The sequence below is a fragment of the Rhinolophus hipposideros genome (genome assembly GCF_964194185.1).
Source record: "Rhinolophus hipposideros genome assembly, chromosome: 2".
NCBI classification, from domain to species: domain Eukaryota; kingdom Metazoa; phylum Chordata; class Mammalia; order Chiroptera; family Rhinolophidae; genus Rhinolophus; species Rhinolophus hipposideros.
Window position 1 is genome coordinate 95,709,740 of NC_138048.1, and position 72,089 is coordinate 95,781,828.

Below are 72,089 nucleotides of genomic sequence, written 5' to 3' on the forward strand. Positions count from 1 at the left end.
CTTAATGATGATTATCTGTTTGGATTGCCATCAATTTATTCATTCATTCATTCATTCATTCAACAAGTTCTTACTGAGTACTTATTATTTGCCATTTCCTAGGAGCCAGTAATATGGCAATGGAAAAAAGAGAGTGTGCCCTCAAAATATGTCCATTTGTATCCATATATTCATATATGTGTCATATATTCACATGATAATAGATATATACAAATGAGTATATAATGAAATTTCAAGTGTTGATAAGTGCCATGAGGAGCAGTGGAGGAGGAATGGTTCTATTTGATTCAGGGTAGTTAGGGATGGCCTCTCTGAGAGATAACATTTAAGCAGAGGCTTGAAGGGAGAGAAGAAGAAAATGTCTATCCGGGGAAGAATGTTCCAGGCAAAGGGTTCGTGCTTAGCGCAGTGAAGAAGGTCAGGGAGATAAAGCAGCTGAAGCAGTGGACCAGAGGCAGGGAAACAGGAGAGGAAATTAGACAAGGGGTGGGATCCTGGTACCAGGGGGCTTGGAAGGCTGTGGAAAAACACTCTGTTTTATTTGATTAAGATAGGAAGGCATCGGAGAAATTGTCACAAAGGAGTTTGGTGATCTGACATTTCCCTGAGCAGTCTGACTGCTGAAGACACAGGAGGAGCTATTAGAAGGCATTTGCTGTTGTCCAGGGTAGAAAGGTCGGTGGCTTGGACTAGGGTGGTAGCAGTGTAGGAGCTAAGAACAGTTGTTCTTAGCATAATCTTGAAGGAAGGGATGTCTCTTGCTTGTTCCTGAACCCTAACATTCTGTCTGACCTGCCCACAGTGGGTTCTGGCTCCAGGTACTTCTTCCGGGATCCACCTATGTTGGTTCTTGTGTCTTTTTTTTATCTTCTGCCTGATCCTACTCTGCTCTAAAGTCTAACCTCCCATCTTCAAATCTGCCTAAAACTATACAACTAAGACCCAGGGAATAAGAGAAGACACCTGTGAACAGAAAGACAAAGAGATAGCAAAAGGGCTGGAGAGTAAAGAAACAATCTGAGTACATTCTTTGCAATGTCCAGTCGGTACTGGATTTATTTAAAGGATAAATACTTAAGTGGTTCTCAACACTTTGGCAGGTGAAGAATTCTTTTAACCTAAAACTAGTCTAGCTCCTGTTTCTGGAATGAGTCTATTTATAAGCAATTAAGGAACACAGTTTCCTACTTTCCAAGATTTAGATGTGTTTAATGGTAAATAATAACAGTAAAGTGTCTATAACTCCAAGTCAACGTAATCTCCAATGAAAGCCGAAATAGAAAGACAAAACACTGGGCATCTAGAATTGGAAAGATCAAATAGTATGACTTCATGTTAAAATGGGGTCCTGGGACTGCTTATCTTCCTCCATCCTGGGAACTACCCCAGAAGGTTAATCATTCTGGGATTCGCTTCTCTACCTATGAAATGGCCATAGAGGAAAGCTGAGAAAAACAAAGCTACATCCCTTCACTTGTGTCTATATTAAGATCTATAATCATTCATCTGTGGGAAAACATGAGTTTAATTGAACAGATAAAACAATAATATATTAAGAAACACCCGACAGAATCTAGGAATTAAAGACAGCTAGGACTTTTCAAACATCTATACCTCCATTTCTAACCATCTTTGTTCATTCTATGTCTAAACTAAAAGCTCCTCCCCACCCCAGGATAATTTTTATGTCTTTGACCTTGTCTGAACCAGCTTATTATTAGCTGTGAAGGAGTTTGTAAGGTTAAATACCATAGGTTTTTCTTTTCTTTTTTTTTTATCCTCTCAAGAAATTTACTAGTTTTTTAAATCAAATTCTTTCTCCTTAAACAACAGTCCTTTGTATACTCTCAGTGCTTGCCTGATTCTCCAGAGTTTCCTTGCCATTTTTATTGGAATTTAAGGACGTCTCTTGCTTTTACACAGGGGGCCCACACATTAAGGCACCTAAACACTTCCCCTCATTTTTCCAATCTCACAGGCCTCCATCCACTCTACAGTGCTTCCCTCAGACTCATGGTACATAAGAATTTAAGGCTCAGTGTTTAAAGCAGCCAATAATTGATAATAAATATCTAAAGTGCTTATAACAGTGCCTGGCACTTGGCCACCTCTATGTGACTGTTAACAGTTATTACGATGTGACAGTCACCTGTAATACTGGAATCTCAAGACCAAGGTCGAAAGGATCATGGAGAGAAACATGTGGGAGAAAGTTTGTGAGGTGTTTACCACAGGTACTGACCCAAAGAGATGCTTGACAAATCTGAGCCATGTATGATGGCTGTTTATATACAATGTTTTTAAAAGTATATGTGTTGCAAATTATTTCTTTGAAAAGTAAACATCCTACTAAGAAGACATTTAAAGTACACAACTATGAAATATTACTTGATACGAAAGAAAAGTTCAATGTTTGCAATGTATGCTAACCAGTAATGATCTCAGGTTTAGAAGGAATTGATATCTTATGAACCTTAATACCATAAATTTGTTAGCAAATAAATAGGCTTTTGCTAGTGAATGTCAATTCTTTTTGAATTTCCATGCATTATCATCTTAACTCTTTAATGTTATATCTAAAAATATGTGTATCTTTAGAAAAGTAAACATGAAACAGGTAGATTATGTTGCTTGCTGTTCCTAATTTAATACCAGAATTTTGACACTAGACAGACTTAGGGGTAGCAATCTGCTAAGAAGACTTGAAGCAGTAGTTCCATAGAACTCTAAGACAGAGAAAGCATTAATTGTTTAGGCCAAAGTGGATGAGGGATGGTAGAAATTACAGGGAGCTTTGAGTTTCCTTAAAACCTGGCTTGGTCCTACTGCTGTTATGAGAATATTTAAATTAAATGGACAATAGTTTCCAACTCTAAAACATATTATATGCAGTACATACTTTACCCTAGTTTACAATTACATTTATTATGCCCACTGAAACCACAAAGCAAATGTTTAATTTTACAGTTTAAAGTCACACATAGGGAAATGCTTTACAAAATAGGATATTGTTCCTCAATGAAAAATATTACAATACAGATCCCAAATGACTCAGTTCAAGTGGTTTACCTGAATAACAGAACTGTTGTGGAATGCAGGCTAGAAGACACAGTAACGCTTTCAAACGTTGATTCAGGTTTGAAATTTGCCAAAGCTGAAGAGACATTTTAAACGAGACCCATCTTAGTCTTCCAAGATTTTTGGTTTTTCAATTGCATTAGTTTTAATGAAAAAATGTCATCGCTTCTGGAAAATTGAGAGTAGAAAGACGCTTACGAGTACATTTTACTGCTTGCATACAACATGTAAATCTTTAATATTTTACTCAACCTTGAAAGCCAATTTGCTTAGTTTGCTGCAATCTATTTACAAAGCATGTGCATGATTTTCTCTGACAAATATGTCATACTAAAATGTAAGCAGTATTTGTCATCTCCTACATTTATGCTATGCCTAAGTGTGTAATGCATAACCACCATCCGGAAACAGTCAGATATTGCTTAATCAAAAGTCTAACCTCACAAAGTCACACGCAATGTAATCTTCTATTTTCAATATGCTCTCAGTATGGGGTGAAGTGCTTCTAATACGTTGTGAATTGTTAAAGCAAAGGCAGATATAGAAGCCAAATGTTTACTAGGGACATAAAAATATAGCAAAGCGTAAACAAAGTCAGGCCAAATACACACAAAACTTTGTTTGTATGTAAGAACCAAACAAGTTTGTTTGAAAGGAATGTTTGAAAGGAATGCTGATGTCTTAGTAAGTGATGAAATGTGACTCATATAAAAATATGCTACTGCAGCCTGACACTCTTCAAGTTTTGATGTCACCTTAAATATCCTTGATGTACATACAGCTTATGTCACTGAACACTGCTGATCAAAATGACCATTCGATGTTACTTCCCTAACTTTGAGTATCAAGTCGTGCCCAGCCTTGACAAAAAACAAAACAAACCAAACAAGAAAAAAACAACTTGAGTTTTTTCTTGTAAATTGAAAAATCATGTAGAATAAAATAGTAACTCAGAAATACCACATTTGATAGTTGATCACTGAAGATGATAGCACCTCAATAAAAATTAGTTGTTCATTGGATGTACCAAAGGAAAATGAAAGAAAAAAAAAGAATGCTCTGTTTTATTTACAAATCACAGTTTTCCTCACAGTGTTAGACTTGAGGTCACTCTGATGTGGCAGTGCCTTATAGGATAATGAGCCATTATTGGTTTTTCCATTTGATCTATGGCCATCCACATGGACCAGCTGGTGATGCTATGGGGGTGAGGACCACAGAGAGCAGACTTATTGCTAAAGTGCTAATATATTAGGAGTGTGCAATTAACTGCGTTAACTAATACATACATTTCAGTCCTATTCTCTCTTAAAACCAGCATCTTCTAACAACATGTTCCTTTATTTTTTCCACAAACTCTACATTGAGAATTATAGTATCATGGCACCAGAAAGACATTTGTCAGATTGAGTGCTTTTCTGATCTGAATACCATGTCTATTTCCATTTTTTGTTTCACTAATGCACCGATATTGTTTCAATATGTTCCCATACATTAATTGACTAGAACACAATTATGCATTATTGATTGATGTGTTTCATAAAACTGTAACTTGAGAAGTCTTTTCTGTAGATCATGCTAGCAGGGTAGGCTATTAGGAAGATTGCTTTTTTCCATTGGACTAGTGAGTTAAATTGATGTACTTGTTTGACAACCTAAAACTACAGATTATTGGCAAATGAGAAAAATAATTAAGAGAAAACATACAAGTTCCTTTTCTGTGTATAAATAATAGATCTCCTTGACCCTCTAATTGGTTCTATTACAGTTTTGGATGACCATTTCTGTACTCATGGTTATTCATTTATTTTGCAGCTTTGAAATGTTAAAAAATATAAGACATTTTTATGGCCTCAAGTTTAATTATACATAGATTGATAATAATTACCAATTGTACCAATGAGATTTCACACTCAGCCGTAAACTATTGGCATGATTTGGTCATCATTAAATTCAATCTTATTTTAAAAACAGTGAACACTAAGTCCCAGCACAAGTTCTGTACTTCTTTGAATCTGGCTGCTGTTCTCACCTAAACCATGATAATGACCTTGTTAATAAGGGAGGGATCAATGGGAGAAACATCAGAGCCAGAGATAGATCTGGTCAATTGTGTGTCCTGGGGTGACCAGACTGAAATCTGTCAGAGGCAAGCTAATATGATCAGAGATTCCCTGCTAACGCCAAATCCTATTAGGATTCCATGAGATACATTAGTAGTAGTAAAAGGTCACACTTTACCAATGGAGTAAAAAGTCACACTTTATCAATGGAGGTCACACATTTGTAGAAAGTTATGACTAACAGTTGAGTCATTTAAATCCAATATGTTTACTTTTCCTCTGCAGAATCCTATAGACACTAAAGACTACATGATGTTAATTTTTAAAGAGTGTTTCTAAAGCAGCAAAAGACAAAATTTGGTTTTATTATTATTGATAGCACTTGGAAGTTATGCGTATACAACTTTGATATAATCCATCAACAACTCTTTGTCCAAGTTTATCAGTGAAATGAATGGACCTGATTCTCAACTTAGCTTCAATGGAATTCTCAACTTAGTGTCTTAGCTTCAATGGGAAGCTTCCAGGATATCCATGTACTCAAGTTTAAAATGTGGACCTTAGTTGCTTGAATAAGTGTTTTTCTTGTTTGTGACTTGGAAAACGTAGTATTAATGGAACCTAAAAGACCTGTTCATATAACTACAAATAATGGGCACTACTGATCATAAAAGACTAAATTTAAAACTTCTTTAGAAAGGAAAACTGGAGTATCAGAATAAGGATACATGAGGAATATATACATAAACACCTGTTTCACACACAAAGCTTTCTGTAAAAAAATACAAAAGCAACCAGTGCTGCATATTTTGTAAACTCACAAAGTGTAATTTATACACAAACATGAAGCATAAATTAAAAAGTAGGACAACAGCAAAACATCTTAAATATAGAATTTGCACATATTTTTGTTAAATAAAGAATAAATAATTTTATCACACAAATTCACATACCTGTTGCAAAAACAATAAATTACTTTTTTTTCAGTGCTGCAACTTTTTTGTTGGTTTGTTTGTGATTAATCCCTTAATTTTTAGTTTGAAGGGATAAAACTGTTTCCACAGGAAGGCAAAGTAAATTGAATTTGTTGAATAAATTAAAGCTATGCCCTTAAATCTCTAAACAAGGCAGGGCTTAATTTGACCTTGTCTGTTCTAGAAGAAATGTTATTTTCTTCTGGACTCTCTGTGTACTTAATGAAACTTAATCTAGAGTGTTTAGTTTTGTGAGTGAGATTAGATTCTTACTAACCTGAGCATTTCAGACAATCCTGTTTTTGAGAAAGTGGGACCTAGCATCATGAATCCTAGACTCTTTATTCAAGATGCCACTTTGGAAAGGTGAAAGGAATAGTTCAAAGTCAAATTGGACTGAATTAGATTGTATTATAGAGGATTTTCCCTTTGTTTATCATTCTTTATATACACCAAACACTCCATTTCTCTAATTTTAGTTTCCAGTCTAAATCATTTTTCTCAAGGGTTTAGACATACATTCCTTAATCTATTGATATACAGGGAAAAAAACCCAAAAAACACTAAAGAAAACTCCTTAAAAGCATGGAATAGTGGTTTATTTGTTCTAAGCTCTCTAGGATTGTTTCAATGAAAAGTGTAAAACTTCATTATTTGGGGGAACAATGAATCATTGATAAATCATATTTTTTTAAAAAAACTATGAATACAGTATAGAGAAGCAGAGTAGGAGACAATCCTGTTTACTCTTCAATTATCTTTTAATGTTGCCGTCAAAATACCCACAAAAGATAAAAATAAAGTTTGTCATAATTGAATTACTTGATTAAAATTATTTTGAAAATTGGAAAAAGTAATGTTGGACTCTCTATTAATTCTCTCTGCATAGTCAAATTCTGAGCATGATTTAAATTTTGTTTTTCTGACTCATTTGAATGACTTTATTCCCTGCCTCTGATATCTAGTTGACCTCCATCACATGCAGGGTACCAGTCTTGTATAGGCCTCATCTGTCTAACTGACAATTTATTAAGAAAATATGACCATGTTTAAAACAAAGTCTATGAAAATCTGAAGGATGATTATCAGTTTTGTGAAATTATTATTTGTTTTATCAAATAATTTCTTAAGAAAGTATTTAAAGCAGTGAGACACCCATTCTCCTGGTCCACTGGAGTGAATGTGATATAGCAAGATCAATTACATAATTCTTTTATATTAAAAATATCTTATAATAAAAATAAACTCTCATGAGCTTAAGGGGACTCAAACAATGGTCCCCTAACATCCTCAAATGCAATTCTTCACAATAGGCACATTTGGTATGATAATTATACAATTTTATAAAGATAAGTGGCTTTGTGATACTTCACAAAGAAAAAGAAATCCCAATGCAATGAAACACCTTGGATTTTCTGGGGTGGAGGGATACAGTTTGCTGTCTAAAAAGCAATTTTTATGCATATGATTATAAAAAAATTTTCATGTCTAACTATTCAAACTTATAACCTACCTAGACAGGCTATGGAAATAAAAGCAACAAACCTTAAAAATCATCACATTTCATCACTCAAACACTTACTGGTACAACCAAATGCTTTCCAATTGGGAAAAATCTTAAGTGCAGTATTCATTTACTTGGATTTTAAAAAATACAAGGAATTATTGCCTATATGATGTGGAAACAGTCTTATTGATATTAACCACTGTTTTTTTTGCAGTAGCCACATTAATGATAATCACTTCTAGATGTGGCTAACTACCAAGTGATCTTTAATATTCTTATTAAACTAAGTCGATGAGAAGTACAAAATATTACAGGTTTTACAGAATCCTTCAACAAAAAAAACAACAAGCGAAAACAAACATTTTAAAGGCTTGCTGGTAAGAGGTATACCAGTATTGAAAGTGTTGAATGTGATTAGAAAACTCTTTGCTGTGTGTATTGCATGTATATTACACATTGTGAGATATCAGATGAGAGCCATAGAAAGGGAAAGCAATTGTGAAAATATAAATTGAAAATATGGTGAAGTATATTGTTTTTCTTTTAAATTTTAACATGAGGAAACTAATTCTCAGACTCTTGAATACCGATCACACACACACGCACACAAACACTACTTCTACAACCTATTTGCATTAATTTGGCTGGCTGCCTGAAAAAATACAGGCCATCAAAGGTTTAAGAAGATGGACCTGTGTATGTATTTAAATGACTAAATACGCTGAGATCCTTTTTCTTTTCAGAATTTCTCAGAAGATGCTGGCTGTCAAAATGGTTTTTGACTAAAATTTTATCTCCGTTGTCTGAAAGTATATTAAATCTTCTTAAAACAGCAGCAAGTTCTTAATTTCCAGTAAAATATCCACAGCTTTTTCTGGAAACTGGAAGAAGCTGAAATAGCTGCAGACCTACTTTGGTCAAATACATTTCTTTTTATAGAAATATATATGTATATACACACATATACATATATATACATATATATATTTTTTAATAGAACCAAGTGATATAAAGTGACATACCAAGTGAGAATATATCTACAAACAGTAAAAATAAGCTACTGTGTATTATGGGTAAAAATGATTATGATGCCTTTGAAGACATTCTGTAAGAGGTAGGTGACAAGGGTGGGGGCTGTTCTGCCATCTTCAAATGTCGCCTGATTCTACATTCATCAGGGTTTTTTCATTCTGGTAGGCCTAGGGGGTGTTCACTAACTGCCAAGTTTTTCTATATTCCAAGGTCACCACTGTCACATGAAATAGTGCACATCTTCCTTTGGTCACGGAGAGCAGATTCTGCCCATAATCGGACTCCTGTCGACAATGACACCGAAGCGTGACTTTCTATGCTTTAGGTAGACCTCTTGTTCACCACAGCCAATCAGTGATGAATCATCCAGTTGATCTTTGCATGAGACCATCACCACAGGCTAACATTTCTTTAGCAAGCATTGCTTAAATGCAGAAGGCCTCTGAGAGAGAAGACATCCCTTGGCTAACTTCCGGTTTCCATCCTGGCACTGCACCGTCCGGGTGTGCCAACCCGTGTCACAGGTCCTAGAACAGGCGAGCCATGGGCCCGTCATCCACTGCGGCTGTGGCGTGTGTGATCCCACTTTATTGCTAGTGACAGAGTTTCCTTTCTGAGTGGACTTCTTGGGAACAAAAAAACTGTAACGTACATCTAATGCTTTCGTTGGGTCTGTTGCAAGAATCTGCACTATTAGAATTTCCTTCGTGGCTGAATAGCCCATCCCATGCAGGAAGTCATCTCTATGGCTCCAACCGCTGTAGTTCATGACTGTTCCATTGATGTCAATGATTGTTTCTGAAGTGGAGATCATGTACTTTCCATTGATAAGGTACTCACCGTTTTTCTTCTTCAGGGCTAAGTAGGCAGTGAATCTAGTCTGGTCTTTGGTTTTAAACTGTCTGACTTTTATGTGGGTTGCCCCTTCGGGGATCCTCACAACATCAGTGTAACCCTTACTGGAAGCAGGATTCCCATAGGGGACAGAGGGGAAGAAAGAGAGAGAGAGAAAGACATAGAGGTAGGGAAAGAGAGAACAAAAAATAAGTAAACACTTAATAAATAGGTAAACAAATATAAATTCTTTAAAAATCTTACATTACTCTAACACAAAGTTTTAATGTATTTAGGAAATTAGCTCAAAATTGGCTTCAAAAATTAATTTTCTTAAAGCAAAATAGGATTCTGGGTACATTATCATTGTATGCATTTTTATTATGATGTTCAAAATTAGGATGATAGTAGCACCACCTTTATTTATAATTTTATACTAACTTATTTCAAGATTTACAAAAACATTATGCATCAAATCCCATCATCTTTACAAAGCTACTTTATGTTCTGGCACAAAATGGGATATATGTCAACACAAACTAACATAAATATGCCCTCAATTTCATAAAATGTCTTTACATTAATGTTTCTCAGACTTGTTCTAGTATTAGAATCACCTGGAAATATTTAAAAAATTTTAATCCCCAGACCCCAGACCAATTAAATCCCCATCTTTCAGGATGGGCATAGGCCGCACAGCACTTCTGGAGCTCTTCGTGTTGTTTCCAACACATAGACTAGTTGGGGGACCACAGATTTAACTATTTGTGGAACTTGAGACAGAGTAGGGCCTCTGTTTCCGTTTATACTAGAATGCTGGATTAACTCAGCAGGACGAAAAATGGAGCATAAAGTTCTGATCTGGGTAACCACAGCTTACTATTATCATCAAAGGAAAAAAAAAAGAATCTTTAATGCCTTAGCAAATTTCTAGAATGCTTCATATCCACAAAGCATTATGATAGATTGACTGAGGCTTTATGGTGGGTGTAAAAATAAAATAGGTCTCTCATGATCCATCATTGACTCAGGAAAATGCAAAGGCATAAATATCTGTAATACCCATAAGCCTCCAGAAAATGCAAGGACAGAAATGCTAATTAAGCAGCAGGGGACTATGCCAGTGAGAAGGAGTCATCTTTTGCCAAGATCTTTGCCTCTATAAGTAATTTCATAGTAAGGTCTCCATAGTTTTTCCCATCCTCATTATTTAAAAGACATAACTTGCTCGTGCAGTTTGACTGATGTATGTGATCTGTAATTATTTACTTTCAAATTCTTACTCAAGTTTACAGGTTTGGGGCAACTGATTCACATACTGAAAATACAAGTGTGTTTTTCCCACTCAAGCACTTTCTCTGAATTGGAGAGGAGGCTCCTCCCCAGGGAAGCCCTTGTCTATTGGGCATCTGATCTCCAGTGACTGCCAAACAAGTGTCAGAGCTTCCCACTGTGTTGAAGAGAGAAGATGCAAAGCTGGTGATGTTGCTTATCTGTGCAGCTTGATCCATTATTTTTACTTTCTATAATGCACTTTGGATTAGACTTCATTACAGGACTTTTCTTTTCTTTTTCTTTTTTTTTTTTTTTTAATATCCAATATCAAACCTACAGAGGCTTCAAACAAAGCCAGGAGAAGTGTTGGAGGTGATACTTTATCTTACATAAAAAGCATATAAAGTGGGGGTATATTAAAGTATTTGAACAAGTTTACTCCAGAGCTAATATAATGGCAGTGCCAGGCTTAAAACACAAGCCTCTGGACACATCTACACCGTCCCCTACCCGGGCAGTCCCCAGTCATGTAAAACTGGGTAAGTTCTGAACATTCAGAGTCCCCGTTCCCTCATATATAAAACAAAAGGTTAGAGTTGATCATTTGTAAGGTGTCTTTGAAATATATAAAAATGCAAAATATAATTGGACTTGTAGGCCTTTTGACCTAGATGGTCCAACACAATTAGATGAATAATTATTACATCAGTAATAAATAGAAGTAGCAATGCCTATTTTAATCCACAATGAATTCTTCAGCCATACAATTTTTATCATATCAAAGATAATTATTACATTAACATGGCATGTAATTAGTTTAATAAATCCTCATTGTTAACTTGGTTCTCAATTACTCTCCAGTTAAAGACAACATAGCACATACATCAAGACTACAGATATGCTTGCCCAATACCACTCAGCTTAAGAGTGGTCTGGTGAAGAAGGAAAACAACACTGCATCCAACAGACTCTTTAGCTGACTTGGCCACCCTTGCTGATAGCATAATATCTTATGCCAGAAATTGGGACTTCATAAACTTACACATTTAAAGCAAGAATATAATAAATGACTATGAGAAGAAGCAGAAAACAGACTTTATTCTTTATAGAATAGATTTAAACCAGGATTTAAACCACTACAACAATTAACAATTAACAATTTTGCAATGAGAAACATTTTGTTTAAGAATAGAGCCCAATGAGAATTTGCTTATTAAATATATATATATATATATTTAAGACGGAAATCAGCCATCCTTTTATAAATTATGTTGCAGGAATGATAGATCTGCAAGTCAGTTGAATTTCACTGACTTCTTTTCAGTTTTCATACTAGAAGACCTCGACCTCATGGCCACTGCACTTTACCTGCTTCCAGAGGCTCCATGAGTTTCCACTTGATGACCAGAGCTTTCTTTATCTTCTCTCCTTCTCATATTCATAATGTGCTACTAGAACCCTGCTAGCCCTCCTCCCACAGATGGCTTGTGATGTAACATGAGTCCTCCTTCATCAATTTTGCAAGTGTCTAAAGCTTTGTTCAGTTTGTATACTGCCAACTGTTTCATCACATTACCTTTTTTTATTGAAGGTTCCAACAATCTTTGTACAACTGGAGTTGTCTCCTCCACATACTCCACACTTGTCATACTGCAGCTTTGAGCCAATGATGCTATCACAGCCAGTTCGCACACACCTTCCCCGGACGCAGACGGAATTACTGTATGGCCTACATTCAGTTCCATCAGTCACCTGAACATGAGAAACACATTGGCAGTGGGAAACACTTGTGCCCAGGTACTTGGCTTCTTAGGTAAAATAACAAGTTATGATTTGTGAGTTTTGAGTGTGATTGCAATAGATAATACATTGAAAAATAAGCAAAGAACCAAAAACAGTTTCCAGGAGTATCTAATTGAAAAATCCTTGACATCTTGGCAGAAATAAGATTTGGGACAAATCTAGGTTATGCACTTTCTCTCTTGAACTTAATTCTGTATGTGTTGGGACACCCAGGGTATTCATTTCCGTATGCATAACATGTTCCTGTTTTATAGTCTCGCCTTTTTACACAGACGTGATCTTTTCACTTAGCGTGTGAAACTGTGTGTCACTGTGTGGAGAACAGAATAAGAGCACACGCAAGAGCACAGAGATCTTTCTTTGTTGCATAATTGTTATTATAGCAATAAATTTGAAAATCTAAACCTGACATCCAAAACCTTGTAATGGTTGGAAAGCATTCCCTATTGGGTCGAACCATCAGATGCTGAAATTGAGACAAACAGATTAGTGTAGGAAAAGGAGTCTGGGGAAGTTAGCGACAAATGCTTACTGGAAGAGACTGAATATGTTTGAATAAAAGAATTAGTGTATATTTATAAAGCTCTCTATAAAATAGTATGCATATGGAGTATTTGTGTTTTGTGCATGTAAGTATACATAGAAAACATGTCATATATATAAATAAACAGACATATTTTATACTTGCATGTATACAAAACTCTTCATTTGTGTGTGTGACTGTGTGTATGTGTGTGTGAGTTAAAGTAGAGTGCACTTCAATAGGTTAACAGCTCTGGAAATAGTTATATTCCCAGGTGATGTTTTAGTTTGTATTTCTCTGTAATACTTAAAATGAAAATGTATTATTTTGCATTAAAAATAAAACATTGAAAAAGTTACATTAGTGAGACATTAACTTATTTTTTATTAATGTCATAAATATCTGAAGGCCAGTTACAGAGGTGTTTTAAATGTAGCCCTTGTTTGCAAATTACATAAACAGTATTTTAAATTGCTGCCTAACATTGATTGTGAGAAATAAAACTGCAATTATATAAAGATAATATTCTGTGAAAAATAAGGGATAATTTCACACGTGCATAATGTGTACAGCCAGAGGAACACCAATTCACATTAAGGGCTCATCACCATGCTAAACTATCTTCCAAAATGATGTGTAAAGGCTATATCGTTTTCAAATGCATAATGTGCCAGGATTTATTAAACCAATAATTTATTGTTACATACCTAGATTGTTTCTGATTGTTGCTCTTATCAGCACTACTGCTAAATGAATATTTGCATCCCTGCCCCCCCCCCAAAAAAAAAAAAAAAGTCTTGGTCAGACATGACCATCTTGAAATATCTCTTCATGAGTCACCTAAGGAGTTCTTTAGCAAACAAGAGAAAAACAGAAAGCTTTCTTGCTTTATAGTCCCCTTTACAAATGTGCTCAAGAAATACTAGCTGTTTTCATGGCTATTTTGAAGTTAAGGTCACATCTCACCTTCCTTGACAGAGAGTTGAACTTTTCAAAACTAGCTTTTGAAACATTTACTTGTTCTGTTTACAACATCATTTTTATGCATTGTATAAAGTTTGAAAATATAGAAATGATAGAGATTAAAATAAAACCCTTCCAAATCTAGCCACCGCCAAATAATGACTGTTTGCATTTGGTATCTGCAGACTTCATTCTACCAAATACTTGCCACAGAGGATGCCAACTGTTTCCAGACAGAGAGTGTGCACTTACCTTTGGAGAAAACACCACATAGTAGCCGGTGCCCTTAGCTCTGCAGGTCAGTTTGCACACATCCCCTGGCAGGACGCCGGCGTATTTGGGAACCCATTCCACAAATGTTTTGACTCCTTTTGCATCAGACTGATATCCATTTTTGGCCTCACATTGCTCATGACGAAAAGATTTACCTAAAAAACAAACATGTCACATTATTACTTTACTGTTCTGAAACTTACATATATTCTTATGCCTTTAAATAATTCATTTGAAGGAGAAGATGCTGCCTTTTCTTTTCAGAGCCTCTTTACACACTACTGGTGAAGGTTTTGTACTATATACAGAATTGAAAACAGCAATGATTTTCTTCCTATTCCCTGAATACTCACTTGTGTATAGTAATCATTGAAAAATCACTCATGCATTTGTTGTTGATTTGCACATTGGTGGAATTGTGCAGTACAAGATTAATACGCTATTTCTCCAACCTTCCTTATTTGTTACTGCCAGAATACAAATTACACAGGACACACGGTGGTTGCTGACACCTGGGAGCAGCGTACCATTAGCTGGGCAGGGCATAACACTACAGGAACGGTAGATGGCCCTCTTTCCTGTGCAGTAGCGGCCATTGTTTCTGGGTGCTGGGTTATTGCAGTGGCGATAGGCAAATTGTACTCCTCCCCCACATGAGCGAGAACACTGGCCCCAGGACCCCCAGGACCCCCAGTTGCCATGGCTTGATGTCTGAAATAGACAAATAGAAGACATTTTAACTCAGAGGAAGGAAAACATTCAAAATATACACTTGGAAATCACTTGCATTCAGTGACTGGAAACATCATCACAGAGTTAAATTTTCAACGAATTTAACATGCTCATAGGTATTGAATGTTCTGGAATGATAATATGTTTCCAATTCTAAGCAATTCATCTTTGCTGCTTCCCCCCACCTCTCAACTCCTGCACTAGAGGCATTAATGGGTTATGCTTGTATTGTTTCTCTCTCTTTAGCACTAAAGTTCTGCAGTGCCTTTGTTAACATCACACATCCTGTCTGTGACAGGCCCTCGGCCAATTTGACCTGGGTTTGGCTTAATTCCTAATGAAATTAGAATCCTCCTCCTTACCCCAGAGGAGATGTGACAGGTACTGAACTGCACACACACGACAAGAATTGAAGAACACTGCTAGGACACCCCAGGTGTGTTACTCTGGAGACCCTGCAGTAGGAAGCTGAGAGACTCCAAAAGGAAGACACTTATAAACTTCTTTGCTGGGGGGAATATGTGAAAGACGTCCTCTGACGGCCTGCGTCAGGGAATCTGAGAAGGCTGGGTTGTGTGATGGCCTTAGAACACAGAGGGGACATGCATGTGTCCATGCTCTTCTAGTGATTTTTAAAATCTTGTGAGAGTGAACAGAGGCCTCAATTGGGCCTTAAACATTAAGGTGGCAACTGCTGACCTGCAAGTGGGCTCTAGGGGGAGGGTGAAGGTTTTTCCTTGGAGCAAGTGCAGGTTACTTCAGCTCCTAAAGTTAATTAACTTGCTGTGAGGGAGAAAACAGGACCATTGTGGAGCGCAACAAGTATGTAGGGAGACCACATGACAATTCTATCACTCTTGTCTTACTGCATTTAAATATATGTATTCTGGTAACTTTAGTAAGAGAAGTGTGATGGTCAAGTTCCAAAGTGTGGGACCTCCTTGGAGCATCAAGTAGACAGAACCTGGACAATATACTTTTTTGTTACAGGACATAACTGGGAGGAGGAACTCTGACCTGCATTTTCTCCAGTTTTTGATGACTGGGAATGGCTCTTGGGGTTAGAGGAGGAAGCAGTAAAACAACCTCTCAAGAAAAAACACTTTAACTAGGAAATAAAGCCTTCCACTGACAGTCCCCACATGTGACAGGAATGTACTTCAGGTCTTGGGTCTCCAGGCATTGCGTGACAAGAAAATCACTTACTGAATAATATTTTTTCTTGGTTTTGTCCACACACTTGCCCTGCAGGCAAATCCTTCCTTTTCCACAGGGTGTCCCCTCCACGGCTGGCAGCTTCTTGGTCAGACACACCATCTGGCCCTGGCGCACCACTGCGCACCACAGGCGAGCACAAACGTCCATGCCAGGACACACTGAGTACTCAGGCCCGAAGGTCAGGTTGCACTGCTGGGTGGCATCGTAGGTCTGTCCTGGGAGTTCTTCAGGGCCCAGGATCTGCTTGCGAGGTAGGTCTAGCAAACAGTTACCTAAAAAAAATAACCAAGATTAACCCCTGTTCTGGGTTTAGGTTGCAAAGCACTAAAACCACGGATCTAAAAAAGAAACGCTCCAGCTGGTGTTGAAGCACGATGCACTCCCAGATCTACAGTGTGATGTCCTAAAGAAGGGACTCCGTGGGGGACGAGGCTGAGTGCCTCCTCGTGCTCACCACCACTCTCCAGGATTTCCAGTGGGTAATGTGCTCTGGGGTATCCATAATGAAGGCAGTGGTATGAATAAATAAAAGTATTTTGCAATAATCAGTTGTGAAAATAACCATTGTGCTGAAGGATTAAAAGAACTTGGGATAGATCTAGAGGAAATAGATAATGGACATGAAACAACAACAATAGATAAGCATTTACAACCTTGAGAAACAGAATTGGAACTCTATTGATACCCCATTCTCTACTTCCAACTTACTTCTTCCTCATGTGCCCATTGAGGTCCCCTTTCCATTAATTCCACAAATAATAAACAATGATAGTTGCTATTATGTCCAACATATTTGGTTAGTACCTATAACATTCTAGCAAACGTTGGGGAAAAAAAAATGAGTTCGATCAACTCCTCAAGATCTCCCAATAAAGTGAAGGAATAGACTAACTAAAGTGCTTTTCTCCAATCTGATAAGAATTTTAATAATGACCTTTCAAGAGTCACAGAATAAAGGAGATGTAGGAGAAGAAAATTAATCATTGATAATTTGGATCGAGGCCCATCTTTTTCTCTTCTCCTTTTTCTACCCTTTGGGTCAGTTACTTAATGCAATTAGTATTTATTGGGTATCTGGAGTGTGTCTGCCATCAACAAATTGGTGTTCTCATTGCAGAGTAATATGGGGAGCATATAGTGAGGTGGGGATCCATGGAGGTGGCACACGCACTGAGGCTGCAAATTCAGAACTGGAAACGTGGGTCACCTCTCTGTAAAAGCTTTCCTAAGAATCCCTGCTCAGTGAGTTAATACCATTAATTTTCACCCATAATATGGGAGCATGCATATTGTCCATCTGTTTCTGTATTTTTTACTTGATTTTAGGATTTACCTGCTGATTATTAATAGTACTAAAAATCACAAACATTTGTTAGACACTTACACTATCCTCAGTTCTTTAAATGTACTAGCTTATCTAATCCTCACAAGAACTCTACAAAGCAGATTCTATTGTTTGCTTTATTTTACAGGTAAGAAAACTGAGGAACATAAAGATAGGTCACGTAGCTATTCGGGTTTCATGCTCAGAGCTTACCATCCTTATCATATATCATCTTGCCTCTGTTTACCATGCAGATGGATTTCTTGTTTTATTGCTGAAGGGCAAGTGTGTGTAGGAATTTTTCAAATGGTGGATATCATGTCTAATGGTAGAAACATCCAGTCTAAACTCTAATTCTGGTGAAACTCTAAATGATTGAGTGTTCTTGGCTAAGTTAGTTAACCTCTCCCTAATTTACTTTCAAGTCCCGAAATGTTACTCTTCTCATAGTGACATTGTAAGGGTAAAATTAGCTAACAAAGATCAGAAAAGGCGACCAGAAAAATCCAAAACGATGATAGTTGCTATTATGCCCAACATATGTAACAACCGTTTAGATGTATTTGAGTTATTCTTTTATTCAACAAAAGAAAATCATATTTAAATCCTACTTTCCACTGAGAAATTAAATATTCAGCATATTTTAAAATCCTGCAATGTTTTTACAACTACAACGTTCAACTTTCTTCAAAGTGAATATCTTAGAATTTGTCGATCTGTGATGGAGGCATTATATGAAAATGAATAAAGAGCAAAGTTTCTATTTAACTTCTGAGCCAGAACGTTTGAAGAGGTAAAGCTTCTTAAGGAAAGCCAGGAAAAGCATTAAAAGTAAGTATCCAGCCAAAGAGAACTTTGGGAGAAAAACATCAAGTTAAAAGAAAAATATCAACATCAAGTCAATAGGAAAGAATGATAGTAAAACCTCACACCAAGCTTTGTTTAGAAAACAGAGTAAGATTAGGCACTTCAGAACTCCATGGAAAGAGTTATCTTATTTGCTATATAAAAAAGAGCATTGTGTAAACCAGGGAACACTCAACAGACTGCTCATGTTAGAAGACTGTCAACAATTCTCTGAGACAGCAAGAATGCGTTCCAATTCTTCAAAAGTGCTGTTTTAAGACACTTTTTTTTTTTTATTTTACTGAAAAGCACAGACCATAAGACTGAGAAATGAAATATTAGCTGGAAAGTCTTTTCATGTTTGGGTGCATGTGGAATAGGTCTACCTGGTTTACCTCCAGCCAAAATAAGTCACCACCTCTCTACGGATACAAAGCCACCGACATCCTACTTAACTAGTAGATGATAAGCAAAAAGAAATGTGTAATACAAATAATGCAAAATCAGTTTTGAAAAGGAGACTTCAATGGGTGGAATATCTTTACGAAGCTTAATGCCAAAGCACAAGGTTTTCTTTTTTTTTTTTTTTAAATAATGTATTTGTTTTGTTATTAAAAATACAGTATCTCAGCTATCTGGTTTTCCCTTAGAGGTCATCTGGGGATGACCTGTTCTTAAAATAAAATGATTTATTTCAGAATTGCCATTAACGTATTACTCCAATGCTCTCAAAGATTTGTTGCTGCATGCGTTTCTTTTTACCGTGAAATATATAGTCTATCGATTTCATCTCTATTTGAATTATGTCCTTTTGCTATAAAATAGATACAGACATCTCTACCAAATGGCAGTCTTGTACCACAGAACAACAATTAAAAAAATCAATAAAGAGCCTTATTCTGAATCTTGCAGTATAAAATATTTAAAATCTAAGTAATAGAGAATTGGATATAGATTTTTCCATTTAAAAAAAATATGTATTTGGGGGGAGGGTAAAAGAGGAAATTGATCAATCTTTTAGTGTCATTGATATTGACCTCTAAAAGCATCTGGTGTACTGCTGACTTTTCTTAATCTGTTTTACTTTTATTCTCACCCACTTCTTCATATCAACTTCACATGTTTTTAAATTCACCCTAGTCTGAAATCCTATCTGTGCCTTGCTGCCAACATTTTGTCTGTTTGTTCTGTTCCATCAACTGCCAAGTTGCATTTTCCTTTCTCTCTTTCTTCTCTCTCCCTCCTTTCCTTCCTTCCTTTTGTTTTAACATTTGGTGCCTATAAATGGATGGTTTCTAAAAGAAAGACAATACAAATGTGTATATATTGCATGTTTGTTTTTACTGTCCATACTAAGCTACATGGCATAAGCAAGGTGAAAAATTAAAAAGTAAGATGCAGTGATTTGCGATGGACAAATAAAGGAAAAGATGGTCTTTCAACTGACACAAGGTACACTAAAGAGTGATGGAAAGTATGCTATGCCTCTAGGAAATGGGACTGATAAAACTGGGTATTTATGTCTGACTACCAGCACTGTTTGCCTTTCATATTAATGATTAATGAAAATATCATGATTGAGGTTGGTTGTTCTTTATTTTTTAAATTTTGCCCCACTATTTCTAGCACTGTAGTTATTTATTTCTGTCTTTCTTCCTATAGTACACAGGTAGGAAATTAAGTATTGGCCCAAATATCCATGGTCTAGGAGAAATCAGTTAATGTTTCTCATGAAACTCATTCAAAGGAGCGTAACCACACTGCAAACTCTCCCCTTTTACATCCTATCATCATCTCCCTGGCTCTGCAACTCTTATTTTAGTCTTTATCTGAATGTCAAACATCAAAAGAGAAACTGATGATGCTAGATATGGAAAACAAACTGATAGTTGCCAGATGGGAGGTGGGGTTGGCAGTTTGGATGAAAAAGGTGAAAGAATTAAGATGTGCAAGTTGCCAGTTACAAAATAGTCATGGGGACGTAGGGTATAGCATAACAAATATAGTCGATAATATTGTAATAACTGTGGATGTTTCCAGGTGGATACTAGACTTATGAGGCAGGGGGTCACTTCATAAATTATAGAAATGACTAACCACTATGCTATATACCTGAAACTAATATAAAATAATACGGAATGTCAACTATAATTAAATAATTAAAATTAAAATAAGAGAGAGAGGAACTGATGCATTATGGGCCCAGTGACAAAGAAACTAATGAGGGCATTGACGAAGGCACAATCATTCCTGACCAAAAACAATTCAAGGGGTCTGTTTGTGAAACTGTTAGAAGCATTAGGTCCACGGTTTAGTGGATATAGTGCCAAGGGGTTAACAGGTTATCATGGACTTAAAAATACGTCTTATTTGCAGACTCTATTAAAGAACATATTTATGGTGAAAATCAAGATACTACAATAATGAGCTTTGAATTTGATGAAGACTATCTTAAAATCTGAATGTTAACTCTTGTAGACTTAATGGGGTGTTCACACTGTAAGATATATTAGTATCAAATCATTATATTATTATCATCTGAAACTAATGTAAGTATACCAAGTATACTTAAATAAAAAAAGAACCTTAAAAATTAAAGAAAGAAAGAAGTGAGTAAATAACAGGATTTAACTATGGATGTACTAGATATTAAGAACATAATCTGGATTTTATGAACAACCTTATGCCAATATATTTTGATCAAGATTAAAAAACACACAACCTGAATGTTCAGATCACATGACTAGCTTTATAGTCTATACTTACAAGGGATTCAGAGAACTGACTTTCTAATACAATTTCATCTCCAAAGTTCTGTGTTTCGTAAGTGGTTATAAACTCAGATCTTGAAATATACTACATGTTAATTTTTCAAAGCTGTCCATAGATTTTCCTCTGCAGGCTGTGTCACAGGTATTCTTGAGTTGTATCTCCTTAGGTGGTGGCCTTTCTCATCCTCTGGCACTGTCAACTTAGGGATACAGCAGACACAGCTATCGTTTTTGGCTTCACAGTTATTAAGCATTTGAGACAAGAAATTCAATAGCCTGCTTTCACTGCACAATTTTTCTGCCAGTGCTTACCTTTATTTTTGAGGATCATACTCCTAGCCAGCTTGCCTAGAGCTAACTTGAATAAACACTGCAGAATGTCTTCAAGTATCTTGGCCAGGCTGGCAGGGGCTGAGGGTCCCCATGAGACATGGCTTCTCCTTTTCTGAATCACAAATCTGCAGGCACAGTTATTTTAGAGAGTGCACACTGACTTTTTAGCCATAGCCTAATTGCTCCATATTTCTTGTTGGAACTAAATCAGGAAACACTCAGTATTAATGGATTTAAATTTGGCACGGGTTGAGTGCTGCAAATGTCGGGCTACTTATGGCTAATAATTTTAAAAACAAATCAAATGATTTGAATTTAATTGTACTCTAAGACCTCATTTCTCCAGCATTGCTGGAGATGGGAGAGAGATGGATGAGCTATTATCCATAAATAGATTTTTCCAGATAATGAATTCTTTAGGTACCATCTAAAAATTGTATAAATTATGTGAGAGTATCTACTTAAAAATAGCAATAACTTTGTCGGCTTTATATTAGTATCACGATTTAATCTTCCTGAATGAAGGAAAATCACTTTTTTTGTGAGCGTTGATTTTTGTATCATGCTGAAATATAGAGGTACATTCATGGATCATGCTGGTGTGATAGATTTTTTTTTACCTTTTGGAAAATGGTGCGGACCTCTGAGCTTTTAACGTTTTAGGGTTACATCTTACAGTTTTTCTGGTTTCTCCCTTATTGTCAATTGATAAAATTTTTTTTGCTCCCAGTTCACCTGTCTAATGAAGGGTACCCTCCATAACTATATTATTGTTTGAAATTGTTAATGGCCTAGAAAATTAGAAGAGAACGATAGTAGAACTATTTCTACTAAATATGAATAAGTGGGCTTTGAATGGGAAGCCTGTGTCGCTCCCTATGAGTAATGTGAAAGGTTTTCATGACATGGTTTCATGATATCAGTTTAGTTTTCTAACAAACGTGTATTTTTTGTTTGTTTTTCCATTGTCTTGGACTTTGCCTTTCTTCTTGAGCTTCTCTTAAGCTCTGAAGTGGAAATGTTAGAACCTCAACCATTTCAAAACACTTAAACTGACTTAAGTCAGTTTTTCTGATGGCAATTTAAAAGTTATTAAATTACTTGAATTCACATTTAAGTGACAGAGAGCACTGCTGTTTCCACTGTTCTAATCCTGTACCTGTGCATGCTATTTTGAAATGAACATACTAATTTTTGCCATTGTATCATAGGATCTTCTTTCTTTGGTTCTCCTTATTCTGAAGTTATTTTATTCATTAGAGGATAAAATCAAATTTTTTTTTTTTTTTGGTTAAAACACAAGACTGCCTATCTAACATATTCAAAAGTGAAAAAGTTTAGGTTTGATGAAATGAATTTATTAATGGATAAACTTTGAAAATGAGCTGTCCAAAGAATTTTGATAATTGAATTTATTTATTTAATATGTAGAAATGGGAAATTCAGATAAGATTTTATCAGTGTATGTGAATAAGATCTATTTCTATTAGAAGTATGTTCTTGGGATTGTTGCCATTGGGGAGAGGGTTTGGGGAGAAGAGTGAAAAAGGGGAAGGGATTCAGATGTGCAAATCGGCAGCTATAAAAACAGTCATGAAAATGTAAAGTGCAGCATAGAGACTACAGTCAACAATATTGTAATAACTATGTACGGTGTCAGATGGCAAGGAGACTTATCCGAGGATCACGTTGTAAGTTATATACATGTCTAATCACTTTGTTGTATAGCAGAAACTGATATAACATTGTATGTCAACTGCAATTGAAAAAAAAAATTTAAAGCACGATCTTGGTTGTTATCTACCATGAGGTCTTTTGGAACAGACAGAGAAATTTATAAAATATGTAAATAGGTTGCAAAAAATTTTAAAACCTGAGCGTGGACTCTTTTAAATACAGAAATAATGTTAAGAAATGAAAACAATGCAGAGAGTATATTTACTGCACAGAAAGTAAGATCATGAATTCCATAAACATGAAATAAATGAATCATTCTAAAATTATGGCAATAAGAAATAAAATTCTGCACAGCATTGTAATTAACTGACCTAATAGTAGCACAGGAAAAAAAAAATTGGTCCCATTTTAGCCATAAGCATTTGTTGCCTTAGCAACTAAATCCATTCATTTAGTGAGTCAAAGTTTAGCTCAACCTTTTGGAATGTGTAACGTGTGATGCCGAAATAAAATATTAATGTGATTTCATTTTCAGAAAAGCCTGAACAACAACAACAAAAAAGCAAAACAAAAACCAGCAGAAGTAATATTGTGGAATGGAGATTAAGATTCCCCCCAAGAGGAACTTTATTAGATATTGACTTGACCAGTGCAGACAGGCAAATGATTTAATAAACATTCATTTGGGGATTTGGTCAGCATTGAATCAGCATTGTAAACTAAGCTAAATAGAAAATTACTACTTTATTGTTAGTCTAAAGGAAAAGCTTAATATATTGATTCTTAGTATTATTTCTAAATCTTTGAGATATCAGGATGTCCTTTTAATCAATTAAGAACATGCCTTTTGTATTAAGGGAGATTTTAAACCAAACTAGGTAAGGACTATTTTTAGGAATAGGACATTTTAAAAGTCCCAATTAGATAACGCATTACCACAGACCAAAAAAAATGTGTTAATGAACAGATTCTGCCAACAAGATCCCAAAAAACTATGTAGCACAATTTCTTTTTGTGTGAAATGAATTGAACTTTTCAATTGTTTTAATACTATGTATCCAAAGTTCAAGATGGGCAGTTCACTAAGAAATTACAAAAATATCAAGCCATAAATTTTGTGGAAGAAAAAAACAGTTACCACACATTCTCTTGATCCAACTTTGAACTGTATATCATGAGATCAATTTAAGGACAATTATGATCAAGAATTTCTGTCATATTCAATTCAACCAAATTGTAAGAGAAAGAAAAACAAGAAATGAGAATTTCTTCCATTTTTGTAATATGAGAAATTTGAACTAAGTGATTTCTGAAGATCTCTTCCAAGTCTAATGAGTCTATTCTCCTGTGTTTCTAGTATTTTAAAGTAATAAGAAATGTGAGGAAATTTGCAACTGCTTGTTTCAAAGATTACTACTTAAGGGTGAGAATTTGTTATTTCTAAAAACTGTGACTCCCTTAGTATTTTTATATAATCACCGCACTCATCCTAGATTTACAGTGTTTAATAAAATATGCTGTGCTCTTGAACTGTACTTAAATGAGGAAGCCAAAGATTTTCTTTTGAAGTTCTTAAAGTGTTTGCTCATCATTCTGATTGATTGTCTAGTTCAGTTCTGCAGTTTTTCCTCCTCTTTCAGGAGAATCTGCTGTCAGGATGACTTCCTCATGTGAATGCAAATCTCAAGAGCTTCCTTTCCTGGCTTTATGTTGCCATAAAGAGAATCTGACAGAATTGTCACCTACATCTTAACCACACCCCTATAATAGGCATGTAACAAATAATTCTGAGAGTCATATTAATAGCAGGGAAACAAGATGTCTGCCAGCATTCTCACAGGAAGCTAGTGGTGAAAGAGAGAATAAAAGCCAGGCTTTCAGGGCACTAGCTAGGCATTCTGTGTGGTCTCCCACACTGTTTCTCTTTTGAACTTCTCAATTCAAAAGCAAAAATACCATAGCTATTATGCCACCAAAGATGTTGGCATTACACAATAACAGAAAGTCTACTTGCTCCTTTTCTTTCTTACTTTTCTTTCTTTCTTTCTTCCTATTCTTCCTTCCTTCCTTCCTTCCTTCCTTCCTTCCTTCCTTCCTTCCTTCCTTCCTTCCTTCCTTTCTCTCTCTCTCTCTCTCTCTCTCTCTCTCTCTCTTTCTTTCTTTCTTTCTTTCTTTCTTTCTTTCTTTCTTTCTTTCTTTTCTCTCTCTCTCTCTCTCTCTCTCTCTCTCTCTCTCTCTCTCTCTCTCTCTCTCTCTTTCTTTTTTTTACACTATCTAGATAACCATTGTCTTAGAAAGCAAGGTGAATGGCATGAGGATATAATGAAATCAACCATGCACTAATCACACATTTTCTTTCTGAACCTATGTTGTCCTTAAAAATACATACCATGGCCATCATCCAGGAATTCTGTGATGGTGGCTGAAGCGCATTTGGACCAGGGCTTGGACGCATCAATGCTGGTCAGGATGGAAGACATTAAGCGCTTATCTTCTGTGGAACCAAAATTCTCTTCACAGAACTTGGAATCATCATGAGAGAGGCCAAGTAGATGTCCTAAGGGAGAGGGTATAGGAAGTGCAAATAATGAGTGGTTTTGCATTTCCACTTTTCTGTGACAATTATACTAGCACTTATTTTTTTTCATTCAATAGTATATGAGTTCATTTTAACTGTCTTCTCATGCAGAGACTAGGCCCCCAGAGAAATTAAAGCTACATGTAGTTGGAAGAGGTCCCTTTCGGTGAACATTTAGAAGAAACCTGAAAAATTACACTAAGGAGTGGATATTCCCATAATCCATCTGGATCACATATGCTCAATGATATGTAGAAACAAGGCCTTATTTAGAATCTAGAATTTGCAAGGCAACTATAGGGTTATGTCATAGCTCTCACTACATAGTCTTATGATTACTTGTCTAATTTTCCACTTTATCTGATCAACCATAATCCCCATGGGATCAGAGAACATTTCCCCCATTGTTGGTTGAAACTTCTGTGTTTAACTCAATGTTCTACAGCTTGCAAATACTTAGTAGCTGACTTCTATTTTCTTGGCTAAGTAAATAGGTAACTATATAACAGATGGCTGGGGGTTAGGGTGGGAAAGAAAAAGGAGTCAATTTAGTAACTTGCGGGTTCCATGTAAATGTAAGCCTGTTTCTTCCTTTCATTTCTTTTTTGTTATTTAGTAAGTTGTGACTGTTATTACGCTCACAAATGAATGGCATACTTTAAAAATATACCCATTTCCATTTTAAAAATGTCTAAAATACCAAGATGCCCATCATGGAGTGTTAGAGCTTGAAGAGAATGCAAACAGTAGGAAGGTAAGTGAGTGTCCAAAACCACTCATTTAGATGGTGTTCGTGCTTAGCCCCCAACCACATTCTCTGCGATCCCAGCCACTGCCATCTGCATTCCACAACGTAGATATTATATCCCAGAGTACAGAGCAACATTCTTATAAATCAAGTAAAATTGTTTTTATGACATAAGATTGATTTTCCCCCAGTCTATGAAAGAAATTACATTTTCCAACAAATCTAAAATGCTGTTAAAAATAACTCTAGGATAGCAGTTTGTAGAAACTCCAAAAGGTAGGCAAGAAATATTGCTGGTAGTAACTTTTTTGCAAAACTTTATAGACTCATACACACATCACTACAAAAGTATGTAGAAAATCCTATAGAAAAGTGATCACAGCATTCTCTATGGGTTTCTGAAGGCCAAAGGCAGGAACTTTTGCCATTCTGCCAAAAAAGTCCACTGTGCATCAGTAAAACCCAACAGAGATGAAATCTTTCACACTGTATTCCAACTGCTTTTGGCCAACTTGTTAAATCACCGACACCTCATAACAGAATTGTGCATTGAGCAGCTGGTTGCTGTTGTGGCTGAAATGAGGTGGCTAAGGCTTGGTGACCATCAAAGTCTCCACGTTTTATGCTATTTAGGCAGTTACTTACTTCAACAGCATTTACTAGGCTAGTACGTTGTCTTTGGGAAAGCCCCCCACCAGCACTCACACTTTATTGGGTCAGTAGCATAAATGTGTATCACAGTCTGTAAAGCATGTCCCACATCACATGCAAAAGGATATTGGCAGGGGCTCACCCACTTTTGGAGTGGTATGTTGAGTTTTTCAGGGAACCACAGAGCTCACAGAAAAACAGAGCCTTTCATTCACGTGCTATTCAAAATGGCTTAAAGTTACTTAGTCCATCAAACACGTATTGAGAATGCACTCTGTGCTTCTTGCACTTTTCCAAGGGAGACTCTATCAGCTGATATTGGGATTTGTGTGGAAATTTCACACTTGAGTTTTTTCCACTGGCATAGAAGAGAGCGAGGAAAAGTGGCCTACAGTGACCTCTGCAGCTTCATATTTATTTGCATCCAGGTTTTAATATTTTAAAAAAATGTGATTTTTGCATTCTATTTCATAAGATAAGTCTTATTTATTTAATGGACTAATAATCTTTTTCCTCCAAATCTATATAAATAGTGCTTTTCATATGCATTTTTATTATTGCATTAAGGAATTATCACTTCATTTGGAGGGTAGATTTTAGATATCTGATTTGAAATTCAGGTCATGTGGCAAACACCAAATTTACTCGGGGGGGTCCAACAGAATACCTCACTTTTTCTTTCATATAGCATGTTATGGCATATAGTTTTCAAGATTTTAATTATATAAGCAAAGCAGTTTACCTAAAAATAGTTTGGTATAATTTTATGAATTTTTCGGCATGCTCTTTGACATAATAGTGTGTATTTTATGCTCCCTAAACTTACTGATTTATTAGCGTAACTTAATTCCTGCTGAAGATACATATAAGACATTCTCATGTGGCCGTTAGAACAGATTACCATTCTGAGCATGAACGACTTTTGCTTCCACTTCAGCAAGAGCTAAAAGGCGATGCAAATTTTGTAAGATTGCCAAGAGTCAGTCAGGAGTGCACTTCTGGAGAGCCCACTGAAAGAGACGAACCCTTCAGTGGGCAGGTGAATGTTCTGTCCTCCACGAAAGAAGTCTGTCAGCTGACTGGAACAGGTATGCTCTCTCAAGAGCCATGAGAGTCATGGGCAATGTGAAAAACATTAGACACCCAACAAAACAGGCAGGCACTTCCACAGAAGCTGGAACCAGGGCACTGAAAGAGACCCATGTGACTTCCCTGAAGGAGCCAGACAGGAATTGAAATGGGAGCTCAATGGGAGGGATGCTTGGATGCTCTTCAGGAAAGACGTGACACACATAGTAAAGGCCGTGAGCAGAAAAAGAAGTGGTGTTTGCAAATGTGATTCCCCAATCATTATGCTAAGACATCTAACGTCATCTGAAATTTGCCATTATCTTTGAGCCCTGAAATGACAAGGTATACATAAAAGCATAAGCTATTTTAAAAGGGACACTCATAGTAAAGACAACACACTAGAACATTAAGAGCTGATCAACAGAGACAAATCCAGAATCTAGGAAATTTAAAATGTAATGTCCCAGCTGACAACAATATATTTCATGTTGTGAAGGGGAATCAGAATTTATCATTGTGTCACCAATCACCTAGGACATCCACCTTTTCCAGTGAAAGTTTGTTCATAAATCACCCACAGAGAGCCTTAAAATTACAGGTGCGGATTGGACATTAAGCATTTATCCCACGAACTGCCCTTAGCAGGATTAGCACAACTGGGATTTACACATGTGCCCCAGAGAGCAAAATAACAAATGAAGAATATAAAGAAATGTAGGAGAAAATTTTTACAACTCCTAAAGAAATTCATTGCTGTTTTCATCAAAAACATATATTATGATGAGTTTTTAGAGCAATGCAGAGCGATGTTATTTGAGGGGTGAGGTCTTGAAGGAGGTGAGGGGATGGAAGCCAGAAACCCATCAAAAGGCAATTCTTACCCTCGGAAAGACAGAGATATTTCTTTCTCCAATCAAAGTATCGGGGGGAAAATAAAAGGTGAAGAAGTTTCAAAGCAATTTTGAAGAGTAAAAGAGGAGCTCTGAGGAAGCTCAACTAAGCGCCAATAAAACAGAACATGATAACTCCTCGTGGGAGACCCAAGGCAGAGGTAGATTCAGGGTGAAAATTCACTGTCAGGGTTTCAAGTAGAGGTCCCCAAGTCTTGATTTAAGGAAGAATTAGTGTTTGTATTTGCAACCACTTATAATCAGAAGACATGCGAAAGACTGAAGAGCAGCTTGTTTGCTTTAATAAGTTAAGCAATCTTATTTATATTCATTACTAGTTTTCTTAGTGACTCTTTAGTTCTTGATTGATGTAACTGGAAACTTCTCACCTAAAATCTCCTGTCAATTAAGGACCAAATACACTTCCGTAGTTGGTGTCCTTGTTAACGCACTTCTATAGACTAAATAAGAGAAAAAAGAAGTCAGTGAAATTTAGAAAACATTAACTGTCTAATCCAGTTTTTTCCCAGGTAATGTGGACCTCAGAACTGTAGCTTGCTACTAAAAGTCACTAGTAAAAATCAAGGTGTAAATTGTAAGTGCTTTTGTAGAAATTACTGATTTCTTCTTAATAGATGGCAATTCATATCATAAATGCAACAGTCATGCTAATGAGTGCCCATCACACAAAGCAACATGAGGAAGGAGTTTATTTCAATTAGGCTGAAGAAATGAATTTTGTGATAAATTACATCACAGCAAAGTCGATAGGGTAAGAGTCCGAGTTATATTTTTAGATTAGAAATAATCTGATAATTTTTCTAGCATAATAATCGTCTTTTTTAAATTGGCAAATGGTTGTCATTTTATTAAATAAGTCTCACCTTTACTATTCGCAATATAGATTTAAAATCATCTTGCCTCACTAAATTCACAAGTGCAGCTGGTATTTGAAAATCTGAGATAATGTACACCTGGGTGAAGACATACTACTTTAAAGGAAAATGTTGGTTCAGCTTCTTATTCAACTCAGGTATTACTGTACAACCAGGGCTGACTTACAACATTAACCTCGGGAAGGAAATTGGTTGTTTTTCTAAACTTTGGTCTGCAAATTAAACAGAATTTCAAGCTCTTGTCTCCTGACCCCATACTGACCAATGGACAAGGAGACACAACACCACATCCTGAAAAAAAAATGTCACAAGAAGCTCTGTAATGTGTTTACTTAAGAAAGCATGGCTCAGATGAAGCATCTGTTTCTTAATGAGGTCATGTTTTTATTTTACCTAATTTTCCAGCTGGGATCATTGAGGTGCAAGAAAGTCTTGCCGGGGGGTGAAAAAGTAAGTCAGTAGCTCACATTGAAGATGCCAGGGTTTGAAAAGTGAGTCAATAGCTGACATGGGATCAGAATCTAGAATCCTTGAAGAAAGGAACCAGAAGCTCCAATAACTGGACCATTCCTGCCTATTCAAAGACAAATTCTTATGTAAAAGTGATAAAACTCTTAAACTGCCATTTCAAAACATCGAAGATAAATGGTAAATGTTGTATCAATTATGGGATTTGGAAGGAAGAAAAGTTAATTTTTTTCGCCTTATAACTAGCTGTGTCACTATCCTTTTGAATCAAATTCAAGATATCGCCTTCAAAATGGAACACTGGTGGTTGTCAGATGAGAGGGGGACTGGGGGGCTGGGTGAAGGGGGTGAAGAAATTGGGAAGTACAACTTGGTGATTGTAAAGTAGCCATGGGGATATGGAGGGCAGCATGGGAGAGCATGGTTAATGGTGGATGCTGGACTTGTGGGGGGCATTGCTTCGTGGATTGTATAGAAGTGTGACCACTGCACTGTGCACCTAAAACTAGTATAAAATAATGTTGAATGTCAGCTGTGGTTGATAAAAAAAAAAAAGGAATAAAAAAAAAGCCATTAGAGGATAGCATCAGAATCTTGGGCTCTGGAGCCAAATGAATTGGGTTCGAATTTTAGTTCAGCAGTATGCTAGTTGAACATTGACATGTTTAGAAATTTCTCTGTGTGTCAATTTCCTCTTTTCTTAGATGATGCATTAAAAGTACTTATCTCATGACATTTTGTGATGATTAAATGGTATAAAAGATGCAAGCTTAGAATATAAGCTTGACAAATAGCCAATGCCCAGTGATTGTTAGCTAACTTTGTTGCTCTCACTGATATCCCAGGTTTGTTGTACTTTTACTTATGGATATTCCTATCTTCAGTAGTTTTGAAACATTTCGATATTCCCAGACACTCTTGATTTGGGAGAGAAGGGGGACTCTTCTAATCATAAGAAGAAGAAAAAATCATGCATTAAAGTGTGTGATATATTGACTTTTTATGACACCTTCAACTGGTTGGGTTGCCATGCATGTGACAGACGAGCTATAGGCCTCCCCTAAAGAAATATGCATTGGGATTTGATTACAAACAATCAAACAAACAAACACCTGGCACTCAACACTCAAGCTCTCAATTCTGCTAGACATCTAGCCAAGGCCTATCCCCACCTTTCATCTGGGGAACAACAAAGAAATAGTGTGGCATTGCTCCAAACTAGATAGAAAAATGCTCAGTTTATGTTGATTAAAGCTATGGGTATGGAAGTCAATCCCAAATTTAATCCTAGCTTCCTTTCACTTCACATCTCACAGCCAGTCCTGACATCTGATTCTGTGCACTTGGCTTTGGTCTATGGTGTTTCCAGGGCCTCTGCAGCTTTTCAAAACACGGCCTTGTTTAATCTAATCATCCATGGGAACATGGTCACACATACATCAGCACAACCAGAGAACCTGCTCTAACCACAGCAAAACACAGGCGGTCAGCCGTAGTGTCTCAACCACTTCCTAAGTCTCCAGCTGAATATTTGGCTTTGACTTTTTCAGTTGCCTGACTTTAGCTTAGGAAGCATTTTGGAATCTTTCATGGTGAAGAGATTCACTTAGCACGTTTTATAATTAACTACCATACAGCAGAGCTTCGGCAAGTTTGCAAATCATGGATTTCATTAGTCTAAATAAAATCAGATTGTTCCCCCTAGCATGTTTGAAGCTGGCCCAACATCAATAAAATTATTATTTTGAAGAGCCATGTGGGCAGCAGGTGAAATCTTTATTATTTCAAGCCAATAATCAAAGTTTGACAAGTTAAAAACGTAAACTCAAAACGTCAATTTACATTCACTTGAAACTTTCTATCGTTCACATTTTGATTATAAAGTGGCAGTGACCCCGTTCTTGCCTCCACTCAAGGCACAGGGATGGTGCCCAGGTTGTTGATAGTTTAAAGCAACTTTCATAAACGTCCTAACAATTTAGTTAATGTTTATGTGCACATAACATAGAAAGGAGGACGGCAAATGATTACTGTCTATGGAGCGGCTATATGTATCAAAATCTGTTTTCCAGAAGCCCGTATTGGCATCAATTGCCTATGTATCTCCAAAATCCAGCTCTTTTTTAGAAAAAAGTAGCAAGAAAAGAGAAATGTTCCAGTTTACATGCGGTACAGGACAAGAGTCACGTTCTGAATGATTCCCTTAACCCACTTCATTCTGACTTGAACACCGTGGATAGAAAAGGTGCCAGATGGGACTTTATTTTATTTGTTAATTCTCAATACAGGACATTTATGAGATGGAGGAGGTAGGAGAACAAAGGGAATTTTGATTCAAAGACAAGGACTGTATTTTCACTATGTATAAAACGAGGAAGCATGGGGGCATCCCAAGAGAAACTTTAAGTTGCTTAATGGAAGTGTGTTGCTTGACCAAATATATTCTTTACAGTTTATAGAAGAAATGAAATAGAAAAATTACTTAAACAGCCTGGAAATTTTCTCCACAACTTAGGTTTTGAGCACAGAAACATATGTAAGGTCTGTGTGCATGAAGCAAATTGTACATTGTGGAAAGGACTCAAACAAATTCAAAACCCTCTAGCAAAACCGACGTTTCATGGCATCATGTTCATTACCATACATGGCCTGGATATGTCACCTCCAAATCTGGAAAGTAGGAAGCATCTAATAAAGGGGAAGGGAGGAAACTGCATGAGAAGAATGGAGCAGAATTAGAATCTGGGGCATAGTTAGCTTGCTGTATGGCTTCACGCAACAATCTAAAAATAAAGCACTGGAAACAGCTCTGCAAGAGGCATTACCAAGAACACAATGGCTGCAGAGGCCAGACGCTAATCATACACAGATGATTCGGAAATATTTTGTGAGGTTATCTTCTCGAAACTTTGTAAGGCTCATACTTTATAACACGTGTTCACAATTTTTAGGCAAAAAGGAAAATTAAAGAACAATAAAGCAATTAGAAAATAAAATGAATGAAAGCCAGATCCATTTATGAGGGGAATTAAATCCATCTTCCTCTATCCACAGACCTCAAATTTCTCAGATTAGGCCATATGTAATGCAAAAAGGAAAATTAAATAGGCAGACTTTGAACAGATAATGAATTATAGAGGCTTCTAAAGAAGGAAATAGATATGCCTCAATCAAGAAATTAAAGGGGACTCAAGGTTGTTGTCATATAACAAAGATTCAGATTTGATTTTTCACATAGAAACCCATATTTCTCCTACACTGTTGTCTCGCAAAACTATGTCCAGTTTTTTTGCACTATTAAGACAATTTCTTATGGTGCGTGCATATCTAGTTTTAATAAGACATACATGGCCTCTATGTTTAATAAAACATACATTTATCATCAGCATCTATCTTTCTGCCTCTCTGACTGCTGCATCTGCCTGTGTAATCCAACCCTTGGTTTAGGGATTCAGGAGGGCTGGGAAGGTGATGCTGAAAGGTTCTTCATTCCAGCCCAGTTGGGAGTCAACGTAGCCCCTAAATAGCTGCGTTTACTGCCACAGTGGTTCTCTATACCTGGCAGTCTCCCACAGGCTATCGATATGTGAAAATGGACCACTGCAGGATTGAAGGAAGAAATAGCTCTTCTTCCAAGGAATGTGTAAACTCTTCATTTGAAGATCAGGATTTAGGACTCATAAGATTATGGATGGGTGATGCCACAATTCAGCTCTGTTCCTCATTTCTCCCCATTTCTCTACTTAGTCTGAGATGAACCAGCTGCTGCCTTCTCAGGGATTTAGAATCTTTTAGGACTTCTCTCTGAATAGTCATGATTGATTATTGGTGTACATTTAAAATCTTCTCTGTTTAATTATAATCCTTTTCAGTATTTGGTCTAATCTCTCTTAGTTTCAGCTGCAGAATCGGAAGGTTGCCTTGGGCAGTTCTCACATTTCTCCAGCTTAGTCATTCATGAATATGCATAGATAGGTAATAAATATTGATTAAGGATCTATATTAGGCTGTAGTTTCAATTGGTTACTTTAACAGGAGTGAATGAGAGACAAATGAAGACATAACCACATCCCTGAAGATGAAATGACATATGGGTCTTCAAAACACTTTCAACTTTTCTACAGTAGTACGTCAGAGAGCCATGCCTCATTATTAGTCCACTTTACAGGGAAGAAAAGAATTATTAGAGCATCTAAATCATTTGTCTGACGTAAAACACAGAATATGGACACAGAGCTGGGACTTCATCTCCGATCTATGGCTCCTTAAGCTAATAATGCTCAATTAATGAGGTATTAAATTGAATTTTTATCAGAGATGCTGTTGAATAATTATTTATATAACATAACTACTTTGTGTTTTTCTACTTAGATGGTAAGAAAGACATCAGTTAAGAAAATTAAATTCATGATTAATACCTGAGAATTAAAATTTAACTACGATGTAACTACTGATTTCTATTTTATTGCTGTAATATACCAATTTATGCAATTACACCTTTGATTTGAAGTTATCTGAACTTCACAAAGAAAACATAGCAGGCAGAAATTGGCACCTTGTGAAATCTGCTCTGCCTACTAGGAATGTGAAAAAAGAGTTTTAATGTCTATTTAAAAATTATGGTTTTAGCTTAAAAAACAAAATCTATTAATACAATACAGCAAATAATGATCAAAACACAATAATTATCAAACCATACTTTGCCCCCCTAAAGATGATGCTAATAGGTGATACATACATATAAAACGTAAATGAACTATTTAATTAAAAAGCAAAATAGATGTCTAGAGGAATATAACAGATGGTATCTATAATCTCCTCAATTTGACTCTAAAAATAACTCCACGAAATAGGCATTGTTGTTCCTATATTTCATATATGAAAACTGAAGCTTAGAGTGTTTAAGTATTAAGACCAATGTGACACAGATAGAAAGTACTTCAGCAAGAATCAAGCCCAGACACGTCTAATTCTAACATCTAATCCTAAGTACTAAACTAACTTCTCATCTACCTAGTGGTCTACCTAGGTCACTGATTAGGAAACACGTATTCCTAATTGCTGGGATATTTTTCAACAATTAACTTAGTCCTAACCTTCTAGTGTTAGGATTTAGATGGGTTTCTTATGACAAACAAATCAGTTAAGAAACTTTTTAAAACAAACCCTGTTGACTGGTAGGCCTGGTTTCATTTGCTTTGCTATTAAAAACTAGACAGGCATGTTGACCATAAGCTATTGATTACTGATGACAGGAGCTGGCAGTATATCACTTGCATGAAATACAACATGATAAATTCCTCTGCAAACTGCTTAGCCCTGGATGAGTCAATAGAGCCTTGAGTAATTTCTAAGAGGAACATCTCTGCATTCCAGAGTCAACTGTGAGAATTTTCCTCTAAGAGTCATTTAAGGATGCCTAAAAGACAGCCGCAGGAGCGAATTTTTTGTAGGCTTTTAAAGGACACTGTCATAAAGGAAACATCTACTAGACGCCTGACTTTGCCTTCCCTCTCCTTTAATTAGTTAAGCTTAAAAGGGCAAATATTAGGTTGGTGCAAAAGTAATTGCAGTTTACAAGGTTAAAAATAATGGTAAAAACTGCGATTACTTTTGCACCAACCTAATATAAACACATTCACTCCCCAACGGTGTATCTGAACCAAGAGGAATCTGGAATTAATTGCCAAATGCTTTGGTTCCTGTTGCAGCTGTTACAAGTGTTTGATTTGGCGAGGGAAAAGAAAAGGCACTGCGTACCAATTTCGTGAGCCACAGTGAAAGCTGCATGGAGGCCATCGTCTTCAATCACAGCACAGCTGCGCTCCGGAGAACATATGGTCCCAACGTCTGCCATTCCCAGGGTGTCACATGAATGATGCCCACATAAATCCTTCCCGGGAGAAAGAAAGAAATCATTAAAATCAATTTAAAACCAGAAGGAGCCACCTTGTAGAGCCAATTGCTCACTGCAAAAGCCAACACAGGGGGATGTTTATGGTATCACCTGTTCCGCTCTGGAAATGTTCCAAAGACAAATTAATGGCGTCAACTTTTCTAAGCTTCTCTGCATCCCAGAAGCACAGGAGGAGGATGGGACTCAATTACATTTAAAAAGATGTCATAGGATTGTAGCTTGTTCACTACAATATCTTGAGAGACTGAACAAAGCTGTATTCCATATATGCAGGCACATATATCATCAGCATGACTTTCATATATGGTCAGGCTTAGGAAAGTCTTAACATTCTGACCTAAAGTCATGCTAACTTTATCAGAAGGCCAGACTAATAATCTATTTTCCATCACAGGGGCAAACCGAAGCCACGTATTTGTGGCAGAAAATGAATTTATCAGTAATTTGGACGGGAAACTAAAATTTAATCCCAGGGTAATTCCTCAAAAGATCATCCTTTAATGGTCAAATTGAGTGGTAATTTCATAGGTTGTGTCTTTCTAAATTTATGCACTCCTGTTGATAGGATTTAATGTAGTATTTCTCAACCTTAGAAAATACACGTAATATATTGTGTTTATATAATTGAGTGTATGTATTTTTCTGGTGAGAAGTTTTATTTTAAGGGATGCTAAAAAGGGAACATGATCATGCCCCACTAATGGTTAAAAATTATAGGTTTACATGAAAGAGATATCAACAAAACAATTTAAAATTGTGAAGCATAAAGAGAAGATATAAGCCACAATTTTTGAAATGGTAGGTTTGTAATGCTGGGACTCTGGTCCCACTCCCCACACAAGAGCGCAGGATATGGTGAAGTCAAAAAGGAACAACGGAGCCATAGTTAGGGGAGTCATACCACTATATTCTTGATGGCGGCTGGTCAAGACACAAACACAAACATCCGCCACTACCCCAATGAGGGGTCTTCCTGCACCCCAATCTCACTGGCGGCGGGGCGAGACACAGAAAGTAGGATCCACATGATCTGTAATTCGCCATCCGCTCTTGCTAACCCCACTGGATGGCAATCTGCCATCCGCTTCTCTGCCCACCAAGCAACCCACTAGCACAGCCACGGCAGTTACATTAGTGGCTAATGGCTAACCGGTTACAGCTGATGGCCAACTAGTTACAGCTGATGCCCATCTACTACCTGAGCCAGCACCTTTCCACGGGAGGCCAAGAGCCTGGAAACTGCTCCCTGGGACTCTGTCCCCACAAGGTTTATGATGATAAACTTTCCCCAAAATGCTATTTGAGTATTAATGGACATTAGAATTTCTTGTGTTTGACAACTGTGCTCAATGAAAATTGACAGTGTGTACATTTATATCCAAAAAAGCAAGATGCCATAGTATTCTAGTAAGTCATAAGTGAATAACTGTAGAATAAAAAGATTTTTAAAAAAATAATAATTACTATAAAAGATGACGATTTACTAATTGAAATAATATGTGTTGTGTCTATTGAAGCTGTCATCTTTGTATCCCCAACTACACAATGTCTGGCTTATGATAGGAACTTAACAAACATCTGCTTAGTAGAGGTGAATTGTGACATACAGTCAGACGCAGTATAGACCTCACACACCTTAAATATTCTGTATACTAGCAAGACCTCAACAGACTTCAGGAAACCAGCATAAGATATTATTATTGCATAACCAATTGCACCTACTCCTTGTCAAGATACTTTTCTAACTCTTCCTTATTTTGCTGCATAAAAATTAAACCAAGGAAAAAATATTTAAAAGATATACCATATGATCTTTTAAGTACATTTTCAGATCCTTATTGTGTTCTATGTATTATGAGACCCCAGCTGTGATGAATTACACTCTGGCTGCCATATTATTATAGCTTCAGACAGTGGAAATCTCAGCCAAGTAGTCTTGGTGAATCAAGTCACCAAACCAACAATAGCCTACCAAAGTTTCCTGTGTATCCTTGTGTGTCATCCCGTGGGATCTCAAATTACAGCTGCTGAGAACAAATTAGTAGTTTTTAAAATTGAAATTGGAACACACTTCTGCATAATAATCATTCTCTGAGATAATAATACAGTACAATACATTTTTTAATCCATTTTCCCCCAATCATTTTAGTAGCTTTAAGACCAAAGACCCAGGTCATGATTTAAGTGAATTGCTAGACACTCTAAGTTATTTCTGCACACACATATTTTTTTAAAAAAGATTTATGTTCATCTTCACAATTTGGGGTTTGTTATCTCTGAATAATAAAATCCATGAATTGTTTCCCTTTCTTACTCCTTACTTTATTAATAAACTTGGATAAAGAACCACAGTAAATGGAAATGGCCCTCCTGTTCTGAATGAAGTTTAAACTGGATTTTTACCATGGCTATATTTACTGGTAATCAATTGCTCATTAGAGGCCATCAATCCTCCTTGTCATCCTTGAATTGCATTAAATGCATTTGGCCCTTTGCCATGGAAATGTGCTCATGTGACAAAATTATGAACAAAGCATTATGGTTTTTAACACACTGATTAAACCCTTTGACTACATAGCCACACTGTATATTTCTGTAACTATAATTATATAAACTGGCAACCTTTCCATTGAATTCACACAATTTCAAACATTGCGGTCCAGTTGTAGTTTCATCCCCAGGATTAACAATAAATGCTTGTATTTCTTTGCAATCCAATGTTCATTCTGGTGTATTAAACTCAACTTGTGCAACAAATTAAGAATATGGCACATGATAATGATATTCATGTCTATTTTTTGCTGGTGATTTATAACATTTACAGATACAAGCCTTATTTGAAGTTTACAGGAATTATTATTATTATTATTATCATTATTATTTAGAGTAGGATTAAGAATACTGTTGGGGCAATAGCATCTATCTATCTATCAATCTACCTATTATCTATATATCTATCATCTATCTATCTATCTATCTATCTATCTATCATCATCATCCATCTGGATCTGGAGGGAGGGGATATTAAAGAAATGTGAATCACATACAGTATTCACATAAGAGGTAAATAAATTAAAAGTGCTGGCAAGAGTTTTTATGCTTGGTAACTGTAAATCTGCAGTATAAGTTACATCTTCGTTAGGTTAAAGATGGTTCTTTGCATGCAGGATCAATATCTTACCACTGTGGCGTAGACAGTAATGCAATGGGAGATTTAGTAAAATGTGAAAGTTGCAAGAACATGCAGAGATTTCACCAGTGGTCTTGTGGTGTGGTGGTGGCCAGGAGACATGACTGGGACGTTGTATCTAACTTAAAAGTAGAGCCGAGATGGTCATCAAGAACAATGAAGATTTGGCAGGGAAGTCAGTGACATGGTGACCATTCACCAGGTTTGGCCATTTAAAGGAATATGAATGTGGCAATACCTGATATTTATCATGGAATTTGGAAAGACTAATTGTATTCTCGACCTATTCTTGCAGTTGGAGTTGGGGACAGGGAACCAGCAAAGTATGCTACCTTGAGAAGCAAATGCCAAGAAAACAGTCTAACTTGGGGAATCCTAGGGGTCAGTTCTGGGTGGAGAAAATGGGCCAAGCAGATGTAAATGTGCAAAGAGAACGGAATGACAGGAGTGGTAGGATTTCTAGACTTGCCTGGGAGATGGATCTCTGATGCAGCCTATATGTGCTGTGGAAAGGGCTAAAAGGAAACACATGCTGATAAGACTAGATATTGTGACAACTGTAGTAACAGTAGTCAAGATTAAGTAAGAATACCTCATATAGGAGAATCTGGAGTTAAATAACAGCAACTTCTGTTTCTATAGGTATTACCACCTAGCAAGGGCATGCATGAAGCTCAAGGGAAGAGCACGGAAGAGGGTTTAACTAGCCTTGAATGTCTTCCTCTTTGTCCACCCAATTCTTATGAAGAGTGATTAGTGATAGAAGAATTAATCTGGCGTGGAACATATTTCAGTCATAAGTATTGTACAAACATACGTTTACACACTATAATTCATATTTGTCCTGTGGTCCTGATTATTGAGGTGTCATTTGGCTTTCTGGCTACCTATACAGCAACCCCAGTGATAAAAGTCTTGATTTGGATCTCAGTAGAGACTATATTAATTGGATCTGTTAGTCTGATGATTCCAATAACCTATTTTATACAATCTCTACCCATGCTTCTGGATACAACTAAATAATAACAAGCATACAGAGGCCAGCTGGATTAGGGGCCACAAGCTCCAAGTGCATTTACTCCTAAAACAATTATTGTGTGCCCACAATCTGCCACACACTGTGCTAAATACTGTCACTATGGTAAATAAATAAGATCCAATCCCAAACTTTAAGAAACATCAGGCCCTATGAGCAAAACACATATGCTATGAGGGGAGCAGATTGCAATGTGCTGTCATGAACAGATTGTGGAGGGAATGCAGAAAAGGAATGGATGAGCTCTCCTTGGGGAAATCAATAAAGGTGGCTGGAAGGAGGTAATTGGATCTTGAGGGATGAATAGAAGTCAGACAGTCTTAGAAAAAGGGTATTCTAACAAGGAAAGACTGGTGAATACATAAGGGGGTGTGTATGGAGAATGACAAGAAGTTTGTTGTGGCAGTATACAGGATTTGTTAGGTGCAGGGCAATCAGGGGAAGCTGGAAAGATACTCTGGGCTCAGAGTTCCAAGACAGGAATTTTTCTCTGAATGTGAGGGAAGAAGAAGGGGAAAAAGAGGTGGAGCAAGTTGGGATTTAGGAGAGTAGATGCTTGGCAGAGGCATTTTGGAGAATGGGAATGGAAGCTGATTAGAAATAACAAATGGAAGGTAGATTGCTCTTTAATTCTAATGCCATTCGTAAAAATCATTATGTAAACAAATGATATGCTTTGAGACAAAGTTCCCTCATCATTAACATCAGGAGTTTGGACCAGGTGATCCCAATAGCTTTCCAACTATTAAATGAAAACACTCCAATTTATAGATGGAGAAATTAAAGCTCAGGGGCAATAAGTGTCCAAAGTCACAAGTTTGAGACTGGGGGCCTGAAATTCAAACCTATACCTAAAAACTCCAGTTTCTGAACTTACTTCGCCATGGTACTGTTAAATCATCACCTCTGTTATTCTCAACATTACTCTTATCTTTTACATCCATAAACTGTGCCAGGTTAGACAAATTCCTTTTTTGCAACAAATATTAATAATACCAGCATAGTGTTTATCTCTATGGTGTGTTTGGGATAACTGAATAATTTAGAGGCATACATAATATACAAAATGCACCAAGAAAGATGTTCCAGAAAACAAGAAAATGGAAGTGATGGGTAGGAAAACTGGTGACATCATTAACTTGCCTCTTTCACGTACCACATCTGATCAGCCACTGTAAGTCACTGACTCCATCTACCAAATGTCTCATGTAGCTTTCCTCTATTTCTTATTCATTCTATTATTTCTTCCTAACTGGAATGTCACCCAAGGCTTCTAACTGGTCCCTTTGTGTCCTGTAACTTCCCTAATTATATGCTGCAATTGGTTACCTTCTTAGAGCGCAGCTCTTATAAGATCCCTCAATTCCTTTAAAATTTAAAAGACACACTAACCTTAGCCTGGCATTCAACCTTGCACAATGCAACCCAAGCTTCTTGTTGGCCTCGACTGAACTATCATGGTCCATCCTGTCCATTACTTCCTGTATAGCTCATCAACATTTCTGGCCCTAACCTTAGCCCAAATATTCCTTCTGCTGGAAAGGATTAATTAACTCACATCGACCTCATTTCAACATTTCTTGACTCAGTCCCTGCTTCTCAATTTCTAATGCTAGTGCTTTCCTTGAAACCATCTCAAGTCTCCTCTTGAAGATTACTGAAATAGTCAGCAAAGGCTCCCCCTGGATCCAGGACAACTACTTAGGCCAGAAGGCTCATCCCAGAACACACCTCTGGCCACTGCTGTTTTCTTTCCATAGATTCCCACTGAATTTATTTTATAATTTAAATGTTTTAGTATGGCGCTATGGACTGACTTAGGTTCTCCATGAAATTCATATGTTGAAGCCTTAATCCCCAAAGTGACTGTATATGGAGAGAGGGCCCATATTTCCATTAAGAAAGGAGGTAATTAAGAATCAAGGTTAAATGATATCATAAGGGTGGGGCCCTGATCTATAAGGTTAGTGTCCTAAAGGAAGAGACACCAGAGCTCTTTCTCACTCTTCCTCTCTCTTTCTCTCAACCTCTCTCTCCAACCATCCCTTCATCCCCGAGTCCACCGAAAACAGGCCATGTGAGCACACAGTGAGAAGGTGGCAGTCTTCTGGTGAGATAGTTCTCACCAGAAAGTGAATAGGTTGGAACCTTGATCTTGGACTTTCCAGCCTCCAGAACTGTGAGCAAACATATTTCTCTCGTTTAAGCCAACCAGTCTATGGTATTTTGTTTCGGCAGCCCAAGCAGACTAATACACATGGTGTAAAATTTCTTCTCTAATTTGGTTGTTATTATCTTCTCTAGACTAATCTATCATTCTTGCACTCTGATATTGTCTGTCCTATCTCATCTACCCCCCTTCATTTCATAGAATCAGCATGCTGCCTCTGGACCATTGCACATGATAGTTTGGTGGCTCTGCAAAACCTGTCTTCTCCTTATGGGTCTGGCTAACTCCTACTCTTTCTTCCAAAATGGGTTAAGAACTTAAATGGGTTAGACAACCTTCTTATGTACTTGAATGATAACTAACGACCACATCCATCATAAAAAATCATCATGCTGTACAGCAATTACCCATTTCCTTGCCTGTTTCTTGGAACCGAGTCTTAGAAAAGGGGCCACTTTTTAAACCCATGAATCCCTCTCTGTCTATTAGAAACATATTGAATGAGTAAATTAATTATAATTTCAGAGAGTACTAGACTTAGACCAGACCACTTTCTCTCTTTGCCATTTGTCAGCTGTTACTCTGAGAAGATTATCTCTATTTCTCTTTGAATGAATGTCCTTACCTGTCAAATTATGACAAAGATAATATAGCTGCAGATTGTTGAAAGGATTCACTGTAAAATGGTTTATGATGAGAGATAGTACATTAAAAATACTCAATAATAACGCTGGTTGATTCCAAATAAAATCTACCCATCCTTCAAGGGCCAATTCAATTTGACATTTGCAGTGAAGCCTGTATAAAGATCCGTAGGCAGAATTGATTGTTCCCTTCCCTGTCCTTTGGCAGACTTTGTTTATAGCTCAGTTACATCATTTATCAGAGTTTCCCTAACATTAGCGTGACTTACACATGTATGAGCTTCCTCTCCCCTGGTGATAAGTCTTGGTGGGCAGGGGCCAAGTATTCTCAGACACCTCAATGAGTGCCACACACATAGAAGGCATGTGCTGAATGTGAGAAAGACAATAATGGAACAGGTTCTGAGTATTGTGCTATATTGTATCCAATGGACTTTAGATTTTTCAGAACATTCCTCACAGTTTATTTATTTTTAAAATTGCGGTATAATTAATTGACTTATAGAATTATGTGCATTTCAGGTGTACAACATAATGATTCGATATATGTAAACATCCACATGATGTATACATCCAATGATTACCATGGTAAGTCTAGTTAACATACGTACAGATTTTTTTTTCTCGTAATAAAAGCTTTGAGGATCTACTCTCAGCAACTTTCAATTCACCAATCATTGTTTTCAATGTCAACTAGAACTGATTAATCTGCTTCCAGTCTTCCCATTTCTGAGTTATTTCTCCTTTTATTGATTGCAGTTGACCTACAGGATATGAATCCTTGATAAAGTTCCACTTTTGACTTTAAATGGGGTTTGAACTCAAATAAGCAATCGAATTTGTCAATTCAATCAGCAAGCAAAAAAGAAAAAGCACATCCTTCTCCCTCCTCCAAGCTTCTAATTTCCCTCTAGGGCTCCCTGTTGTTGGAGCCTAACAAAGAGCCAGCTTCTAAAGGAGAAATGCTATCTGTGGAGTCCCCAAAATGGCATGGTAAGGCAGAACTTAACGAGAGGTGTTAGCTGAGAGATGATCGCCTATTAACTGGCAGACTGAAAATTAATGTAACTGAATGAGCCTTTTCTATTGCATAGTCTCATGGCTGGTTCAGTTTCAATCCAATGCTTTCATCCATGAAGGAGTGAAGCCTTTGGTGTTGTGTAGAGGTGAGGGGATGTTAATCATTGACAATTTTGTTATCAAGCTGGTCAGGCTTTTGTTTCTAAAAGAGCATATGGTCTCCAAAATGGGTGTAAGAGTTTGTCTTTAAAGAAACTACTTTAAAATAAAAGAGCATGCCAGGAACAAGGAAAGAATTCTGGAAAGCAAAATTAAATCCTGGGGAGATTGGATTTCTACTGTTTGATGGCAAAAGTGGTGTGAATTCCAGCATTAGGTGCCATTCCAGAATAAAAATGGCTCTTGTGCCAGAAAACCGACTGGTGCTAAAGTTTCTCTAATTAGAACAGTACTGAGTGCTGAGGTACAGTCCTGACAGTAAAGTGTGTTAGTTTGATAAATGAATTACTAGTACTATTCTGCTGACTCCCAGACACAACGTTCAAGGTGGCCTCAGCTAGTAAACAGGAGTGGAAAACATATCCTCACACATTTGCTTCATGCCTGAAAAACAAGCATTGTAGAAGAAAACATCTGGACACACAATTTGAGCAGTTCTCAGAGCCCATCAAAACATGGATTTCATGGCTTAGCGTCTGGCTGCTAAGCAACGTATTTCTTACATCAAAACAGAGTTGTAAAAGTAGGATCCTGGTGCCAACTTTGGGTATTTCCCATTGAAAAAAAATAGCCATGAAAGTTTCTCTTTAGGACTTACGATATCCAATTTCCATGGGACAGGAGCTCAGATCATTTCTCTTCTAGCCCTCTTGTTTTCCACATTCTGAAGAATTAGGTGGAGATTAACTTTACATGTTGAAGTAGTCTCAAATGAACACTGCATAAAGTCTTTTAATATTTTTCTCAGCCCTTTAATTAATAGCATTCTTTTAAATTAGGTGCATATATTCATCATACACATGCTTTTCAAATATTTGGTTCTCATCAAGTTCGATGTACATACCAGAGGGCCAGCCACAAACCAAATGAGAATTGCTTTACGAAAAGTGTGCTTCTGCTTGGCGAGGAGACCAGGGAGGAACCATGTAAAATACTTTCCATGTGCACACTAGTTTGAAAAATGGATGTCATTATAATACTTAGTAAAATTAAGATAGATTGTTAATATATTTCTCCCTTGCTTTTATCTATTTAAAATACACTGATATGGTTCAGAGCTTGGAAAATAGGAATTGTTACCTATCCAAACAAAGAACAAGTCTACAAAAAGCAACAAGCAGATCATTTAGAATCACTGACCAGTTTTCCTTTTTTCTGGGTAGCAATTAGGAAAATTGTGGGGCAGGAGGTAAGCAGCAATGAAGTCTTCTATTAGTTTTTATTTGTCTTAAAATTATGGAATGTGCATTTATATTCAAAAATGGAAGTGCACTATTAATATGTGCTCTTTGGAGCAGTATGCCTACAAAAGTATTTTTTCCTCTGTCGTTGGAGAACTTCCTTCCATAAACTCTGTGAAGCCTCCTTCTTGGCAGCCTCTTGTGATGTAGCAAAGCAAGAAATCCAGACGTGGAGAATTGCACCCTCCACCCCCGCCCCCCCCCAAAAAAAAAAACAACAACCTTGGAAACCAAATAAGAATAGTTTTACAGGAGAATTTCACTTTGTATTGAAACCTGCAAATTGAATGTTCTTCTGTTTCAGAGGTTTATGTTGAGCAGAGAAATTAAAAGATGGCTTCCAAGAGATCACTTAATGAGGGAGAAGATTTTACATGGTACATAGCCCCGTGTCCTGCACGGTACTCCCTAAACTGCTGCCCTCTGCATCTTTGTTTGCATGTGGTTTGCATTTATGTCCACCCCAGGAACCGCACGTGTTTCTCCACCCCAAATTTATCAACACTTTTCCTTCATCCCAAGGTGCCTTAGTAAAAATAGGAGAATTAGGTAGTGGAGCTGTGTGATTCTGAAACCTTCTGCAAGCGATCATTGAATTTCCTGTCCTTGCTCAGGTTACTCCATTTCATACCATGATTTTGAATATTTCAAAGTTTCTAATCCTTCATCTGTCCTGGATGGATCTCAAACACTTAAAGAATGAGCTTTAAAGATTGATTCTTACCAGGCATCTGTGAGGCATGACTAAAAACTGCCAATCAGAGTAGAGTTGTGAATACTGAGGGGCAGAGCTCTGAGCAATCCAGGCTCAAAACCAGCCCAGACTTTGTGTCTGAATGTCACACTTAGGTGGTGGTCTAATGACTGTGCAAACAGATACTCTGTTCCTCCCAGAACTTCTGGGTCTATAAAGATCAGTTTCTTTCCCTTCCTGTAACCATCTTCTTTAAAAGAGGAAATCCTGGGAAAACATTCTTCCTCATGTCTTGACATTTTGCCCAGATCTCTCCACACTGGGGCTTCAGAAACATTCATCCAAAACCCAGAAATGTAAGCTGGATGTGACCTTCCACTGGCAGCTGCAGAGGAGCGGGCAGTGCCTGTGGTGCCCTGGGCAACTAGGCAAAGAAGTTACTAAGAAACCTCACAAGATTGCTTTTCTCTGTGCTTCTCCCCCTCCCACATTCCTTCCTTCACAGGAAGGAGATTCCACCAAGGTGGACATGTAAGAACTTCATTAGGAAGCCAGAATGAAAAAAAAAAAAAAAAAAAAAAGAGTCCTTTCTTCAGGAAGTCTTCCTTCAACTTAATATAGAAGAGGTTTAAGTAAGAAGGTATGGACATTTACAAAGGAAGTTCATAGATAAAAGTGACTACAATGGAGGGACCATCAAGCCCTTTCCATTAAAGACAAAGTTCTATTTTGGGGTTCACTGGAAAGTAGAAGATCCCTGACTCCAAAGGCAAACTTGCTTTCCTTTTCCCCCCGGTTTAGCTATGTACACTTCCCCAAGCATTCTAGTCCCTCTTTCCATGTGTATGTATCAACAACACCAGATCCCAGTATAGAGATATCCTGCCTGATTGACAAATTATCTAAGTGGGCCTGGTTCTTTAAAGCGGGATTGCTGCTATGGCTACCCTCAACACAGGACTAGAGTTGGAGGCTGGCTGGGTTTCCTGCAAGAAGCCATGAAGCGTACGCATAGTGGCAGGTGATTTGTGGGAGAAACGAGACCGTCAGTAAGACCGCCGCTTTGACCTACCTCTGTATACCAGTGCTTGGACCCCCCACCCAACTGGACCTACCTCTCGAGTGAACAGGATGGCCGCATCATAATGCTCATCATGGTCATCTCCCAGCTGGTTGTGCTGATGTTGCCACTTGCAAAAGTTCTTGAGAGTGGTGGCCGCGTTCTTGCTCACTTCCAGGCTCTTGTCCCTGTCGCCCAGCACCACCACCTTCACTACGGCCAGACGGATGTGGTTCTCGATGCTGGCGTGACTGTACAGCCGGTTGGCGATGGATGCCAGTGTCAGCAGGTAATGCTGCAGGCCCCGGCCATACATCTGAGCCATGGACGCGTCAGCTACCAGGAGCAGCTCCACCTGGCGGGCCCGGGAGATGGAGCGGCGCCGCCGCCGCCACCACGTCTGTGGTCCCTGGTCCCCATCGTACGAGGGAGCCGACTGGTCCAGGAACTGCGGGGCCAGCGTCCAGCGTCGGTCCGGGCTGCCATGCGGAGGGGGGCGCTCACGCGGCCCTGGTGGGGATGCCGGGGTCTCGCAGCTGGTGCGCGGCGGCAGGGCCTCAAAGCTGAAGCCCTCGCGAGTGTAAGCGTGCGGGATCCGAGCTGACCCGTCTCCGTACACGCGCCCAGCCTCGGCCTCGGCCCAGGGCCCGCGCAGTAGTGGCTTCAGGGTGTAGCGCGTGTGCTTAACCGCGAAGAAGCCGTCGAGACCACCGCAGAGGTCAAAGACAGCCAAGGAGCGGGGGCTGCCGTCCACCGTGCCCCGGTAGAAGCAGTGGCCCCGGTGGCGCCGGGTGGCGCTCCGCCCGCCTCCTGCGGGCACAAAGCCAGCGGCGCCCACCGAATCATCCCGCTCCAGGTCAAGGAGGAATCTCCGGCCCCCGGCGTATACTAGGTAGCCCACCTTGCCGCCGCCCGAGTAGATCTGGTCGATGTTCTGCACGAGCCCGCCGCTCCTGCGCTGAGGCTCCAGGGTGTGCGGGTGGCCCGGAGGCTCGGCCCGCTCCTGCGCCTCCTCCGCCTGCGGCCGGTGGGGCTGGGCGGCCCCTGCAGCAGTCCGAGGCTGCCCGGCTTTATCCTGGGCAGGTGCGGCGGCGGAGCCGGCGGCAACCAGGGCCAGGCGGAGCGCGCACAGCATCAACAGGGACGCCCACCGGAGCAGCATAGTGCGCTGCCCGCGGGGAGGGGCTGCGCGGCAGGGACTTTATGGGTATTCGTTATTCGCTATGGAAGTTACCGGGGCGGGAGGTAGGGGCACACACACACACACACACACACACACACACACACACACACACACACACACAGTTGCTTGCAAGTTGAGTTAAGTGTCGGAGGGAGGGGGACCCAGCAGCAGTGCCAGCCCGTCTGAGCCACCGTGCCAGCGTGCGAACTTTTCTTTGTTGGTTTGGAAAATGTTTGGATTCGTGCTCCGGAAAGACGGGGAAAAATTTGAAAGAGAAGAGCCGGGTTGTGGAGATGCAGCAAGTACAAGAAAAGGGGAAAAAGCCAAATCCACCCCAAAGGCAGCCACTATCGCTGCACCACCAGAAAAAGTAAGGAAGGTGCCGCGCACCAGGCGGGCAACTGGTGCGCGCTGCCTCCCGCCCCCGTGCTGCCCGGGACCCGCTGGCAGCCGGGGTTACAAGCTCCGGAGCCCACTTCCTTTCTTATTTTGTGGGTTTCCTTGACTCTTCTGGAACCAGTCGAAAGGAAAGAAAGAGAGGGGAAAAAACCCCTAAAAATTAAAACGAAAATGCAAGGGTCGGCCTGCAGCGAACCAGTGAAGCGGCGCGTCCGTGTCCCTTCGGATGCAGTTCCTGCCCGCGGTCATCCCCAGTCGGCCGCTGCGAGCGCGGAGAGCAGCGCGAGCGCTGTGAAGATGCGAGGAGGTGGAACAATGAATTTATAGCGGCATGCCATCCTGCAATGGCAATTTCAACAATTCGTCACTGCAAGCTGCCTCTTAAAGGGAGAGCTTCCCCCACCACTCCCACCCTTCCCGGTCCGCGCCTAATCAGATGGGGGAGGGCGGACGAGGGGGGTGATCGAGGAAAGGGAGACCGGGAAGGAGGAAGGGACCCGGCGAGGTGGAAGGAGGGACGAGGGAGGGAGCAAGGGCGAGAGGGAAAAAAAAAAAAAAAAAGAAAAGAAAAAGTATTTGGGTAAGAAAAACAGATTTCCTTGGCCTCATTTAAAGCCACAGCGGCTCCGGGTTCGTCTATTTCCCAACGAATCCGGGTTGGCTAACCTCGGCTTACCTCATCTCCTGAAGGGCTGTTTGGTGTGTTTTTAAAGTTACTTAGACATGTCAAGTCTCTCCCTGTCTCCTTGTCTCCAGCTTTTCTTTCCCTAGGTAGGAACTTCCTGCCTCAATGTTTTCCCCTGTACTTGCGCGTGCACTTCGGCCTCGCAGACCTTGCCGCTCCAGCCACCAGCAAAATGCTTTCGGCTTCCCGAGCGCCCCCTCGCCCCGCGTCCCCCTCGCCTCCTCCCAGCCGTCCCGGTACCGAGTTTCCTCCCTCCCCATTCCTCTCGGTTTGCGCGCTCGGGGATGGATGCTCGCCGGGTAGGGCTCCGGGTGACTAACTTCTCCCAGCCACCAGCAGAGGGGCCGGGCAGCCAGAGAGCTCAGCAGCTTCCTGGCGCGTCGCGGCGCCCCGAGTGTTTCCGTGCCCCCGGCAGGGCCGCCGCGGGCCTGGGAACTTCGCGCCTTTGTGTTCCAGCCGCGGGCTCCCCCCTGTCTCAGGCGTGCTTTGCATGAATGCCCACACTCTGTCACTTAATCCTGGATGACTGGGACTTCCTTTGCTTTGCTTTAAGAATGCTGGGCCGGAAAGAGTTAACTCTTGTAAGGAATTGCAGGTGTTGTTTTTTTTTTTTTTTTAAATAAAGTTTAAAAAATTTGTACCCACGCTTGTCTTCCTTTGCTTTAATAATAAATGATAAATACTATATTTGTATTTACTCGTATCTCTCCTAAAACAACCACTTATCGACCTGACTGTCTAGCATTCTCAGAAATTTCATTAAGGAGGAAAAGAAGACCAATGGGGGGGTGGGGATATCAGGTTGGTGTTTATTAGTACAGGAGTGGCATTGTCAGTGTGACTTGGTTTCTACTTCTTCGTTTCCTCCAATTAACAACTCGAATAGGACAGAAGGAAAAACCTGATGACTTTGTAACCACTACCTGATAAGGTTAGATCTACTGTGGGGATCTAACCCCACAGGAACATACTGCTCCCCTATGATTCTTCAGGCAAATGAATGACGACATCAGTGCAAAATGAGTCCAGTGTAATTAGCACATTTCTGTCTTTTCACGTGTGTTTAATTTCCAGGGATGTGGAGGCCTCTGTGGACTCCAAGATGCTGGTGGTTTTCCCAGATCTTTGCTAAAAGATCGGATTACTTTTTCAGGGAGGGAATCAGGTGGGTCCTGGACTGACTTGAGGTCTTCAGAGTGGTGATGAACCCCAGGAGGGAAACCTAGAATTGTCCAGTGATACCCATCACCCTGTCCTAGAGCAGACTCTGGAGTCATCTGGGACACGCGGGAGTGAAGCATGTTCGGAGATTTAGCTTACATTTTTAACTGACGTGATCATGGGGGTCCCTGACCAAGATACAACCCCTAGTGGATTCTGAAATACTTCCAGACCTGGGAGGAAATGGCTATTACTACAGGCTGTTGCTTTTTAATTCCATAATCTCTCAGTCCCTCAGTGGTCAGTTGGTTACCCATGGCCAATATTACCAGTTAAATATTTCGAGGAATGAGAGACATTCAGGATAAGGATAGAAAGGAGAACCTAGGTTCTAGGTTCCAGCAGTCTTCTCTGACCCTCCAATAGCTTTAACTGTTGTGGTTCTTGTGCCTATAGATTTTTTTTTTTTTTTTTTTTTTTTTTTTACCAATTTCAGTGAAAAGTAGTCCAATATTTGACACTAAACACCATGTCTGAAACAACTTTGATTCAGTAATTTTAACCATTTCATAATCGTTAATCTCAAAAAATCATTTTGATAGACAGACATTTTTGCTGACAGTGTTTTAAACTTATTAATTACAGTTATTTGTATTCACACTCGGGAGATTTCTTATTCAACATTTAAGGAAACTCCAACTGAATTTTCTTCTTAGTGGAAATTTTCCTCTACTACATTTCTCACATGAATCATTCCTCTGAATTTTGTGCTTTACTTTAAGTGCAATTAAATAATGATATTTGTGCTCTGATAGATTATTCAAACATTTGGAAATATATAGAAACCAATAAAGCTCCAAATGTGAATAGCAAGTACTAAATATTTATTAGAACCATATATTCACAAGGAGAGAAATTAATACAGCTTATAAATGAGTAAATTCTTACATATTCAGAACATTTCTACTTGTATGTCATTTTTATTTTTTGTGAAAGTAACTTGGATACTTTAGGAAGTTCATTTGGTGATACTTTTAAAATATTACCCTAGTGGGTTAGAATGAACTGCTATGTTCCAAAAATAAGCATGTCTGTCAGTCCAAGGAAGAAATTTGCACAGAAGTTTTTATATATTTAACTGTTTTTTTTACAGTAGAAAGACAAAATATATTAGCAATCATGTTTAGGTGGACTAATTGCTACTTTATTATTTCATTATTCCAAGTAACAGTTTTATTTGTGCATATTTAATGAGAAATTCATAGAAGGTGTGATCACACCTTATATATAATTTTACATTTTCCAAAATGAAGAGAGACTTTCTACTGCAGACTGTTCCAGTTGGAAGTTATGTTGCCGGTCATGTAAGGCAACTTCTACCATCTACCAATGAGAAACTGAGAGTTGAGATCAAACTGACTTGCCTGTGGGTTACAAAGTCCACTAGTGGCCAGCTCTCAAAAAACCTAAATCCTTTACTCTCTTGATTGGTGCCCAATCTACAACACCTCTTAAAATCTAGCCAGTTTAACAAATATGTGTCGAGGCCTGCTGCGGAGTGCTCTGTGAGGTTCTCTGTAGGCATAAGCAACCATTAATATTCAAAGAAGCTCACAGTTCAGAGATGGTGCCCATTGTACCAAGAGATACTTGGAGTAGGAGCTGGAGAACACAATTCCAGAGGGGGAATAGCAAGAGAAAAACTCCTGCAGGTTCTCTGAGTTGTGCTTTTCCTGCACAGCTTCACTCCATAGGATTTGTGTATCCTTGTAAGTAGTATTTTCTCAAATTGCCATTTGCTGAAATGTCATTTCCTCCCCCCTCCCCCATCTATGATTTTAATGGTAAGAGTGAAGACATAACTGTCAATAAAATATTCCCCTCCAAACAAACACCTGCTCCTTACCTCCCACGTTAGGAGAATTGCGGTCTCTCAGCTGTGGGATAGTGTTCCTTTCACACATCAAGATTTCTACACTAAGTCTTGTAATATTTTGAGCTCATTTAATATCATCTCCCTCAGTGGCAGGATGGTGCATGCAGGGAGTTGAATGTTCCACTACTGCTTGAAGCCCTGTATGCTGACTTAAAGATTCTGGGCCAGCCTTTTCCTCCAGTGCCATTTAGCTTTGCAAATTCTAGTTCTCAAAAGACTTTCTTCAATACCAAAGGTTACTTTAAGTACCTCATATAAGAGCAATCATGCAGTATTTTTTCTTCTGTGACTGGCTTATTTCACTTAGCATAATGTCCTCCAGGTTCATCCCCATCTTTCACATAAAACAGTCAAAATCATAGAAGCAGAGAGTAGAATGATGGTTGCCACGGAAATAAGGAGGGGAAACGGGGGCATATGCTATTCAATGAGTATAAAGTTTCGGTTATACAAGAAGAATAGGTAGTAGAGATCTGCTGTACAACATCGTGCCTAGAATTAACAGCACTATTTGTTCACTTAAAAAACTATTGAGGGTAGATTTTGTGGCAGATGTTCTTACCACAAAACCAAACCAAACCAAAGATTACACTTTGGGACTAAGGAAAGGAGTGGATTTACTATGCTAGATTTGATATGAATCCTAAATTTCTATAGGGTGAAATTATACTTGAACAGTCCTTCTTCTCTCCTTTTCCAGCCCTTTAGCTCCCTCTCTATCTCCTATATCCCACAACAGGCATCTCTACACTTCAATGCACATGCCCAATGGCGCACACGTTAGACACACAAAGTGCCTCAGAATGTGTGGGGACGTGCTCATACTCACTTCAACTGAGTTTCCCCTCTAGGCTGCACAGACAGGTGGATAGAAAGTCCTAATCAAAGCTGAGATACTAGGATATCACCAACGTCACCTCACTCCTTGCAAAGAACACTTTCTTGGGACCCCTTTGCAGAGATTTTATTTTTTCAGGGAGGTTTTCTGCATTCCTGATAAAATTTGAAACATTTGCTCTGCTACCTGCCTAGGACATATTACAGAACAGTCTATCTGTTGTGATGGGTAACATATGCTTCAGAATCCGTTTTACTTAATATTATAGGAAAGTAAATTTTTGGAAAAGGTACATTTTCATTTTTCTTATACACAGAAATTTTATACTTATAAAAGTCTTCAAATGAATAATGTACATGTGTATTATTTAAGACATACAGGTGCTATCTGTAAAGTAAAACCGACAAGTCAGTTTTATGCTGACCAGCTGTGAAATGTTGTTTTAGCTTTTCTCACGCAATTATGCACATATTACTTGCTTTTATGAGTTACTCGAGTTCTGTTTTTTCCCTTTATTTTCCGGAAATCATCTCAAAATCAAACCTTACTGGAAACACATGGAAAATCAGGAATTTCCAGCCTAGAGTAATTTGAAACATTTGAGGTTTTTATTTTTTCCTACATGATGGCAAATTCTAGCAAAGATTTCAAATTACTGAATGAGTAGTAGTTGCAGTTGTAATTGTTGGAGTAGGAGTTGTTCCATAGCCCTGCAATTAGTTTTTCTTTTTTTTTCTTTTTTTAACTAAGTTTACATTGTACTAACACCTTGCTCAGACTCTGGTATATCACAATCTTCCTTGAAACTATCCAATCTCTCTTCATATAAAATGCATTTGCCTTATTCTTATCAGTAAAGTAAGAGGTTGAAGTTAGACGCAACAAAGCTGATAAACATCAATTGGTTACTGCTTCACTCATCCCTGGCCAGTAAGAAAATGGAGACAGTAGTTGCCTAATCAATAAGGTTTCTCCCTATTCATGATACTAGGCTGAACTGCGAATTGCTTATTTGTTTGAGAAAGAGATACAGAGCATTCTTTTTCATGACTGCCCATGGAATAATATATTCTTTAGCACACATACCTTTCCTAGTCAGGTACTAACAGGCGGATCATCTGGGTTATGATCCTACATGAGGATGGAGGTTCAGGTAAAAACATTGCAGTTTTTACTTACTTTCTTTTATTTAGGAGGTGCCACTCTTTCATTATCCCTCTTCCTAACCCCCAAATCATGTTGTAAACAGGAAGGGACAATGCGACCATTACTAACAGATTGAATGAAGATTTTTCTAAGTCCTGGAAGGAACTCCTTACATAATAACCATTATTAACTTCTTCCCTTTTCTTTTGGCTGGCCAGACCTGGACCTGTTGGAAACTCCACTTTCATCACTAGCTGAAGCACCCCACAGTCCCCACAAGGTTGCTACCTTTGATCTTTGAAGATACGGTCAGATAAGCTTGAGGCAGCAAAGAGAGAAAGGAGTGGGATTTGATTGATTTACCGTTTAAGGAACTAATCTTGTGGCCCACATTTTCCTGAATTCTGTCCAGAAGTCAGACTCCTACTTAAGCACCTCTCTTATTCTCATTTCAGGAAACTTTTCCAACCCATCTACAGCCTTTCCAGACTATGTTAATGATGAAACAGGATTCTCCTTGCTCTTCAGGCATGGGGGGGGGGGCCTTCAAATTCTTTTGAGAACAGAGGTGGATAAGAAAGGATGAGGTTGTGTTACTATCACTCAGGAGACTCAAACCAATGTTCAACATCATCTTCTAAAAAGAGTCCTCACCAGGATCTGCCCACAAAAGTCATCAAGACACTTGACAGCCCATCAGTTTAGGCCCAAATGTTTTAGGTGACTCAGTTGAATAAGAACTGAAATAACTCTTTTAACTCCTAACTTTAAAATGGATTAGCTATAATTGGTTGTGAATTACTAAACATACACTTACAATTAACAGTTGTAGCCTGAGTTTATGCATCTCAGATCCTTATTTATTTCTGCCAAAGCATTAATCAAATAGGTGATTATTTTACTCATCTCTTGGCTTATGACATGTCTTTCTTTTAGAAAAATCAAATGAGGGGAATGGTACAGATTGAAACTAAAGAAGATAGAGGCATTAACAGAAAGGAACTGTCAGATATGACACACGGAGAGCCACTCTATGTATATTCCACAGCTAAACTCTAACCAGAATTTCCAGAGAATCCAAAAATAACTTTACAAAAAATGCTGTAGTCAGAGCATTAAAGGGCAAATTATGCTGCCTGGACTGTCTGCTAACTTCCAGCCAGTTTATCCTCCAAAAAATGCAAAACAACGTCTTGAGACTCTGAGGTGTTTTTTTGTTTGTTTGTTTTTTCCCCTTGCCTCTCTCTATCATAAACCTTGTTTTTGCTTTTGATTATTGACAAGTCTAATGGTTGGGTCCTTCCTACACAAGTAAACTTTGCATACTGAAGATAATGTTTCAGCATTATTCTTGGCCTTCCTCTCTTCTTTCCTCACTCTTTTCCTTTTCTTCTCCCTCTCTTTCTTCGATGTCTGTCTTCACTAGAATGCATGCTCCATGAAAACAAGAATCGTGCTTGTCTTTCTCACCACTGTAACTCCAGTTCGTAGCTCAGTCACTGGCAAATAGAAAGCATGAATAGATACATATTAACTAAGCAAGACATGCATGTTAACTATTTTTTTAAGCATGTGTGCATGTGTTTGATACTATAATATTTGTCTGTCACCCTTCTTAACCATCCTTTCTCTAATAATAAAGTCAGACTTTCTCAGGAAAACACAATCCACATGCTTGAGTGAAGCTGATCCAATTCCTGTCCCCTTCTCAGAGGTCTGCACACTTGATACAACACCTGACAACTCCTAGAGTCCCACACATTTGGCCATAGCAGTTGTTTCCAGAAAGAGCTCTGCCTATTGGAGACCCACTTGGGACATTTGACCAAATCAGAAGATATAAGGACCATTAAAAGGAAATCTAACTGCTATAATAAATAACCACAAATTCTTAACTGTCTCACACAATCAAAGTTTATTCTAATTGCTATAGTAAACACCTTCAGATTCTCAGTGGTTTTACATAATCAATTTTTATTTTTTGCTCATATAACAGTCCTTTGTTGGTTCATGGCAGGCAGGGTACTGTTCCATGGATTCATTCTGGAAATCAAGCTTGTTCCAATCTGTGATCCCACCCTTTCCTCTGCATCTAAGGCTGGCTTAGAAGGGAAGAAAGAGAGAGTAAACAAGTAACCCTTCAAGTGACATTCTTAATTTCTGCTTACAGCCTATTGGCAGAACTAGCCATATGGTCCCATCCCGATGTAAGGTGTAGGTAGGCAGCTGGGGAATATAGAGCAGCTGTGAGCCCAAGAAGAAGAAAGGGGGAGAAAGCAATCTAGCCAGACTCTGCTGATTGCCACATATCTTAGAGATGTCACCAAATAGAAAAATGACTAAGAATGAAATCACGTGGTGGTGAGAAAGAGAATGAGTAGAAGTAAGAAAGAGGGTGAAAATAACAATGGCAGTCCCATTTTCAATCACTGAGTTGTTCCTCAAAAACTTTGACATATAGTACACAGCAATTTATAATTTGAAATGCGGTAAGCCTATGCAGTTATCTGGCATTTCTGGTTCTGAGTTTTGCTTGTTTGAATACTCATTATCACCTAATGAGCAGCTAAGGTAAAGACATTAAACATAAATTAAAACCACAGCTCTTTGTTTCTTTAAAATAAACTATCCAAAACCACAGAATGGGACCTTATTTGGAAATAGTGTTGTTGCAGATGGAATTAGTTAAGATGAGGTCATACAGGATCAGGAAGGGCCCTAAATTCAATGATGGATGTCCTCATAAGACACAGATCCAGATACACACCCACAGAGGCTGGCACCTGTAAACCAAGGAATGCCAAGGATTGCTGGCAACCACCAGAAACTAGGAAGAGGCAAGAAAGGGTTCATCCTTTGCACCTTAAGAGGGACTGTGACCTTGCTGATACTTTGCTTGGGGTCTTCTAGCCTCCAGGATGTGAAAGAATACATTTATGTTGTTTTGAGCCAAAAACAAACACAAAATAAGGAGCAAAACACAAAACCAAAAAACCCATAACATGAAAACATTTTTGTTTCTTTAAAAGGGACGTTTCTTCAAAGGAGGTACATATTGTTATTGGTGGTAGAAGTAAAGAGAACATAAATAAGTGTATGATAGTTGCATTGTAAGGCAGAAAATCAACTGGATATATTTCAAAAGGGAATTCAGTAATGGCTCAGATCGACCATATGAACAATGTCACTTATACTGCAAGAAGTATAAGAAGAGAAGGTAGATGGGATGGCGACTTCAAGTGGCTCATGCAATGCAGAATTTACTCACCAATGGGATAAACATTTGGAACAAGCTGTAAGACGGTGAAATGTGTTGTTATGTGCAAAAATCACACAACCGTGAATTTCTGTTAAAATGATGTTGAAGAGGAAGTCGAGAGTGCAAACATTTCTCCGGAGCTATAGGTAGGGAAGGCAAGACTTGGCAGTTGGACTAAGCACACCTGGAGTAAATGTTGGTTTGAAACTTGCAGAAGCATTTCAGTTTTTGACAGATGAAAGTCAACAAATGCATTATTTGACTCATTGCTCCAGTAATATTCTCTTGAAGAGAAGAAACTCATAGAGGAGAAAGAACATGTTCCATAGAGAAAATACCTTCCCAAATATTCATTCATCCATGAGATGGGTAAGCAAACATGAAGATTTAAAGAGTCCAAGGATAAACTGACTCATCTACTTTTGTGGCAGTGTAGCGTATTTTGGGATTAAGACTCACTTGTTTTCCTTTTCTGTAATTTCCCAACATTAAGGGACTTGAATAAGAACTCCTTGAATGTTTATTGACATTCCAGTGAAAAGAGTATAAGGCATGGCCAAATTCTTTTATTTTTTTCCTTTAAAAGTATCCACAAATACTTTGTACTAAGATGGTATTTTAAAATGTGTGGGTCGTCAATGTTTTCTTGACATGTCTATAGAATAGACTACTTTCTCTATACTTTTTCCTGTTCATGTTTCTGCTGAAACATAAACTTCCATCCTCTAGAAAGCAAGGAATGTCAAATATTTTAGGGTTCCTTTATGCCTTTACAAATTATTGAGGATGCCAAAAAACTGGTTTATACGGGATTCTCAATATGTGGTTATAGTGATTGATAGTGGCATAATAGAAAATAGAAGTGAAAAAAAAGTATTTGTTGATTACTTTAGTAAAAATAATAACCTATCACATGCTAATGTAAGTAATATAGTTTTTAGGAATTAGAAATCTTGAAAATAAAAAAAAAAATATATTAATTTTTAAAAATTAATCCCATTGTTTTTGTCCGAGGTCTTAATTTATAAAGGTGATTGAGTGACATTACAGAGAGGTCAATGCCACTGGAGGGAAAAAAAAAAAAAAAGTTTGATTCACTCAGTTACCCTAGAAAGGACAGGAGCAGCTTGGATCACAGGGCCACAGGGAGAACACCAGGTTTTTGTCAGGAAGAAAAAGCAGAAGCAGCAGCTGGGGAGTGCTTAGGCCATGGCCTTTATTGGGGTTTTCACTGAAAAGAGGCAAGGGAGTGCAGGGTAAGTAGTTTAGGATTGTCTAGTTTGAATAATTTTGGTAAACTTTGGGCTATAGGTGTAGTCCTTAGTTGTCTGGTTACCTGGCTTTGGAATCACAAGGCAAAGGGATATTGTCATCAGTGGTGCATGTACTCAATAGAGGAGGTATGTCTGTAGGTGGGTTAGGTTGTGTATCAAAGTCATGATCCCCAACTGAATCCTTTTCTTTCTCTATGAACTGACTAGCCTTAGGAAAGGCAGTAGTCTCTCCCCAACCAGAAAGGTTTTTTATGGTGTCAAAACCTCAGAATACAGAAAAAAAGTATATATATATATATATATATATATATATATATATATATACATATATAAATAAATAATACACCCATAAACTCTGTATATAGTTGAAGATAATGATTGGCAGGAAGGTACTGAAGAATTCACTTGGAATGCATCTGTCTTAGTCCATTTGGGCTACTCTAAGAGAATACCATAAACTAGGTGGCTTATATAAACAACAAACATCTATTTCTTCAGGTTCTGGAGGCTGGAAGTCTAAGATCAGGGTGCCAATACTGTCGAAAGAGGCAAAGGGTCTTCTGAGTTACAGACTATTTATTGTGTCCTCATATGGTGGAAAGGGCTAGGGAGCTCTGTGGGATAGTTCTTTTATAAGGGCTCTGATCCTATTTATTAGGGCTCCATCTTCATTACCTAAGCACTTTTCAAAGGCTCCATCTCCTAGTAATACCATCACATTGGGCATTAGGACTTCAACATATGAATTTGAGTAGGACACATTCATTCAGACCATAGGAGCATCATAGAGAAACATAAAAGAGTAGGTAAACTATTTAGGCATTAATTGGGAAAGGTTCAACAAAATAGGAAATAGAGAGAATGGGAGAAAAGAAGTATATGAAAAGAAAATATTTGATATTTCCAGAATTCATTAGATCAAAAGTATACTCTCAGTACCTAAATGAATTAATAAAAAAAATCTACGTAAACTTTTTATGCTGAATCTTTCTAATATAAAGGATAACTAGTTTATCTTAATGGTGACCAGAGTAGGGGGAAACCCAAGAAAACATTTAGAAAACATTTTGTCAGTGAAAGATAGGTAAAAGGAAACAGTGGATTAATATTTTTAAAGGACTAAGGGAAAATAATTGTGAGCCTAGAATTCTACTCCCAGCTATATTATTTTCAAAGAAAATAGAGATTTAGTAATAATTTTCCAAGACTAAGGAATTTTACCATCAACCAACAGGCCCTTATATAGGGACGGTTTGTTAAAGGATAAAAAAATAACATGACGAAAGGTCAGCACAGGGGGAAGGCATAGGGTACAAAATAAAATGATGAATACAAGATTGATATAATATGTTGATTAATATTTTGAATTTCAACATAAATGAAAAACTGCACAATTTTTATGCTTTTTCTTAACACATTTATCTAAAATAAGAAAATGGGGGAGATTATAATGGGCTTTAATATAGGAATCAAACTGAAAGGGCTCTCAATGGCCAAAGATGGGATAATTTGAGCAACAAAATAAAGTATTATTGTATTATAACCCCAAACATATAACACTTATCCAAGATTGTATACTGATATGGATATATTAGGGAATAAAGAAATAAAAAGAAAAGAGACAAAGCCTCCCATACAGAATTCCACATACTATGTCATACTTTCTCCCTTAAGGAGATGGAGCTTAGCTCTTTATCCTTTCAGTATTGGTTGTGCTTAGTGACTTTCCTCCAATGAAAGGGGAAAAACAGCTTTATAATGGAGAAGTCCTACAAACACTACCTTCCCAGGTGATCAAAGTTAACAACGCCAGTAGTAAGTAAAATTGATAGCATGTACCCTAGATGTGAGGTGATGAGAATGACATTTCCTCTTTTGTCTCTATAGTCTTACTTCAGAATACCTATAATTTCAATGTAACCATGAGAAAAACACATTGGGAAATGGGGGACTAATGTTGCTGAGGGCATAGAAGGAAATGAAAGAAATGGGAGCTATGAGGAGACCAGAAGGCATTTAAGTGAAACAGAAATGTTTAAGTATAGGGGAAACAAAAGAGAGAATGAAGGCTTTATTTTCTTAGTGTAATCCACAATGTTGTGAAGAAGTCAGAGCCATAGGGATACAAATATACTATACTATATTGTACCATACTATACTATCCCATACCATACTATACCATACCATACCATATGTCATGCAGGGACTCATGTGGGGTCACTGGTCCCGCTCCCCATATAAAGACGCAGGACATGGTGAGACCAAAAAGGAACACCCACGGAGCCATAGATGGGGGAGTCATACCACTATAGTCTCGCTGGCAGCTGGGTTGGAGACACAGGAAGCAGTATCCACACGATCTGCAACCTGCCGTCCACTTCTCTGCCAACCAACTAACCTCACGTGCTAACTGCAATCCACGCTTGCTAGCTCAGTCACTATCTTCTTGCTAGCCCCCCATTTGCTGATAGCACAGCCACAGCAGTTATATTAGTGGCCAGTGGCTCACTGGTTACAGCTGACAGCCAACTAGCCACAGCTGATGGCCATCCAATCACAGTTGATGGCCATTTACTACCCGAGTGAGCATCTTTCCACGTGAGGGCGAGAGCCTGAAAACTGTACTCCTGGCTCTGTCACCACACCATATGTCGTGCAGGGTCTCAGCTCCCACTCCCCGCCCAAGAACGCAGGACACGGTAAGGCCAAACAGGAACACCCACGGAGCCATAGATAGGGGAGTCAAACCAATATATTCTCGCTGGAGGCTTGGCTGGAGACACAGGAAGCAGGATCTACATAATCTGCCTAACAGTAGTCCGCGCTTGCCAGCCACCACCTTCTTGCTAGCCCCCATTCCTTCTTTGCTAGCGTAGCCACAGCCGTTATATTAGTGGCCAATGGCCTACGGGTTACAGCTGACGGCCAACTAGCCACAGCTGCTGGCATCTGATCACAGTTGATGGCCATTTACTACCCGAGCCAGCACCTTTCTATGTGAGGCCGAGAGCCTGGAAACTGTTTTTTGGGGTTTTGTCCCCACACTCCACCCCTACAGGGTCTCGCCTCACAATCTACGCGACAAGCGTCTTCTGCGAGGGGCCCCTGTGCGAGGAGCCTGGAGGTGAATGCAATATCCCGGACACAGCCAGGCTCTCTGAGCACAGCCAGGGTTTCTCAGGGTACCACCAGTACTTCTGGGCACAGCCAGACATCCTGGGCTTCTTAGGGTACCACCTGTCTCCCCGGGCACAGCCAGGGTTTCTCAGGGCACCACCACAGTACTTCTGGGCACAGCCAGACTTCCTGGGCTTCTTAGGGTACCACCTGTCTCCCCGGCACAGCCAGAGTTTCTCAGGGCACTGCCACTCTCTCTGGACACAGCCAGACTTCCTGGACACAGCCAGGGCCTCTCAGGGCACTGCCACTCTCTCTGGACACAGCCAGACTTCCTGGACACAGCCAGGGCTCACAGGGCACTGCCACTCTCTCTGGGCACAGCCAGACTTCCTGGACACAGCCAGGGCTCTCAGGGCACTGCCACTCTCTGGACACAGCCAGACTTCCTGGACACAGCCAGGGCCTCAGGGCACTGCCACTCTCTCTGGGCCTCTCGGGGTACTGTGCTGGAACAACAGCGGCTCACATCAAGGTGCTTACATATTATCAATGGCGGCCAGTCAAGACACAAAAGCAAACATTCTCGCCAGTCCCACTACATGGTGGTATGTTCCCAAACAGTCAAGCGTTCATTAAATCAGTGATAGAAGGCAATTCCCCATAGTCCATAGTCATTCGCCAGGGCTGTCCTGGGGGTGAGGGATAACCTTGACCTCACCCTCATCTCCCACGGAGGACTCAGCATGCATTTCCTCCTGGGACAAGTCCCGCATCCGGGCTGCCTCAGCAAGCAGTTCCCAGCCCACAGGGCGGCAACAACCTTCGCTTTCTCCGCTTTCTCCGGCCTCTGCTGGTTGGGGAACCATCCACATCTTTCCACCCCTCCACGGGAATCGAGCTCTCCGGCAGCTGCTCCTCCTGGTCTTCCTCAGACTGAGCTTTCAGACGCACAAACTGCTCCACTGCCCTTCGGAAAGCTTTGGCCAGCACCGTATCCTGCCGACTACGCCATGTGTCACGCAGGGGACCCTGCTCGCTGCGCCATTTGTCGTGCAGGGTCTCAGCTCCCACTCCCCGCCCAAGAACGCAGGACACGGTAAGGCCAAACAGGAACACCCACGGAGCCATAGATAGGGGAGTCAAACCAATATATTCTCGCTGGAGGCTTGGCTGGAGACACAGGAAGCAGGATCTACATAATCTGCCTAACAGTAGTCCGCGCTTGCCAGCCACCACCTTCTTGCTAGCCCCCATTCCTTCTTTGCTAGCGTAGCCACAGCCGTTATATTAGTGGCCAATGGCCTACGGGTTACAGCTGACGGCCAACTAGCCACAGCTGCTGGCATCTGATCACAGTTGATGGCCATTTACTACCCGAGCCAGCACCTTTCTATGTGAGGCCGAGAGCCTGGAAACTGTTTTTTGGGGTTTTGTCCCCACACCATACCATACCACACCACGCCATACCACACCACGCCATACCACACCACGCCATACCATACCATACTATATTATACCATAAATTTGCCCTAGGAGGCCCCAGGTGCCAGATTACCATTTCCTCCAAAGAGGAAGTTTAAAATAGACACTTTGACCTGATATACTAAGTGTGGCAAGACGGAATTCCTAGAAAGCACTGCAAGTCAGATTTTAGGACTACATATTTTGCATCAAAGAGATCACTCTTTCCCTGAGTTTTCTTAAGCTCTAAAAATTCAATGAGGCACTTGTTTTAACTACAGGTGGTTCCTCACTTACAGCAATTTGACTTATAATGATTCACATGCTGAGTACTCTGCCAATTACTCAGAGCCCTGGCAGGAGGCCACACGAAGCTGCATCACTGGCACTGTGGGCTTTCTGACATGCTCCAATCCTTAGGACCCTGTGGCTTGGGTCCTTGACTTCAGAGGGCCTCCTGACAGCCTATACAATAGTTCCTTCTGCCTGGGTTCTCTTTGGATCTTGGTCTCAGACATGCCCCTCTGAATAATCAATACCAATAATAATGTAGGATACATGTGTAAAACTTTTCTATTGTACCCTTGTACATATGCTCTTTCATTTTGTACCAATTGGTGCCGATAACCAAATATTTATGGAGCACTTACTATGTGACAGTCACTATGTTGCGCAGGGGACCCTGCTCGCTGCACCATTTGTCATGCAGGGCGTCCGGCGGGGTCTCTGGTCCCACTCCCCACATAAGAACGCAGGACACGGTAAGGCCAAACAGGAACACCCATGAAGTCATAAGTAGGGGATCAAACCAATATATTCTCGCTGGCGGCTGGGCTGGAGACACAGGAAGCAGGATCTAAGTAATCTGCCTAACAGCAGTCTGTGCTTGCCAACCACCATCTTCTTGCTAGCCCCCATTTTCTCTCTGCTAGTGTAGCCACAACCATTATATTAGTGGCCAATGGCTTACGGGTTACAGCTGACGGCCAACTAGCCACAGCTGCTGGCCATCTGATCACAGTTGATGGCCATTTACTACCCGAGCCAGCACCTTTCTATTGTGAGGCCGAGAGCCTGGAAACTGTTTTTTGGGGCTTTGTCCCCACACACTATATTATTCATTTTGAATAGATGAGTGTATTTAATCCTTTAACAAACCGATGACAAGGACATTCTAAATTGAAGTTTGCTTATAGGTACATTAAAGTTTCAAAATAATGTGTAAAGGACAAAATCAAAGAGCTGGTATGTGGCAGAGCTGGCATTATGCCAAGTTTCCTGATTCCAAATCTGGCTTCTTATTATACAATATTATCCTTTTATTACAAAGTATTTCTACCATTTATACCTTCAGTAAACTAAGTATTTTTGTATGTTTAGTTATGGTATTATCTATATATGTTAACCTCTATACACTGTTAAAACTTCCATAGTGTGCAGTGCATAAGTTTATGAATTAATGACACATAATTATTTTTAATAGAGAAACTATGATGATTTTAGGAAAACATTGAGCATCAGGTTGTTGATTAGGAAATATTCCCTTATTACACCATTGTATCTATGGGAAAACCAAAGTCAACTGAAATTATTTCTTTTATAGCCCAAGCGGTTAGCTGTAAATTTAAGTACTGTCTTACAGTGATCTAGGAAAAAAATAGAGTAAAAGGCAAAGTCTTTGAAAGACAAATTACATGTTTAATTTTGATACTTTGGTATCGATGGTGTGAAATTAACCCAATATCAGATTCAGAAATCTAGCCAATTCCTTTTAGCTTGAGGTTGTCCTTATCAAGGATAGCTTTTGTTGATGATGCTGATGGGTTATCAGTCAGAGGTGTGAATGGACTGTCTTCTGAGATCAGCTTGCTGTCTACTAAAAAAAAAAAAAAATCTCAGATTCTTATTACTTTGGTGAATTTTCATGGTCTAAGATGTGCTCGTTATCTTTGCAGATAAGAAAAGGGGCCTTTTATCTCCCTGGCTCACTCACTTTTCAGTGCTGACAACCCTCCTTGTTACGTAATTTCCTTGACATTAAATTTACTGATAAAGCCGGCATCTCCTTTAGTCCTAGAAAACATTTTTGTCCCCTTTTCTCACATGTTGAGTTCAAGATGGGCCCATCAGAATATAATCTCTTGTCCTAACTACAGTAGTAAGATTTAATGTATACAAACAGATTTTTACGTGTTCTCCCCTCTCCCCACTAGCGAGTTATTTCTTAGAGAGAAAAATTTAAAAGAAATTATTCTTCACAAAGATTTATTGGTAAATTATTTGAATTTAATAACATTTGAAAATGTTGAGAAAAAAAATTCTAAAAGTATCACCCAGAATAATATCTTAATAGTAAGGAAATTATAATTTTTGTGTATTTTTTCAGCATTTAATTTTATTAATTGTATTTTATCATATAGATTTGTTTTTAATGTTAAAAAGCTTAGAGTAATTATGTCTATGTCTCCAGACCCACTAGTTCTCCTCTTTGAAGCAACAGTTTCAAAATGTTCAGCAGTTTCTGTTGATACTTACTTCTATTTTGTTAGGCATTATGTTAATAATAACATTTATTGATTTACTGATTTTACTCATCACCCAATGACATCTTACAGTAGCTAAAGATTGATCTCTTATATAGCACTCCCATCCATTTCTTCTCACTGTATGTACCCAACAGAGTTAAATAAAAAATTAGACAAAACTAGTAGTTTGTGAAAGTCCCATTTTCTCAACATGTAGGAAAGAAAGTTGTTGGTTGAGAGTCAAGGAAAGGAAGAAAATGCTGGAATTTTGAGAAGAGAGGAGAATATGAGACAGGGTGGTCTAGGAGAGTAGGAGAATAAATTGATTAATCATTTCATTTCAGTGTGTTCTTGAGAAGGTAAGGGAGAGGATATAAATACTTGTGGTCAATTTTACATGCTTTTAAGAACAGAAATTATTTTTAAAAGGAAACAGTTTACTAAAAAAATACATATAACTCACTATGCTATGAGTTTTGATTTAGCTTAAATATTAAAGCAGATGGGATACCTTGGTTAAAAATAAATCAATACATTTGAATTCCAAAGATGTGGCATTTGTAGTCGGAGTGGGCATGCTGTCTTTTACTTACCTCCTTTAAACTAACTAAAGGCAATGCCCATAAATATGCTAACGGTGGATTATAATAGAAAAATTATGTTTTTCTAAAGAACCAAATCTGGGACAAACTCACCAAAAAAACAAATATTTTGATTATGTAGGGAATCTTAAGTAGTGTGTTTATGAGGTAGCTTGCTGTGCTAGGAATAGTGAGGTGTTGGGATTGAAAAAGCACGTGTTTAGTTAGAATCTCAACTCTGCCAGGTAAATTTCCTCATCTATTAAAATACCCAAAATAATATTTTCCTCATCTATTAAAGTGAGAAAATTACCAGTTTCCACATCCATTACAATAACATTTCCGTTTCAGCAATGTTGGGCGGAGTAGAAGTCATTTTTGTATAGTACCAGGTACTTTGGGGGCCTTTAATAATTAGGAATATCTTTGCTGTAGAATTACAAAATAGCAATGCTATGAAATAGCCCCCGAGAGGTTATGATGAAGTTCAAACTTTGCTCAGAATAAAGACAGGACCATTTTACACCCAGGAAAATGAACCATTCACAGTGCAAGAAGGATGCCAAGTACCATGTACATAATTCTTGCTACCGAAAGTTTCTCCATTCTTTCAGTTTCTCTTTTGAACCAAGACATCAAATTTGTGAGGTGTTTGCATGTGGCCATTACCTTCATTGTCCTATGAAGCACTGGATATTCAAAGATAATCAATATAACGGAATCACCATGCCCATGGACAGAGAATGACGCTGGCTTTCCAACAACAACAAAAAAATAATCATTGTTCATTGTATACTGCCTTTTGGACAATTGCAACATGGGTGGGGAAAAAAGGAGGACTATTCTGGTTTATTTCTTAGATTGTTTTTTTCTTTAAATGTGTTTGGATGACATATCAATATAATAAATATCTCTCTGTATATAAAGATATCAATGTTTGTCCTGTATAAGAATTACTAAAATACAAATGCAGCTTTAGTAAAGTTCTAGGTGAAGTTTCAGCCTGAAATTCTAATGAAGTGTAATGCTGAGTGTATCTCATTTTCTTGCAGCTATAAACATATTGGACTAGAAATGTCAATAAGCCACTGTGCATTTTTATACAGTGACAGTTTTAAAAAATGTATATAGGAGGAGGAGGAGATGCATAAGGTATGCCATTTATATTTAAAGCCTAAACATGTCAAAGTCAATCAATCATTAAAACGTTTTCAAGTTTCATTTGTGTTCAAGTAAACAGAACATTCTTATGGACACCTGAGTTACACTTGTTTTCACAGCGCTTCCCCTTCCTCACTCCACATGTACCACCTCCTGAACTCCACCTCTTCACCTACTATCTCCCCATTCCACACAGACAACCCACGCAGAAAACAAAACAAAATAAAACAAACACAAACACTTAAACACTCTCTGCGGGACTTGCTTCCTTCCTCACCCTTTTTGTACTAGTTGACCTTTGTAAGGTTCTGGAATCACCCCAAGCTGAACATTACTAGCCCAGAGCCTGGACAAAGTAGATGGACAGTAAATATTTATTAGGTGTATGAGTGAATTGCATAAACAGCCCACAAGTTCCCCCTATCATTTTTTTTTTCAATTAATGGCATTGGCATCCATTCACCCATTGCAGAAAAAAACCCTTGGATTTCTCCTCATTCCTGACATTCATTTGGTCAGCAAGTTTTGGCAATTTGACCTCAAAAATAACTAAATTTATTTGCACCTTTGTCATATTATCTCACCTGGATTTCTTTAACTGATCTGGTCTGTCTGGATACATATATATATATATATATATATATATATATATATATATATATATATATATTCACATGAACCCTCCTATTGATTTATGGCATTAAATATTGCAAGTTCCCTTCCTCATTTCTTACATGAATAAATCTAAAATCTTTAGTACCATATAAAAGGCCATCAATAACAAGACCACAGATTACCTCTTCCTACTTTAGTAGCCTTTCTTTCATTCATTCCATATTCTAGTCAAATAGGATTCCTTTCCATTTCTAAAATGCCCTTTACTCTTCCATTGCCCCTACACCCTTACTTCTTGTTCCTGTGAATTTAATCAACTTTGTCTTATTTATCTGGGTAACATGCATTTAACCTGTAATTATAGCTGAAAAAAATTGTGATAAGCCCTGACTCAAGGAGAAACCAATCTATCTTCTTCTGTGCACCCACTCTGGACAGAAAAGGGGTGCTGTGAAAAATAATAAATTCCTAACTGGACAGGTCATGGTGGCTAGTCATGCTCCAGACCTGTAATTTCTTTAGTGCAAAGGTTTTAAGTCAGCTCTGTCCATTGTTCTTTGCATCTAGGTTAACATACCTTTGAAATAACTCCTTTCAGACCCCTCCTTCTAAACAGTGGTCATCTTTAAGGGAGCACGTAGTCTTAACTGTCTTGTAATCTGACCCCCACTTTGCTTTCTTCCACCTTCATGTAATCTTCCTATGTACCCCCGTTAATCTCAAATGCATAAAAGAAACTGCAAAACTGTTACTCTCCTGAGCACTCAGGATCTTGCTCCCCAATGTATGCCATCAGTTTGGCTCAAATTAACTCATAAAAATTCTCTGTAGGTTTGGACACTTCTTTCGTCGAGACCAGTTGTTACTGCAAAGGGTTGTAATTACTCTTGACATGTCTCTGGCCCCCATGAGACTGTGATAATCGCTGTGGAGATATCCTCATCCTCCTTTTCTTTGTATCTATGTTAGTTTCCTGGGGCTTTTTAAAACAAATAATCACAAACTTGGTGGCTTAAACAGCTGGATTTGTTTTCTCACAGTTCTGAAGGCCAGAAGTACAAATGTGTTAGAATGGCTGTGCTTCATCTGAAGGCTTTAGGAGATCACCTGTACATTGTCTCTTCCAGCTTCTGCAGGTTGTCAGCATTTCTTGCCTTCTATCCTCATCATTTCAATTTCTTGCCTTCATGATCACCTAGACTTCTTTCCTTCTTTTCTCCAAACCTTCCTGTCTCCCTTTTATAAGGATACAGGTGATGGAATTTAAAAGCCTACCCATATAATCCAGGATAATCTCCTCCTCTCAAAATCCTTAATTTAATCACACATGTAAATACGTTTTTGTTTTTTGTCTTTTAAATAAGGTTCCAGGGATTCGGACTTGATATCTTTGGGGGCCACTACTCAATTCACTATAGTCCACTGTGAACTCCCAAGCACAGTCTGAATGAATCTGCAGTCCACGGGCAGAATATATTCTTCAGGAATGTCTCAGTTCTGCTCTTAAGGACTTGCAATTGATTGAATCAGGCCCACCCAGATTATCAAGAATAATCTCCTGTGAGTTAACTGAACATAGACTTTAATTATATCTATAAAATACATTCACAGTAACACAGAGATCACTGTGTGAGTGACTGGAGACTATAGGCCAGTCAAGTCCACACATAAAACTAACCCTCATTATACTCTAATAGTTAGGACAGGATCTAACATACAGTGGGCTCTCATTTCACTTATGCTGAATAAATCAATGGATGATGCCGCACTCTATGAGCTATACTGCTACACTTGACTTTCTGTAGAGCTTGAATTCTACAGTTTCTTAATGTCATCACATAGTTCAGCCTCTATGACCATGCCATTCCCCAGTCTTGAATCAGCACCACTGCACAATTTTCTCATCCTTAATCTTGATTTACAGTCATGCTACCTTGAGCATTGGTGCAGAAAATCATGGTTAAAAAAGGAGAGGGGCTAGTACTGAGTGTCAATACTATAAAAACATGAGCTTTCAAACAAATTCTTTTTATTTTTGCTCACTAAAAAATTGTGTATTTATACCACATCTTTATCCAATCATCTATAGAAGGAGACTTTGGTTGTTTCCATGTTTTGGTCATCATGGTAGAACAGGGTAAAGGGGATCAAATATATGGAGATGGAAGGAGAACTGACTCCAGGTGGTGAACACACAATGTGATATATAGATGATGTATTACAGAATTGTACACTTGAAACCTGTGTAACTTTACTCACCATTGTCACCCCAATACACTTTAATTAAAAAATATATTATTTATTTGAATTATTCTATCTCTGCACATTTGAATTAGTTTATTCCTCCTAGTATTGCTTACTGTTTCACATTTTTTCTATATCTGTTCCTTTTTCCTAACTCCCTCTAAGAATTGTAAATTTTAGAATTTATCTAGTGATAGCCACTTTGTACATAGTTTCCCGGATTCTCCTAGAAAACTTCCAGTAAGTCAAACTGAAGTTAAAGCTTCAAAATGTAAACTATTCTTAAGTTCTAAAATATTGCAAGTTGTCCACATAAGTTTACCTCCCAAAGTTGAAATCTGCACTCACTCTCAAATCACTTTGAAAATGAAAATAATACACATTATCTTTTAGTTTGGTTTGCCATGATCAGATTGCCTATGGGGACTTGGCTTGTCCTCTGCAATTTTGTTCAAGTCCCTACAATACAAGTCACCAGGCCTAGACACCATAACACATTGAAAAGTTAACATCCTTTGCTAGTTTTTTTTTTTTTTTAACTAATTCAAGCCTTCAATTTCAACTAAATGAATTCACTTAAGATTGAAATTTATCCCTTTTGATAGAGAAAATGAAAGTGATATATAAGATAAGTAGTTTATTCTAGTCTTTGCATCCCAGCTTTTAAATTTATACAAATCAATTACGTTATGTCATCTGTCTGGATCTTACTCAGAGTGTAAACCATTGTTGGATGAATGATAACGTTTTCATTATTCTTAGCATTTCTTGAACATCTCAGT

The 72,089-nt window shown here is 38.5% G+C and overlaps 1 protein-coding gene across 1 annotated transcript; it reads right to left on the bottom strand.

Annotated features, from left to right (window-relative positions):
* Positions 1-8,661: 8,661 nt before the first annotated feature.
* ADAMTS5 (ADAM metallopeptidase with thrombospondin type 1 motif 5) lies at positions 8,662-49,656 on the bottom strand. Its single transcript, XM_081075415.1, has 8 exons — positions 47,775-49,656; positions 36,289-36,421; positions 25,616-25,783; positions 16,264-16,547; positions 14,853-15,036; positions 14,305-14,480; positions 12,340-12,515; positions 8,662-9,613 (listed from the first exon to the last, which is right to left on the bottom strand). The coding sequence occupies exons 1-8, from the start codon at positions 48,879-48,881 to the stop codon at positions 9,055-9,057; spliced, it is 2,787 nt and encodes a 928-aa protein (XP_080931541.1). The 5' UTR covers positions 48,882-49,656; the 3' UTR covers positions 8,662-9,054.
* Positions 49,657-72,089: the final 22,433 nt, after the last annotated feature.

Coding starts and splice junctions, on each gene's coding strand:
- ADAMTS5 (XM_081075415.1), bottom strand. CDS start 48,881: ATGCTGCTCCGGTGGGCGTCCCTGTTGATGCTGTGCGCGCTCCGCCTG. Junction 36,422..47,774: donor CCATCCTGTTCACTCGAGAG/GTAGGTCCAGTT, acceptor TCTCCCGGGAAG/GATTTATGTGGGCATCATTC. Junction 12,516..14,304: donor ATGTGGTGTTTTCTCCAAAG/GTAAGTGCACAC, acceptor TCTCATGTTCAG/GTGACTGATGGAACTGAATG.